At 46.5% G+C, this 72,089-nt stretch overlaps 3 protein-coding genes across 5 annotated transcripts in view; 1 reads left to right on the top strand and 2 right to left on the bottom strand.

The window, feature by feature from the left end:
- The window catches only part of TMEM198 (transmembrane protein 198), a 25,704-nt gene extending 23,613 nt beyond the window's left edge, over nucleotides 1-2,091 (bottom strand). The window contains exon 1 of one of the 3 annotated variants that reach the window (XM_075317125.1): nucleotides 1,745-2,091. The gene's annotated coding sequence lies outside the window, so the exon portion shown is untranslated. The other 2 variants (XM_075317127.1, XM_075317126.1) reach the window with 2 other exon arrangements.
- A 27,961-nt stretch (nucleotides 2,092-30,052) lies between these two features.
- Nucleotides 30,053-47,205, bottom strand: LOC142245824 (peroxisomal N(1)-acetyl-spermine/spermidine oxidase-like). Its single transcript, XM_075318797.1, has 4 exons — nucleotides 47,129-47,205; nucleotides 42,118-43,323; nucleotides 33,980-34,163; nucleotides 30,053-30,785 (listed from the first exon to the last, which is right to left on the bottom strand). The coding sequence occupies exons 2-4, from the start codon at nucleotides 43,296-43,298 to the stop codon at nucleotides 30,648-30,650; spliced, it is 1,503 nt and encodes a 500-aa protein (XP_075174912.1). The 5' UTR covers nucleotides 43,299-43,323; nucleotides 47,129-47,205; the 3' UTR covers nucleotides 30,053-30,647.
- Nucleotides 47,206-69,737: 22,532 nt separating this feature from the next.
- CHPF (chondroitin polymerizing factor) overlaps nucleotides 69,738-72,089 on the top strand; it is a 21,207-nt gene continuing 18,855 nt past the window's right edge. The window contains exon 1 of the mRNA XM_075317124.1: nucleotides 69,738-70,512. Within this exon, the coding sequence (XP_075173239.1) occupies nucleotides 70,229-70,512 (284 nt within the window). The 5' untranslated portion in view covers nucleotides 69,738-70,228. The remainder of the gene's footprint in view (nucleotides 70,513-72,089) is intronic.

Here is a 72,089-nt window from a genome sequence, read left to right as displayed (position 1 = left end):
GGATAGATAGATAGATGGATAGAGGGATAGATAGATAGATAGATAGATAGATAGATAAAGGGATAGATAGAGGGATAGATAGATAGATGGATAGAGGGATAGATGGATAGATAGATAGATAGATAGATAGATAGATAGATAGATAAAGGGATAGATAGATAGAGGGATAGATAGATAGATGGATAGAGGGATAGATGGATAGATAAATAAATGATAGATATTGAGATGATGCAGATAATAGATACATTGTATGACATATTGCAGACTCTTTATATTGTAAACAAACGTCTTGTGGAATCCTCACATTTTACAAACACAGCACAGTAAACAATCGGCCATTGCAAAATCATAATCTGAGCTCATCCCCTTCTGCCTGTGCTGTGAGTATACACCCCTGCTGTATCAGACACTGTAGATATATGCAACAATATGCACAGCTCTGTATCACACACACATATGATGTTACATGTATACAGCTCTATATCAAATGCTACATATATATATGATGCTACATGTATACAGCTCTATATCAGACACTACATATATATGATGCTACATGTATACAGCTCTATATCAGACACTACATATATATGATGCTACATGTATACAGCTCTATATCACTCACTACACACATTTGATGTTACGTGTATACAACTCTATATCAAATGCTACACATATATAGGATGCTACATGTATACAGCTCTATATTAGACACTACACATATGGTGTTACATGTATACATCTCTATATCAAACGCTATACACATATGATGTTACATGTATACAGCTCTGTATCAGACATTATACACATATCATGTACACAGCTCTGTATCACACACACACACACACACACACACACACACACGATGTTACATGTATACAGCTCTGTATCACACACACACACACACACACACACATATATGATGTTACATGTATACAGCTCTGTATCAGACATTATACATATATGATGTACACAGCTCTGTATCACACACACACACACACACACACACACACACACACACACACACACACACACACACACACACACACACACATATATGATGTTACATGTATACAGCTCTGTATCAGACATTATACATATAGGATGTACACAGCTCTGTATCACACACACACACACATATATGATGTTACATGTATACAGCTCTGTATCAGACATTATACATATATGATGTACACAGCTCTGTATCACACACACACACACACACACACACACACACACACACACACACACACACACATATATGATGTTACATGTATACAGCTCTATATCAGACACTACACATATATGATGTTACATGTATACAGCTCTGTATCAGACATTATACATATATGATGTACACAGCTCTGTATCACACACACATGACGTATCCAGCAGGTATATCCCCTCTCCTGACCCTGCTGCACCTGCTCCTCGGCATTGTCTCTGTCCTCCCTGTGGCTCGGTGTGGATACAGGGTGGCTGTGGCTGAGCCGCAGAGATGACAGAGGCCTCCTCTCTTCGCAGCCCTCACCCTCTGTGATCACCATTCCCAGGCATGGCATCAGCTTCTCTGCACCTCAGGGGGGTTTAACCTTTTGCCTCCCAGGCTCTGTCCCAGCTGGCACATCATGGTGTGGGCACTGCCAGGGGGTGGTTTGCAATGATTGGATTAGTGATAGCAGGGGGCAGGTGGGATAGTGGGGTGGGGTGAGTCACATCCGTGGGAGGCGTCCTGGAGACTCACCATGATGGCAGCTGTCACTGGTCCCTGCAGCAGTCTCTGGCGGTCTCTTCTCATCCTATTGATGTGATGCAGCCTGTGCTCTGCAGCCAGGAGGGGTCTCTGAGGAGGGGCTGCACTGTCAGTGGCTGTCACTGCTCTCCCTGCAGTCTCTGGCACATTGTCTGCTCCATGCCTGGCATCCCCTGGTCCTGGTGCGGATGAGGCTGTGCCCTCTCTCCTCCATCACTCTCTTCCTCTCTTTGTCCCCATCTCTATTCTCTCCTTCCTTCTCCATCTGCGGTTGGAGGGGCTTTGTGAATAGAGACCTCCCTCCTGCTCCCTCCCTTCCCCCTCCCTCCCTGTGTCTGCTGTCTCTGCCTCTCACACCTCCTGCCTTCCCTTTGCTCTGCTTTGGTCTCTTATCAAGTCTCTGCCCTCTCTTACCCCAGGTTATCCTGGCAGCTGATGCCCACTCTTACCCCTGGTTATCCTGGCACCTGATGCCCTCTCTTACCCCAGGTTATCCTGGCAGCTGATGCCCTCTCTTACCCCCGGTTATTCTGGCAGCCAATGCCCTCTCTTACCCCAGGTTATCCTGGCACCTGATGCCCTCTCTTACCCCCGGTTATCCTGGCACCTGATGCCCTCTCTTACCCCCGGTTATCCTAAAAGCTGATGCCCTCTCTTACCCCCAGTTATCCTGGCAGCTGATGCCCTCTCTTACCCCCAGTTATCCTGGCAGCCAATGCCCTCTCTTACCCCAGGTTATCCTGGCACCTGATGCCCTCTCTTACCCCCGGTTATCCTGGCAGCTGATGCCCTCTCTTACCCCAGGTTATCCTAAAAGCTGATGCCCTCTCTTACCCCCAGTTATCCTGGCAGCTGATGCCCTCTCTTACCCCCAGTTATCCTGGCAGCTGATGCCCTCTCTTACCTCTGGTTATCCTGGCACCTGATGCCCTCTCTTACCCCCGGTTATCCTGGCAGACGATGCCCTCTCTTACCCCAGGTTATCCTGGCAGCTGATGCCCTCTCTTACCCCAGGTTATCCTGGCAGACGATGCCCTCTCTTACCCCAGGTTATCCTGGCAGATGATGCCCTCTCTTACCCCAGGTTATCCTGGCAGCTGATGCCCTCTCTTACCCCAGGTTATCCTGGCAGCTGATGCCCTCTCTTACCCCAGGTTATCCTGGCAGCCAATGCCCTCTATTACCCCCAGTTATCCTGGCACCTGATGCCTTCTCTTACCCCCGGTTATCCTGGCACCTGATGCTTTCTCTTACCCCAGGTTATCCTGGCAGCTGATGCCCTCTCTTACCCCCGGTTATCCTAAAAGCTGATGCCCTCTCTTACCCCCAGTTATCCTGGCAGCTGATGCCCTCTCTTACCCCCAGTTATCCTGGCAGCTGATGCCCTCTCTTACCTCTGGTTATCCTGGCACCTGATGCCCTCTCTTACCCCCGGTTATCCTGGCAGACGATGCCCTCTCTTACCCCAGGTTATCCTGGCAGCTGATGCCCTCTCTTACCCCAGGTTATCCTGGCAGACGATGCCCTCTCTTACCCCAGGTTATCCTGGCAGACGATGCCCTCTCTTACCCCAGGTTATCCTGGCAGCTGATGCCCTCTCTTACCCCAGGTTATCCTGGCAGCTGATGCCCTCTCTTACCCCAGGTTATCCTGGCAGCTGATGCCCTCTCTTACCCCTGGTTATCCTGGCACCTGATGCCTTCTCTTACCCCAGGTTATCCTGGCAGCTGATGCCCTCTCTTACCCCCGGTTATCCTAAAAGCTGATGCCCTCTCTTACCAACAGTTATCCTGGCAGCTGATGCCCTCTCTTACCCCCGGTTATCCTGGCACCTGATGCCCTCTCTTACCCCCGTTTATCCTGGCAGCCGATGCCCTCTCTTACCCCCGGTTATCCTGGCAGCTGATGCCCTCTCTTACCCCCGGTTATCCTGGCACCTGATGCCCTCTCTTACCCCCGGTTATCCTGGCACCTGATGCCTTCTCTTACCCCAGGTTATCCTGGCAGCTGATGCCCTCTCTTACCCCCGGTTATCCTAAAAGCTGATGCCCTCTCTTACCCCCAGTTATCCTGGCAGCTGATGCCCTCTCTTACCCCCAGTTATCCTGGCAGCTGATGCCCTCTCTTACCTCTGGTTATCCTGGCACCTGATGCCCTCTCTTACCCCCGGTTATCCTGGCAGACGATGCCCTCTCTTACCCCAGGTTATCCTGGCAGCTGATGCCCTCTCTTACCCCAGGTTATCCTGGCAGACGATGCCCTCTCTTACCCCAGGTTATCCTGGCAGACGATGCCCTCTCTTACCCCAGGTTATCCTGGCAGCTGATGCCCTCTCTTACCCCAGGTTATCCTGGCAGCTGATGCCCTCTCTTACCCCAGGTTATCCTGGCAGCCGATGCCCTCTCTTACCCCCAGTTATCCTGGCACCTGATGCCTTCTCTTACCCCCGGTTATCCTGGCACCTGATGCTTTCTCTTACCCCAGGTTATCCTGGCAGCTGATGCCCTCTCTTACCCCCGGTTATCCTAAAAGCTGATGCCCTCTCTTACCCCCAGTTATCCTGGCAGCTGATGCCCTCTCTTACCCCCAGTTATCCTGGCAGCTGATGCCCTCTCTTACCTCTGGTTATCCTGGCACCTGAATGCCTCTCTTACCCCCGGTTATCCTGGCAGACGATGCCCTCTCTTACCCCAGGTTATCCTGGCAGCTGATGCCCTCTCTTACCCCAGGTTATCCTGGCAGACGATGCCCTCTCTTACCCCAGGTTATCCTGGCAGACGATGCCCTCTCTTACCCCAGGTTATCCTGGCAGCTGATGCCCTCTCTTACCCCAGGTTATCCTGGCAGCTGATGCCCTCTCTTACCCCAGGTTATCCTGGCAGCTGATGCCCTCTCTTACCCCTGGTTATCCTGGCACCTGATGCCTTCTCTTACCCCAGGTTATCCTGGCAGCTGATGCCCTCTCTTACCCCCGGTTATCCTAAAAGCTGATGCCCTCTCTTACCCCCAGTTATCCTGGCAGCTGATGCCCTCTCTTACCCCCAGTTATCCTGGCAGCTGATGCCCTCTCTTACCTCTGGTTATCCTGGCACCTGATGCCCTCTCTTACCCCCGGTTATCCTGGCAGACGATGCCCTCTCTTACCCCAGGTTATCCTGGCAGCTGATGCCCTCTCTTACCCCAGGTTATCCTGGCAGACGATGCCCTCTCTTACCCCAGGTTATCCTGGCAGACGATGCCCTCTCTTACCCCAGGTTATCCTGGCAGCTGATGCCCTCTCTTACCCCAGGTTATCCTGGCAGCTGATGCCCTCTCTTACCCCAGGTTATCCTGGCAGCCAATGCCCTCTCTTACCCCCAGTTATCCTGGCACCTGATGCCTTCTCTTACCCCCGGTTATCCTGGCACCTGATGCTTTCTCTTACCCCAGGTTATCCTGGCAGCTGATGCCCTCTCTTACCCCCGGTTATCCTAAAAGCTGATGCCCTCTCTTACCCCCAGTTATCCTGGCAGCTGATGCCCTCTCTTACCCCCAGTTATCCTGGCAGCTGATGCCCTCTCTTACCTCTGGTTATCCTGGCACCTGATGCCCTCTCTTACCCCCGGTTATCCTGGCAGACGATGCCCTCTCTTACCCCAGGTTATCCTGGCAGCTGATGCCCTCTCTTACCCCAGGTTATCCTGGCAGACTATGCCCTCTCTTACCCCAGGTTATCCTGGCAGACGATGCCCTCTCTTACCCCAGGTTATCCTGGCAGCTGATGCCCTCTCTTACCCCAGGTTATCCTGGCAGCTGATGCCCTCTCTTACCCCTGGTTATCCTGGCACCTGATGCCTTCTCTTACCCCAGGTTATCCTGGCAGCTGATGCCCTCTCTTACCCCCGGTTATCCTAAAAGCTGATGCCCTCTCTTACCAACAGTTATCCTGGCAGCTGATGCCCTCTCTTACCCCCGGTTATCCTGGCACCTGATGCCCTCTCTTACCCCCGTTTATCCTGGCAGCCGATGCCCTCTCTTACCCCCGGTTATCCTGGCAGCTGATGCCCTCTCTTACCCCCGGTTATCCTGGCAGCTGATGCCCTCTCTTACCCCCAGTTATCCTGGCAGCTGATGCCCTCTCTTACCCCAGGTTATCCTGGCAGCCAATGCCCTCTCTTACCCCAGGTTATCCTGGCAGCTGATGCCCTCTCTTACCCCCGGTTATTCTGGCAGCCAATGCCCTCTCTTACCCCAGGTTATCCTGGCAGCTGATGCCCTCTCTTACCCCCGGTTATCCTGGCAGACGATGCCCTCTCTTACCCCAGGTTATCCTGGCAGCTGATGCCCTCTCTTACCCCCAGTTATCCTGGCAGCTGATGCTCTCTCTTACCCCCGGTTATCCTGGCAGCTGATGCCCTCTCTTACCCCTGGTTATCCTGGCAGCTGATGCCCTCTCTTACCCCCAGTTATCCTGGCAACTGATGCCCTCTCTTACCCCCAGTTATCCTGGCAACTGATGCCCTCTCTTTCCCCAGGTTATCCTGGCAACTGATGCCCTCTCTTACCCCAGGTTATCCTGGCAGCTGATGCCCTCTCTTACCCCTGGTTATCCTGGCACCTGATGCCTTCTCTTACCCCACGTTATCCTGGCAGCTGATGCCCTCTCTTACCCCCGGTTATCCTGGCACCTGATGCCCTCTCTTACCCCCGGTTATCCTAAAAGCTGATGCCCTCTCTTACCCTCGGTTATCCTGGCACCTGATGCCCTCTCTTACCCCCGGTTATCCTGGCACCTGATGCCCTCTCTTACCCCCAGTTATCCTGGCAGCTGATGCCCTTTCTTACCCCCGGTTATCCTGGCAGCTGATGCCCTCTCTTACCCCCGGTTATCCTGGCACCTAATGCCTTCTCTTACGCCCGGTTATCCTGGCACCCGATGCCCTCTATTACCCCTGATTATCCTGGCACCTGATGCCCTCTGTAACCTGTAGGTATTCTAGCAGTTGATGTCCCTTTAATATCTGGATATCCTGGCAGCTGATGACCCCTAATAACTGTGGTTATCCTGACAGTTTCCCCCTAGAACCTCTAACTAGCTAAAGGGTTTCTTTTACTCCCGGTTATTTTAGTAGCTGATGCCCTCTCTGCCTCCTGGGTATTGTAGATAGCAAGATACTCAAGCTCCAGCCGACTCCTGGGCACAGCACCTGATGACCAACTCATTCTGCTTATCCCTGGGTATCTCAGCATATTATCCCTACTATCCTACTGTCCATCCATAACTTTTTTAACTGTTGGATAGTCCATGTAGATGACTGTTTATACTTTTCCCAACCCCATATAAACTAATGCCCAGTCTTACCAGTGTATCCCAGTTGGTGGCTTATGCCCAGTCTTATTTCTGTGAATTCTAGCAGCTCATGTCTTTTCGCCCCCTTTCAGCCATGCCTGCCTTCTTGGCATGGAGTACCCTAGCTAACAGCACATGCCCATTCTATTTCCTGGGTATCCTAGCTAATTAAAAGCTCACGCACCTTAGCACCCTGCCAGCGGTCTGTTTCAGCCCTATGGACCCTAGCTGACAGCTCATACCCTTAGGTACTGGCTGTCCATGCATTCCCTTACCAGTGGGGTAACTAGCAGCCATCTCTTATCCCTGGTACCCTAGCTGGCAGTCACTACCCTCTCTGTCCTCTCCCTCCACTCTCTAGCTCCCTCTCTCATGTGCCTTGCCCCTTTGTTTTGCAGTCTATCCTCTCCCTGTTCTCTCTTCTGCCCCTTTGTTTTGCAGGCTATCCTCAACCTACCCTCTCTAGCTGTTTCTGTCCTGTGTTTTGCCCCCTTTTTTTGCAGGCGGCTAGCCTCTCCCTGCCCTCTCTTCTGTGCTCTGCCCCCTTTGTTTTGCAGTCTATCCTCTCCCTGCCCTCTCTTCTGTGCTCGGCCACTTTGTTTTGCAGGCTATCCTCTCCCTGCCCTCTCTTCTGTGCTCTGCCCCTTTGTTTTGCAGTCTATCCTCTCCCTGCCCTCTCTTCTGTGCTCTGCCCCCTTTGTTTTGCAGTCTATCCTCTCCCTGCCCTCTCTTCTGTGCTCGGCCCCTTTGTTTTGCAGGCTATCCTCTCCCTGCCCTCTCTTCTGTGCTCTGCCCCTTTGTTTTGCAGTCTATCCTCTCCCTGCCCTCTCTTCTGTGCTCTGCCCCTTTGTTTTGCAGTCTATCCTCTCCCTGCCCTCTCTTCTGTGCTCGTCCCCTTTGTTTTGCAGTCTATCCTCTCTCTGCCCTCTCTTCTGTGCTCGGCCCCCTTTGTTTTGCAGTCTATCTTCTCCCTGCCCTCTCTTCTGTGCTCGTCCCCTTTGTTTTGCAGTCTATCCTCTCCCTGCCCTCTCTTCTGTGCTCTGCCCCCTTTGTTTTGCAGTCTATCTTCTCCCTGCCCTCTCTTCTGTGCTCGGCCCCTTTGTTTTGCAGTCTATCCTCTCCCTGTCCTCTCTTCTGTGCTCGGCCCCTTTGTTTTGCAGTCTATCCTCTCCCTGTCCTCTCTTCTGTGCTCGGCCCCTTTGTTTTGCAGTCTATCCTCTCCCTGCAGCCGCCTCCCCCCTCTCCTCTCCTGATGCTGCTGGACAGCTCCTAGACTAGAAGCAGCAGGCGGGAGAAACCAACCGCTGACAGATGGGGGGGGGCAGTCACTGGGAAGGAATCACTGGGGCTGTACCACTGCTGGGACTGTGGCTGCAGGGTGCGGGCTCTGTGCTGACACCTCCTGTGTAATGGGAGTAATGGAGAGGGGCAGCAGCTGCGGGGGCAGCAGCTGCGGGGGCAGCACTGGGACATCTTCATTTAGCCCCCACTTACATGCATCAGGCCAGGCTTATCGAACACACAGAATCCAGCTTTCCCAGCAATCACAGCCCACCCACCAGAGGGTATTTATAACACGGGCTGGGGGGGGGCGAGAGCTGGCTCCTAATTGGATAAATGCTTCTGTATAATTATCAGACCCACAGACAGACATTTACATTCTGACACTATTTTTATACCCGAATCATCCAAACTATTGCTCCGTCGCCGCTTATGTCCCACAGATGGTAACACTTGGGCCTATAGATACAGGTATATTCCATACATTATAGACTATGGCGGCTGGAAATAAAATCACAATTTTACCTGTTTTATTTTACACTATATTATATATTTATTCATTTATATAGCGCTATTAATTCCGCAGCGCTTTACATATATTGGCAACACTGTCCCCATTGGGGCTCACAATCTAAATGCCCTATCTGTATGTTTTTGGAGTGTGGGAGGAAACCGGAGAAAACCCGGAGGAAACCCACGCGAACACGGGGAGAACATACAAACTCCTTGCAGATGTTGTTTACACCAAATTTACCAGATGGGAGAACTGACAACCGCTAATAAAAAGTCCTGAATTGTCCAGATTGTGCGCAGAGGCGTCTGACTGTGGGATCGGCGGAGAAAGGGTGACTTAAAGGGAAAGTCCATTCTGAATAATTCTCGATAAGTTGTTTGCAGGGGTCTCACCTGCTCCTGCTCTAATAACATGGAGTACTGAGCACCAGAGCATGGTAGTGCCCGGTCATCACTAGATACCAGTACAGAGCACCCGAGCATGGTAGTGCCCGCTCATCACTAGTTACCAGTACTGAGCACCCGAGCATGGTAGTGTCCGCTCATCACTAGTTACCAGTACTGAGCACCTGAGCATGGTAGTGCCCGCTCATCACTAGTTACCAGTACTGAGCACCCGAGCATGGTAGTGTCCGCTCATCACTAGTTACCAGTACTGAGCACCCGAGCATGGTAGTGCCCGCTCATCACTAGATACGAGTACTGAGCACCCGAGCATGGTAGTGCCCGCTCATCACTAGTTACGAGTACTGAGCACCCGAGCATGGTAGTGCCCGCTCATTACTAGTTACCAGTACTGAGCACCTGAGCATGGTAGTGCCCATTCATCACTAGTTACCAGTACAGAGCATGGTAGTGCCCGCTCATCACTAGTTACCAATACTGAGTATCCGAGCATGGTAGTGCCCACTCATCACTAGTTACCAGTACTGAGCACCTGAGCATGGTAGTGCCCGCTCATTACTAGTTACGAGTACTGAGCACCCGTGCATGGTAGTGCCCGCTCATCACTAGTTGCGAGTACAGAGCACCCGAGCATGGTAGTGCTCGCTCATCACTAGTTACGAGTACAGAACACACGAGCATGGTAGTGCCCGCTTATCACTAGTTACCAGTACTGAGCACCCGTGCATGGTAGTGCCCGCTCATCACTAGTTACCAGTACGGAGTATCCGAGCATGGTAGTGCCCACTCATCACTAGTTACAAGTACTGAGCACCTGAGCATGGTAGTGCCCATTCATCACTAGTTCCCAGTACAGAGCATGGTAGTGCCCGCTCATCACTAGTTACGAATATCGAGCACCCAAGCATGGTAGTGCTCGCTCATTTATATTTATATAGTCAGTTTGGGCAAGATATTCCCTTTAAAGTGAAGCCACCCTATGACCAGCTGACCATTAAGGATATTGATAATGAACATCCAATAGATATGTGCAAAACAATGGGCACTCCCCTGGTCCAGGGTGCAACCACACCAGGACAGTGCAATCTTCTTCCTCTGGCACTGGAATGTCAGAATCTTGGCGCCTCTTGCAATTACTAGTTCTATGCAACATTGCAAAGTCATCTAGAGACTAGAGACCTCACACATCATCACACGTGTTATGCCATCGTGGGGGTCTAGAATTCACAACAGGTGCTCAGGACGCTGACATTTGAGGGCCAGGTGAAAAACTTTGCACTGGTCTGGTCCAGGGCTTAATGAGACAGACTAATAAAGGGTCTGCTAGGTGGGAGACCCCCCCCCCCCCCCCCTGTTTGATGTCCCTTTACACTAATAGGACATATGGAAAAGTGTTGTTTTCATCAGACAGCATTGTGATATGAAAAGGTCTGCACATTTCTTTTGCCATTCCTCACCAGTTTCCAGTAACTGGAAGAATCATTGTTTGTTTACATTCTAAGGACTAAACAAACACAAACCTAGAAACAAAAGTATCCAGTAACAAGACTGATACAATGTAGCAAATTCTAAGGAAAGGAGGTAGGAATATACTGATGTAATTAGCTCACAGAGGATTCTCAGAAATTGGATGTAATTGTAGCAAATCATTACTTTGAGAACTATTAGGTCTGGATCCAGTTGAATGAATTAGGTGGGCTGCATTGCTGGAGTAACTGAATCATCAACAATGATGACAATAAGGTTTATATATTCACAACGCCTCAAGTGAAAAATAAATAACTTTTAGGCCTAAAACACACGTCCGCAAAAAAAAGTACGTGTCTTCACGGTCCGTTTTTCGGGTCCGTGTTCCGTTTTTTAGGGGCGTTTCTCCGGTACGTATGGCATCCGTGTGATGGCGTATGCGAGCCGTGTGTGCGTGTGGAATGTCCGTATTGACATAAAATACGTACGTGTGCTGTCCGTTTATAAAGGCCCGTATTCTTACCCAATTAACGTTGTTAATCATTCATCATGAGATCCTGGTGTTGTTGTTTGCCATCAATTGACCTGATAGATTGGTAACAAGTGTTTCAGATTTTGTGATTAAAAACGGACACGTACGATACGTGCTGAACACGGACATACTCCGTGTGCGGTCCGTGCAGGCACGGATCCATAGACTAAAGCGGATCCGTGCATGCGTGCTGCCGGCCAAAAACGGGCATGTCGTCCGTGTAGAAAAGCGCACACACGTACTTACAACACGGACACACGTTCTGTGTGATTTTACGTGCGTGTGCCATCTACCATTGAATAACATGGGTCTCTGTGTCTCCGGTATGTGCAAATACGTACCGCACACGTACAAAAAAAACGGATGTGTGTTGCGGGTCTTAGGTTGCACAGTGTTTGGAGTGAATGATATGTATTCAACAGAACTGATACAATGTAGCAAAATATCAAGATCTGAAAGGTTTGTGCTGGGTATTTGTCCAGCTCAGAAAGGATGGTCTGGACTGCAAACAAATGTAACAAACTACAGCTCTAAGAAGTATTAGGTATGTCCTGGTCCTAATAATCCCATTCACTGACACAAAGTGTAGTAGAAAGTAACTTTCCAGGGACTATAAAACAAAATCTTGAAAAAAAGGGTTTGTATTTGGTTTCTCCAATAAAATCAATATCTTTTATTTCATCATCATAAAACGAATACCGGATTGACCCGAAAATCCCAACCATAGTCAGTCCATATAGTGATCCCCACCATGACTACTACTTCCTAAAAGGCTATGTGCGCACGTTGCGTCGCGGTAGTTGCAGTTCAAAAAGCATCCTCTGGCAGAAAGGACAATGCTTTTGGCTTTAAAAATGCATGTAAAACGCAAAGAAAGTAGCCTGTGCGCACCTTGCGGTTTTCATGAGATTTTAGTGCTTTTCCGGTGCTTTTAGAAACGCTGCAGTTTTGTATTAAATTGAATGGATGGGAAACGCAGCCAAAATGGCAAAAACAATTGATATATTGCTTCTTTAAACGCTGAGTTATTGCCCGAATGTATGCAAATTAAACGCAGCGTTTTGAACAGCAAAGTGCGCACAAGAAAGCTCAATGTCGCATAGACTTTGCTTGAAAAGCAGAACGCAAGCATTTTGGCATGAAAACGCTGCAGTTGAAAAAGAAGTGGAAAAGCAAAGTGCGCACATAACCAAATACCCCCCTCACCCTCGCCATGACAGTTTAGTGGGATGGGGGTGATTTTAGTGTGACCGTAGAACTTGTCCAGAGAGTATGACCATCCAGCGGCAGTGACATTACAGGATGATAGACTTAAAAACTTGCATTGATCACTTTACAAAGAGTCTATTATTCAAACCCATCAATGTAAACCCTGAGGATAATGGCTCCCTAATAACATGCAAATGAAGCCCCTCTCCCATCCCATCCCATTAGAAGAAAGGGGGGCTTCTAATCTTAGAGGGGGAATCAGGCAATCAGTAAATACACTGAAGTGTTTTATTTCCACCATTGGTCCATCAGATTTTGTACTGAACTCAAAAGGTTTTCCAGGGCATTGATACTGATGACGCCTCCAATGGAAGGATCATTGGAGCTTCAACACCCGGGACCTCCACTGATTGACGATTTGCAGCTTCCATGATGGAGGATGTCCAGCTCCATACACCGTATAGTGGCCAATCTCAGTACTGCAACACAGCTCCTATTAAACTGGATGGGATCTGAGCCGCAGTAACTGGAAGCAGCCACAACCCAATGTATGAAGTGGAGCTGTGTACATCCGACTGTCGCAGGAGCTGCATTTAGATGATTGTTGCGGCAGTCACCCAAAAAACACCTTAAAATCTAAAAGTCGCCATTGTAACTATGACCAGATAAGGTTAAGACAATAAAAAAAAAGACAGCTCCGCTCCACTGAAGGCCACTGCTCCTGCGGAGGTAGAATTTGGAAAGCACAGTCAGGTGATCACTGTTCTCAACTTGTCCCAGTGTAAAAAGAGAGATCCTGTCCCTTTAATTGTCTCCCAGTTTAGATGTTGGCACTGCCATGTTATTTCATTAGTGCTTCAGTAATCACCTTGGGGGCTCATTCACACGAAGGCGTCATCCTCACATATGGTCGACTACAGGCACCATCCCATAAATATAAAGCAGTGCAGCAAACAGAGGCGCCAGAACTCCAGATATTATTAGTGACATGTGGGGAGCTCAGCAGCAGGAGATCAATTCCCTACAGCGCCCCTGTAAAGTGCCAGAGAGGGGCAGTCATGGCACAGTACAGACATAGGGGGGCAGAGTCGGGTAAAGAGAGAGTGTGGAGGTGATACCTTTCTGCTGCTGTATATGAGTCCCGTTCACTTCCACGGGCCTTGCGCCCTGTACGGTCAGTAAGGAGGCAACCACCAGGTAAAACGTCCATAACTTTACTGAACAAAGGTTTTACAGTTGATTTCAATTTTCTTAGGGCAGAGACGTTGTCATCATCATCATCATCATCATCATCATCATCTACAGTCCTTCGTTTCTGTACCCGGCTTGGCTCTACAGTGGTGGTGGTGGCGGCCTCCATGGGGTGACTTATCCTCCTGTTTTTGACCCAATCCTTCAGCATGATGGCGGATCGTTCGGCTCGGCACACAAACGGATGGACTCCTCTGATGCCCTCCTGCTGCGACTGCGTTCCCCCAAATACTGACAGGTGCCGGCCTAAGCAAGGGGCGCCCACCTCCTGATCTTCTTGCTCACTGGTACTACACCTCACTGTAGGGGCACTCCCTTTTTCTGTGTATACGTCTCTCTTCTCACTTCTTCCATCTTGTCTCTGTCACCTCCACACTATCCTCTCCACTGCGCCTCGTCTTGACCCTGTAGGTCCTCTCTCTTGTCCTGTTCACTCGCTTTCCCTTTCAGCCTCTGCCCTGGAAAGCTCTGTCCTATATTGTAACGTCCTGGATGTGGATTCACTGGGCCGTGCACCGGACTCCCCCAGAGACGCAACCCGGAGCTAACCCCTATACAGGGACTGTCCGGTCATCCCGCCAGAGGGCCTTGATGCACGGTAGCCGGAACACTAGGGGTACGAGTCCTTCCAGGGAACTGCAGGTAATGTCTCTGAGTCCAAGGGCACCGTAGGCAGGACGGATGACTGGGACCGGGTTCAGGAGCCAGGTAGGAACAGCAGATGGGGTCCGGGTCCAGCGAGACGTGCAGGCTGATGTATTAGGTAGAGTTGGGGATTGGTGACGGGTGCAGGCTGATGGAAGATGGCGGGATCCTCAGCAGACGGTCACCGAGACACCTCCTGGAGAACCAATAATCAGGACCAGTGGACGGACTCTACGGACGAGACAGTGTTAAAAGGGAGACAAAGCACAAAGGGACCTGATCACCTAGCTATGGGAACAAGTTGAACAGGCACCGCCCACACAGAAGGGGAAGTATTATATACCCTGTACCTGTATCAGCCATATCCTGTTCCAGGGACGCTGGCCCTTTAATAGGAGGTGAGCGAGCGCGCGCCCTAATGCGCATGCGCAAGGCCCGAGTGCCGGAGGCCAGAGCAGGAAGCGGCGGGGAAGATGCAGAAGGTGCAGGGGAGCCTGGCAGAGGATCCGGAGACGCAGGAGGACGCTGAGACAGGCGAACGGACAGCACATGAGACGCACAGGAGGGGGAGTGAGAGGGACCAGCGCGGGCAGGAGAACCAGGGCCCGGAGCGGTGAGTGACACGCGACGACGGGACCCAGGGAGCAAGACAAATATGCTCTCCTGTCCTGGGGACTGTCCCTCCCCACTTAACCCCTGCTGCCCTGTCACTCCCTATCCATCCCTTCTCACTAAAGAACCTGGAAAACAGTGACACCCAGTGGCAGCCGGCCATATCACAGGAGAATACCATACATTAATACAATACAGTGACTAGAAACATATACATTGCAGTATCCCAAGTCACCACATCTGTCTGGGGGCGGTGGGGCACTGGACACCCTATGACACCCCCACAGGAGAAATGAAGCACTGCACAGTGAGAGAGTATTGATGGTTGACTGGGATCTGAACTGGGCAACCCCTTTGTAATTACCAGTACGGTGGTGATCGATACGTCCGCTGTCTCAGCTCCTGGACTCCCATACATAGGGTAATAATATGTGGCATATACATGGACTTTTTTTTTAACCTGTTGAAAATGCCACCAGTCTCCTAAATCTGACCTTTTTTTTTTTTTCTTTCTACAGATCTTTGTTCATGGAATATGGCCTTAATTATAGAAAGGAAAAATCCTAAACCCAAAAGGAGTCCAAAAAATATTAAATTAAAAATAAATTTATTACAAAATAATTAAAATCCAAGATGGTAACATTCAAAATAGAAAAGATACACGTAACCTTCAAAACTGGCTCCTTATTCCTTCTTCTTATACAAAAATTTAGTCTTTTTAGACCCTGAAAAACTAGGTCCTAAATTTAGTCTTGTTAGCCAATTGGGCGTGGTCCTTAGGAAGAAATATACAAGAAAGAGATGAGGACCACGCCCCTTTGGTAACAAGACTAGATTTATAGATAGGGGATCAGGAGAGCATATGGAGGAACAAAAGAAAAACAACAATGAAATTAGAACAGAGAAAATTGATATTCTTTTGGCAAGTGACAGATCCTATTTAAAGGGCCATACACAAGACAAATGTTATCTGAAATGTCAACTGTTTTTTTTTTCAAAATATATGTTTTTGTTCAAACTACATACAGATAGGGAATTTAGATTGTGAGCCCCAATGGGGACAGTGTTCCTGATGTATGTAAAGCGCTGCAGAATATGTTAGCACTATATAAAAATAAAGATTTTTTTTATTTTAAAACTACCAATAACCATCAACTTAAAAGGTTTGTACAGACGCCGCCTTCTTATAATTCACACCACTGGATTGTTCTCTCAAGGTCCAGGTTTTGTGCATGGCCCCTTTAAGGCTCCCTCCTTTTTGAGAAAAGATGAAATCCCGCAGGAGATATTAGGGAAGGCGGCTCAGACGTCCATTTCTTTCCTATCATAATGGACAATCCTGACACTTATGCTCGCGCTGTTTGCGAGTGCAGCCGCCTGTGAAAGATCCGCAAACTACGAAGAGTTCTGCTTCACCGATCCTCCGCTCTGCTACAAGATGGCAAACACTAAAAAATGAAAGTAACCCATTGATTTCCAAAGCCCACCCATCCGGATTATCAGACATGACAGTCAGAATGAAGTGTCTCATCCTCCATCTGATCAAAACCATTTATAAAGGTCATATAACATCTATAGGATGAGAGGGCGACTTATCCATACAATATAACCCTTTACGGACTGGCTGATTTTGGGCATATTTCTTGTTTTCATTGCTGTAGTCTGAAAACTATAGTGTTTTTTTCCACGTGGAAATGGTTATATTATTATACATAGAAGCAATATTATAGTAGTTATATTATTATACATAGAAGCAATATTATAGTAGTTATATTATTATACATAGAAGCAATATTATAGTAGTTATATTATTATACATAGAAGCAATATTATAGTAGTTATATTCTTGTATATAAGAGCAGTATTATAGTAGTTATATTCTTGTACATAGGAGCAATATTATAGTAGTTATATTCTTGTACATAGGGCGCAGTATTATAGTAGTTATATTCTTGTACATAGGGCGCAGTATTATAGTAGTTATATTCTTGTACATAGGGGCAGTATTATAGTAGTTATATTCTTGTACATAGGGGTAGTATTATAGTAGTTATATTCTTGTACATAGGAGCAGTATTATAGTAGTTATATTCTTGTACATAGGGCGCAGTATTATACTAGTTATATTCTTGTACATAGGAGCAGTAGTATAGCAGTTATATTCTTGTACATAGGGAGCAGTATTATAGTAGTTATATTCTTGTACATAGGGGCAGTATTATAGTAGTTATACTCTTGTACATAGGGGCAGTATTATAGCAGTTATATTCTTGTACATAGGGGCAGTATTATAGCAGTTATATTCTTGTACATAGGGGCAGTATTATAGTAGTTATACTCTTGTACATAGGGGGCAGTATTATAATAGTTATATTCTTGTACATAGGATGCAGTATTATAGTATTTATATTCTTGTACATAGGGCGCAGTATTATACTAGTTATATTCTTGTACATAGGGGCAGTATTATAGCAGTTATATTCTTGTACATAGGGGCAGTATTATAGCAGTTATATTCTTGTACATAGGGGCAGTATTATAGTAATTATATTCTTGTACATAGGAGCAGTATTATAGTAATTATATTCTTGTACATAGGATCAGTATTATAGTAATTATATTCTTGTACATAGGGGCAGGATTATAGTGGTTATATTCTTGTACATAGGGGCAGTATTATAGCAGGTTATATTCTTGTACATAGGGGCAGTATTATAGTAGTTATATTCTTGTGCATAGGAGCAGTATTATAGTAGTTATATTCTTGTACATAGGGAGCAGTATTATAGTAGTTATATTCTTGTATATAGGAGCAGCATTATAGTAGTTATATTCTTGTACATAGGAGCAGTATTATAGTAGTTATATTCTTGTACATAGGAGCAGTATTATAGTAGTTATTTTCTTGTACATAGGGGGCAGTATTATAGTAGTTATATTCTTGTACATAGGGGCAGTATTATAGTAGTTATATTCTTGTACATAGAGGGCAGTATTATAGTAGTTATTTTCTTGTACATAGGGGGCAGTATTATAGTAGTTATTTTCTTGTACATTGGGGGTAGTATTATAGTAGTTTATATTCTTGTACATAGGAGCAGTATTATATTCTTGTATATAGGGGCAGTATTATAGTAGTTATTTTCTTGTACATAGGGGCAGTATTATTTATAGTAGTTATCTTATTGTACATTGGGGGCAGTATTATAGTAGTTTTACTCTTGTACATAGGTGGAGTATTACTGTAGTTGCCATGAATAATGTTGTATCCCCCAAATTTGGTGAAGGAAAAGAGAATTATTTTTTTTTAATGTTAAATGGGGTCCATCTTATAATGCCAGTGTCCCTCTAACAAATCATATAGGGTATATGTCCCTCATAGCCCCCCATCCTAAAATTAGCCCCCCTTAATCTGGATATGGCCCCTTTATATTGAATATAGCCCCCCTTGTGATGGCACATGTTCCCCTGTGCTGCCCATGGCCCTATATAGATTGCACAAGTCCCCCCTGTGTTAGATATCGCCCCCATGGTGCTGCCCATGGCCCCTATAGATCACACAAGTCCCCCTGTGTTAGATATCGCCCCCATGGTGCTGCCCATGGCCCCTATAGATCGCACAAGTCCCCCTGTGGTTAGATATCACCCCCATTGTGCTGCCCATGCCCCTATAGATCGCACAAGTCCCCCTGTGTTAGATATCGCCCCCAGGCTGCTGCCCATAGTAAAATAAAACCCTCTTTCCTTACCTCCTCCAGCGCTGATCTCCCTCCTGTATCCCTCTGGGCTTCTCTTCCTCCACTCCCTGGTTCTTGGTGCCGGTCATGTGATCGGCACAGCAGACTGAGATCTCTGCGTGCCTGATCACAGTGGAAGCAGGGAGCCGGGAGAAACTCTGGAGGAGGTAATTAAAGCTTTTTTATTTTAGAATGAGTAGCAGCATGGGGGCCAAATCTAACACAGGGGGGGGCATGTGCCATCACAGGGGGGCGCAGGAACAAATAATATGCACCGCTCCCCCAGCCCGTCACTGCGGGTGGGATTTCAGCACCACCGGAGATGGACAGCGGTTGTGCATATTATATGAGCGGGAGCAGGAGATCAAAGGCTGCAGCCCGCAGCGTTCACCTGCCCCCAGAAGCGCCCCCACCTCCCCTGGACCCTGCAGTGTATATAATATATATATATATATATATATATATACACCCCCCCCCCGTATATTCGGCTTATAAGACGCACCCCCTACTTTCCCCCCAAAATTTGGGGGAACAAAAGTGCGTCTTATAAAGCGAAAAATACGGTTTTTGATTTAAAACAGGGAATTTTCAGATTTGTACCTGGTTTTAAAAGTAACAGTATTTGCCATATTCATAGTCAGTTCATTGTGAATATTTGCAGTTTTAAATTCAGCCTTATCGTTATGATTTACAATAATTATATGAATTATAATTGAAAACTCTATTAATCTCCTGAATAAGATCCCCTATATCCAATTATCACGTCATGAACTTCTTTCATTTTAAGCCATAAGAAGATTGATTGTTCAGCCTCGGCGCCAGCACAGAGCGATACAATGGTTTACAAGTATTGATTATAAATGATCATAAGTCAGCAGCTCTTAGATAAATGTTATATCTGATCACATAATACTGCCGCTCTCCGGATATATAGCTTCTACAATTCAAGTAACATATACTTACTGATATATTGTATTCTTCCTGCAAGTCTATAATTATGACCTAGAAAGAAATTCCAGTCAAAAATATATGCGGCTCAGATCCATATTCTCACTTAAAGGGAGCAATGTTATAGCAGTTATATTCTTGTACATAGGAGCAGTATTATAGTAGTTATATTCTTGTACATAGGGGGCAGTATTATAGTAGTTATATTCTTGTACATAGAGGGCAGTATTATAGTAGTTATATTCTTGTACATAGGGGGCAGTATTATAGTAGTTATATTCTTGTACATAGAGGGCAGTATTATAGTAGTTATATTCTTGTACATAGGGAGCAGTATTATAGTAGTTATATTCTTGTACATAGGGGGCAGTATTATAGTAGTTATATTCTTGTACATAGAGGGCAGTATTATAGTAGTTATATTCTTGTACATAGGGAGCAGTATCTATAGTAGTTATATTCTTGTACATAGGGGGCAGTATTATAGTAGTTATATTCTTGTACATAGGGGGCAGTATTATAGTAGTTATATCCTTGTATATAGGGGCAGCTATTAATAGTAGTTATATTCTTGTACATAGGGGGCAGTATTATAGTAGTTATATTCTTGTACATAGGGGGCAGTATTATAGTAGTTATATTCTTGTACATAGAGGGCAGTATTATAGTAGTTATATTCTTGTACATAGAGGGCAGTATTATAGTAGTTATATTCTTGTACATAGAGGGCAGTATTATAGTAGTTACTATTCGTTGTACATAGAGGGCAGTATTATAGTAGTTATATTCTTGTACATAGGGAGCAGTATTATAGTAGTTATATTCTTCTACATAGGGGGCAGTATTATAGTAGTTATATCCTTGTACATAGGAGCAGTATTATAGTAGTTATATTCTTGTACATAGGAGCAGTATATAGTAGTTATATTCTTGTACATAGAGGGCAGTATTATAGTAGTTATATTCTTGTACATAGGGGGCAGTATTATAGTAGTTATATTCTTGTAAATAGGGGGCAGTATTATAGTAGTTATATTCTTGTACATAGGGGGCAGTATTATAATAGTTATATTCTTGTACTTAGGGGCAGTATTATAGTAGTTATATTCTTGTACATAGGAGCAGTATTATAGTAGTTATATTCTTGTACAGAGGAGCAGTATTATAGTAGTTATATTCTTGTACATAGGGGGCAGTATTATAGTAGTTATATTCTTGTACATAGGAGCAGTATTATAGTAGTTATATTCTTGTACATAGGAGGCAGTATTATAATAGTTATATTCTTGTACATAGAGGGCAGTATTATAGTAGTTATATTCTTGTACATAGAGGGCAGTATTATAGTAGTTATATTCTTGTACATAGGGGGCAGTATTATAGTAGTTATATTCTTGTACATAGAGGGCAGTATTATAGTAGTTATATTCTTGTACATAGGGGGCAGTATTATAGTAGTTATATTCTTGTACATAGAGGGCAGTATTATAGTAGTTATATTCTTGTACATAGAGGGCAGTATTATAGTAGTTATATTCTTGTACATAGGGGGCAGTATTATAGTAGTTATATCTTGTATATAGGGGCAGTATTATAGTAGTTATATTCTTGTACATAGGGGGCAGTATTATAGTAGTTATATTCTTGTACATAGGGGGCAGTATTATAGTAGTTATATTCTTGTACATAGAGGGCAGTATTATAGTAGTTATATTCTTGTACATAGAGGGCAGTATTATAGTAGTTATATTCTTGTACATAGAGGGCAGTATTATAGTAGTTATATTCTTGTACATAGAGGGCAGTATTATAGTAGTTATATTCTTGTACATAGGGAGCAGTATTATAGTAGTTATATTCTTCTACATAGGGGGCAGTATTATAGTAGTTATATCCTTGTACATAGGAGCAGTATTATAGTAGTTATATTCTTGTACATAGGAGCAGTATTATAGTAGTTATATTCTTGTACATAGAGGGCAGTATTATAGTAGTTATATTCTTGTACATAGGGGGCAGTATTATAGTAGTTATATTCTTGTAAATAGGGGGCAGTATTATAGTAGTTATATTCTTGTACATAGGGGGCAGTATTATAGTAGTTATATTCTTGTACTTAGGGGCAGTATTATAGTAGTTATATTCTTGTACATAGGAGCAGTATTATAGTAGTTATATTCTTGTACAGAGGAGCAGTATTATAGTAGTTATATTCTTGTACATAGGGGCAGTATTATAGTAGTTATATTCTTGTACATAGGAGCAGTATTATAGTAGTTATATTCTTGTACATAGGAGGCAGTATTATAATAGTTATATTCTTGTACATAGAGGGGCAGTATTATAGTAGTTATATTCTTGTACATAGAGGGCAGTATTATAGTAGTTATATTCTTGTACATAGGGGGCAGTATTATAGTAGTTATATTCTTGTACATAGAGGGCAGTATTATAGTAGTTATATTCTTGTACATAGGGGGCAGTATTATAGTAGTTATATTCTTGTACATAGGAGGGCAGTATTATAGTAGTTATATTCTTGTACATAGGGGGCAGTATTATAGTAGTTATATTCTTGTACATAGAGGGCAGTATTATAGTAGTTATATTCTTGTACATAGGAGGGCAGTATTATAGTAGTTATATTCTTGTACATAGAGGGCAGTATTATAGTAGTTATATTCTTGTACATAGGGAGCAGTATTATAGTAGTTATATTCTTGTACATAGGGGGCAGTATTATAGTAGTTATATCCTTGTACATAGGAGCAGTATTATAGTAGTTATATTCTTGTACATAGAGGGCATACATAGAGGGCAGTATTATAGTAGTTATATTCTTGTACATAGGGGGCAGTATTATAGTAGTTATATTCTAGTAAATAGGGGGCAGTATTATAATAGTTATATTCTTGTTCTTAGGGGCAGTATTATAGTAGTTATATTCTTGTACATAGAGGGCAGTATTATAGTAGTTATATTCTTGTACATAGGAGCAATATTATAGTAGTTATATTATTGTACATAGGAGCAGTATTATAGTAGTTATATTCTTGTACATAGGAGCAGTATTATAGTAGTTATATTCTTGTACATAGGGGCAGTATTATAGTAGTTATATTCTTGTACATAGGAGTAGTATTATAGTAGTTATATTCTTGTACATAGGAGGCAGTATTATAATAGTTATATTCTTGTACATAGGAGCAGTATTATAGTAGTTATATTCTTGTTCTTAGGGGCAGTATTATAGTAGTTATATTCTTGTACATAGGAGCAATATTATAGTAGTTATATTATTGTAGATAGGAGCAGTATTCTAGTAGTTATATTCTTGTACATAGGAGCAGTATTATAGTAGTTATATTCTTGTACATAGGAGGCAGTATTATAGTAGTTATATTCTTGTAATAGGGGCAGTATTATAGTAGTTATATTCTTGTACATAGGAGGCAGTATTATAGTAGTTATATTCTTGTACATAGGGGCAGTATTATAGTAGTTATATTCTTGTACATAGGGGCAGTATTATAGTAGTTATATTCTTGTACATAGGAGTAGTATTATAGTAGTTTATATTCTTGTACATAGGAGGCAGTATTATAGTAGTTATATTCTTGTACATAGGAGGCAGTATTATAGTAGTTATATTCTTGTACATAGGGGCAGTATTATAGTAGTTATATTCTTGTACATAGGAAGCAGTATTATAGTAGTTATATTCTTGTACATAGGAGGCAGTATTATAGTAGTTATATTCTTGTACATAGGGGCAGTATTATAGTAGTTATATTCTTGTACATAGGGGCAGTATTATAGTAGTTATATTCTTGTACATAGGAGCAGTATTATAGTAGTTATATTCTTGTACATAGGAGGCAGTATTATAGTAGTTATATTCTTGTACATAGGGGCAGTATTATAGTAGTTATATTCTTGTACATAGGGGCAGTATTATAGTAGTTATATTCTTGTACATAGGAGTAGTATTATAGTAGTTATATTCTTGTACATAGAGGCAGTATTATAGTAGTTATATTCTTGTACATAGGAGGCAGTATTATAATCAGGGCCGTATTTACCATTAGGCACCCGTGGTCCGGTGCCTAGGGCGGCAGATTGTGAGGGGCGGCACCTTCTGGCAGCAAAAAAAAAAAAAAAAAAAAAAATTTTTTTTTTTTTTACATTTTTTTTTTTTGTGGCCGCCGAGCACAGGGAGCTGATTGACCCCGGAACTTGCCGGCGCCTGCACTTCCGGGGTCACAGGCGCGCGCCAATCAGCTCCTTCCTCTGTGCTGCGTCCACTGCTGTGTGACGTCACATGCAGAGCTCACAGCAGGACGCCGTGATGGAAGCCGGTGTCAGAAGAGGATACTCACGTGAGCCAGGAAGATGGCGGCGGGCACTGGAGCAGGTAAGTGGATTCATAAGGAGCGTGGGAGTGTCTCTAATGCAGACCAGAGATCTGCGCATGCGGGGGGGAGGCGGCAAAGGCAGATACTGGAGGGAGGCAGAGGCTGAGACTGGGGGGAGGCTGGAGGGAGGCAGAGGCTGAGACTGGGGGGAGGCTGGAGGAAGGCAGAGGCTGAGACTGGGGGGAGGCTGGAGGTAGGCAAGAGGCTGAGACTGGAGGGAGGCAGTGGCTGAGACTGGGGGGAGGCTGGAGGGAGGCAGAGGCTGAGACTGGAGAGAGGCAGAGGCTGAGACTGGGGGAGGCTGGAGGGAGGCAGAGGCTGAGACTGGAGGGAGGCAGAGGCTGAGACTGTGGGGAGGCTGGAGGGAGGCAGAGGCTGAGGACTGGGGGAGGCTGGAGGGAGGCAGAGGCAGAGACTGGGGGGGAGGCTGGAGGGAGGCAGAGGCAGAGACTGGGGGGGAGCTGGAGGGAGGCAGAGGCAGAGACTGGGGGGAGGCTGGAGGGAGGCAGAGGCTGAGACTGGGGGAGGCTGGAGAGAGGCAGAGGCTGAGACTGGGGGGAGGCTGGAGGGAGGCAGAGGCAGAGACTGGGGGGAGGCTGGAGGGAGGCAGAGGCTGAGACTGGGGGGAGGCTGGAGGGAGGCAGAGGGAGAGACTGTGGGGAGGCTGGAGGGAGGCAGAGGCAGAGACTGGGGGAGGCTGGAGGGAGGCAGAGGCAGAGACTGGGAAGAGGCTGGAGGGAGGCAGAGGCTGAGACTGGGGGGAGGCTGGAGGGAGGCAGAGGCTGGGGGGAGGCTGGAGGGAGGCAGAGGCAGAGACTGCAGGGAGGCAGAGGCTGAGACTGGAGGGAGGCAGAGGCTGAGACTGGGGGGAGGTTGGAGGGAGGCAGAGGCTGAGACTGGAGGGAGGCAGAGGCTGAGACTGTGGGGAGGCTGGAGGGAGGCAGAGGCAGAGACTGGGGGGAGGCTGGAGGGAGGCAGAGGCAGAGACTGGGGGAGGCTGGAGGGAGGCAGAGGCTGAGACTGGGGGGAGGTTGGAGGGAGGCAGAGGCTGAGACTGAGGAGGCAGAGGCTGAGACTGTGGGGAGGCTGGAGGGAGGCAGAGGCTGAGACTGGGGGGAGGCTGGAGGGAGGCAGAGGCAGAGACTGGGGGGAGGCTGGAGGGAGGCAGAGGCTGAGACTGGGGGGAGGCTGGAGAGAGGCAGAGGCTGAGACTGGGGGGAGGCTGGAGGGAGGCAGAGGCTGAGACTGGGGGGAGGCTGGAGGGAGGCAGAGGCAGAGACTGGGGGGAGGCTGGAGGGAGGCAGAGGCAGAGACTGGGGGGAGGCTGGAGGGAGGCAGAGGCAGAGACTGGGGGGAGGCTGGAGGGAGGCAGAGGCTGAGACTGGGGGGAGGCTGGAGGGAGGCAGAGACTGGGGGGAGGCTGGAGGGAGGCAGAGGCAGAGACTGGAGGGAGGCAGAGGCTGAGACTGGAGGGAGGCAGAGGCTGAGACTGGGGGGAGGCTGGAGGGAGGCAGAGGCTGAGACTGGAGAGAGCAGAGGCTGAGAGACTGGGGGGAGGTTGGAGGGAGGCAGAGGCTGAGACTGGAGGGAGGCAGAGGCTGAGACTGTGGGGAGGCTGGAGGGAGGCAGAGGCTGAGACTGGAGAGAGGCAGAGGCTGAGACTGGGGGAGGCTGGAGGGAGGCAGAGGCTGAGACTGGAGAGAGGCAGAGGCTGAGACTGGGGGGAGGTTGGAGGGAGGCAGAGGCTGAGACTGGAGGGAGGCAGAGGCTGAGACTGTGGGGAGGCTGGAGGGAGGCAGAGGCTGAAACTGGGGGAGGCTGGAGGGAGGCAGAGGCAGAGACTGGGGGGAGGCTGGAGGGAGGCAGAGGCAGAGACTGGGAAGAGGCTGGAGGGAGGCAGAGGCTGAGACTGGGGGAGGCTGGAGAGAGGCAGAGGCTGAGACTGGGAGGAGGCTGGAGGGAGGCAGAGGCAGAGACTGGGGGGAGGCTGGAGGGAGGCAGAGGCAGAGACTGGGGGGAGGCTGGAGGGAGGCAGAGGCAGAGACTGGGGGGAGGCTGGAGGGAGGCAGAGGCAGAGACTGGGGGGAGGCTGGAGGGAGGCAGAGGCTGAGACTGGGGGTGGAGGTTGGAGGGAGGCAGAGGCTGAGACTGGAGGGAGGCAGAGGCTGAGACTGTGGGGAGGCTGGAGGGAGGCAGAGGCTGAGACTGGGGAGGCTGGAGGGAGGCAGAGGCAGAGACTGGGGGGAGGCTGGAGGGAGGCAGAGGCAGAGACTGGGGGGAGGCTGGAGGGAGGCAGAGGCTGAGACTGGGGGGAGGCTGGAGAGAGGCAGAGGCTGAGACTGGGGGGAGGCTGGAGAGAGGCAGAGGCTGAGACTGGGGGGAGGCTGGAGGGAGGCAGAGGCAGAGACTGGGGGGAGGCTGGAGGGAGGCAGAGGCAGAGACTGGGAAGAGGCTGGAGGGAGGCAGAGGCTGAGACTGGGGGAGGCTGGAGAGAGGCAGAGGCTGAGACTGGGAGGAGGCTGGAGGGAGGCAGAGGCAGAGACTGGGGGGAGGCTGGAGGGAGGCAGAGGCAGAGACTGGGGGGAGGCTGGAGGGAGGCAGAGGCAGAGACTGGGGGGAGGCTGGAGGGAGGCAGAGGCAGAGACTGGGGGGAGGCTGGAGGGAGGCAGAGGCTGAGACTGGGGGGAGGTTGGAGGGAGGCAGAGGCTGAGACTGGAGGGAGGCAGAGGCTGAGACTGTGGGGAGGCTGGAGGGAGGCAGAGGCTGAGACTGGGGGAGGCTGGAGGGAGGCAGAGGCAGAGACTGGGGGGAGGCTGGAGGGAGGCAGAGGCAGAGACTGGGGGGAGGCTGGAGGGAGGCAGAGGCTGAGACTGGGGGGAGGCTGGAGAGAGGCAGAGGCTGAGACTGGGGGGAGGCTGGAGGGAGGCAGAGGCAGAGACTGGGGGGAGGCTGGAGGGAGGCAGAGGCAGAGACTGGGGGGGGAGGCTGGAGGGAGGCAGAGGCAGAGACTGGGGGGAGGCTGGAGGGAGGCAGAGTCAGAGACTGGGGGGAGGCTGGAGGGAGGCAGAGGCAGAGACTGGGGGAGGCTGGAGGGAGGCAGAGGCTGAGACTGGAGGGAGGCTGAGACTGGGGGGAGGCTGGAGGGAGGCTGAGGCTGAGACTGGAGGGAGGCTGAGGCTGAGACTGGGGGGAGGCTGGAGGGAGGCAGAGGCTGAGACTGGGGGGAGGCTGGAGGGAGGCAGAGGCAGAGACTGGGGGGAGGCTGGAGGGAGGCAGAGGCAGAGACTGGGGGGAGGCTGGAGGGAGGCTGAGGCTGAGACTGGAGGGAGGCTGAGGCTGAGACTTGAGGGAGGCAGAGGCTGAGACTGGAGGGAGGCTGAGACTGGGGGGAGGCTGGAGGGAGACTGAGGTTGAGACTGGGGGGAGGCTGGAGGGAGGCTGAGGCTGAGACTGGAGGGAGGCTGAGGCTGAGACTGGGGGGAGGCTGGAGGGAGGCAGAGACTGGTGGGAGGCTGGAGGGAGGCAGAGGCAGAGACTGGGGGGAGGCTGGAGGGAGGCTGAGGCTGAGACTGGAGGGAGGCTGAGGCTGAGACTTGAGGGAGGCTGAGGCTGAGACTGGAGGGAGGCTGGAGGGAGGCTGAGGCGGAGACTGGGGCAGGCTGAGGCTGGGGGGAGGCAAAGGCTGAGACTGGGGAAGAGAGGCTGATGCTGAGGGAAGATAGAGGCTGATGCTGGGGGAGAGAGGCTGATGCTGGGGGAGTGGGAGAGAGGGGCTAATGCTAGAGACAGAGGACAAGGGATGAGGGATAGTGCAATGACAAAATCGATTGGGTGGGGGGAGTGTAAGGACTCAGAATAAGAGGGGGCAGCATTGGGAGCTCATTGTGAAGAAGGGGCAGCATGTGTGGGATCAGTATGGAGTGGAGCAATGTAGGGGAGTCAATATCAAGAGTGGGGTAGTGTGTGTGTGGGGGGTCTCAGCATAAGCGTTAGTGTGGTGGTCTTAGCATGAGTGGGGCAACATGAAGGTCTCATTATGGAAAAGAGGAAGGCAGCATTAGGAGCTCATGGAGAGGGACAGCATGCATGGGACATTGTGAGAAGGGGGCAGCATGCATGGGACACTGAGGAGGGGGCAGCATGCATGAGACATTGTGAGGAGGGGGCAGCATGCATGGGACATTGTGAGGAGGGGGCAGCATGCATGGGACACTGAGGAGGGGGCAGCATGCATGGGACACTGAGGAGGGGGCAGCATGCATGAGACATTGTGAGGAGGGGGCAGCATGCATGGGACATTGTGAGGAGGGGGCAGCATGCATGGGACACTGAGGAGGGGGCAGCATGCATGAGACATTGTGAGGAGGGAGCAGCATGCATGGGACATTGTGAGGAAGGAGCAGCATGCATGGGACATTGTGAGGAGGGAGCATCAAGCATGAGACATTGTGCGGAGGGAGCAGCATGCATGGGACATTGTGAGGAGGGAGCAGCATGCATGGGACATTGTGAGGCGGGAGCAGCATACATGAGACATTGTGAGGAGGGGGCAGCATGCATGAGACATTGTGAGGAGGGAGCAGCATTCATGGGACATTGTGAGGAGGGAGCAGCATACATGAGACATTGTGAGGAGGGGGCAGCATGCATGAGACATTGTGAGGAGGGAGCAGCATGCATGGGACATTGTGAGGAGGGGCAGCATGCATGGGACATTGTGAGGAGGGAGCAGCATGCATGGGACATTGTGAAGAGGGGGCAGCATGCATGGGACATTGTGAGGAGAGAGCAGCATGCATGGGACATTGTGAGGAGGGGGCAGCATGCATGGGACATTGTGAGGAGGGGGCAGCATGCATGGGACATTGTGAGGAGGGGGCAGCATGCATGGGACATTGTGAGGAGGGGGCAGCATGCAAGGGACATTGTGAGGAGGGGGCAGCATGCAAGGGACATTGTGAGGAGGGAGCAGCATGCATGGGACATTGTGAGGAGGGGGCAGCATGCATGGGACATTGTGAGGAGGGGGCAGCATGCAAGGGACATTGTGAGGAGGGGGCAGCATTCATGGGACATTGTGAGGAGGGGGCAGCATGCATGGGACATTGTGAGGCGGGGGCAGCTTGCATGGGACATTGTGAGGAGGGAGCAGCATGCATGGGACATTGTGACGAGGGAGCAGCATGCATGGGACATTGTGAGGAGGGGGCAGCATGCATGGGACATTGTGAGGAGGGGGCAGCATGCATGGGACATTGTGAGGAGGGGGCAGCATGCATGGGACATTGTGAGGAGGGGGCAGCATGCATGGGACATTGTCCTCACATCATGCTGCTCCCTCCTCACAATGTACAGATCATATTTCATAATCGAGGAAGGTGTGGTGGATATACAGTAGTTTATAAGGGAGGGCAGTGTGGTGTTTATTAGGGGCAGTGTCACAGTCACAGTATATAAGTGGGGACGGTGTGGTGGGAATATTTTATACTCATGCTATGTTTTGATGTGCCTGTGGTGATTCCCATTGGGGGGGGGTTCGTTTCTTATTGATACTTTTTAAAGTGTGCTACAGAGTAGATCTGCCTTAAACAGATGTCGTGTGCGAAAACTCAGTTTTACGTTGTCACTAAGGGGCGCGACCACTTAAAGTGCCTAGGGCAGCACGAAGGCAAAATACAGCCCTGATTATAATAGTTATATTCTTGTACATAGGAGCAATATGACAGTTTTTATAATTTTGCACATCTAGTGTAGCATCAATATATGATGAAAAACACATTGCTTTCTCAATATTTTTGAAGGGGCTAACAGTTTCTGCAAAGTGGATTAATATTCTACAATGTTGGTTCTATAAACTTATTAGTTTAGTTTCCACCTATAAAAAAGTCCACAAACAATAATTTGTAAATTAATTTATAATATAAAATTAGAACACAAGTAAAAAGACATACAAGTTAACTATATTTTCAACATGACTTTAACTTTATTAAAATCTGATGAATTTAATATAATTTCAATAATAAAATAATAGATATTTATTCAATGCTTATCAGTGCAATGTTCAATAATAGATCAATAATCAATATTCTCATCATCTTTCTGCCCTCAGATTTTGGGAGTTTTGGAAAGTTAATCAGAATTCACATTTCCTGAGTATGACTATAAGTTACTTCCATAGGCACCAATGCTCCGCTCCTCCGGCTGCCACCAATGGCCAATACCAGTTTTTGTGCAATTCTGATCATTTTGCTTTCTCCCCATGGGGGCGCTCTTCACATGTATTTGCTATACTGCTCTTAATGACCTGGAAAAGGGTCACATATGAGGGGTACATGGCCCAAAATATAACTCCCAGCATATCCTAACAGTGGCAGAATTTGCAGTTTTGCATATCCAAGGATTCAAGAATTAAAAATTAGGCAGAAGTTAGAGTCTTCCGGATTAAACATGTCACTAAGAAAGTAACGGTGCCAGACAGTCGACCCACAGACACTCGACCCACAGACACACCGGAGCCACAACTGGCTGTGTTGTAAACATGATGGATGCATTAGAGGCGTGGGCTCACTTTGGACTCATACAGCTTTATGAGCCTTTCTGCCTCCCGTACTCCGCTCATATAGGCACCGTGTGTAGTCGTGTAAAAATTGGGGTGCGTAGCTTCTCCCGCAAAAAGAACCTGCAAAGGCTGCAATGAAGAAAAACACTCATCAATAGGAATTATAGTCATCAATATGATAAAATTATTGTACATACGAACAGTGATAGATGTATTCATATATATAGAAGCAGTATTATAGTAGTTATATTCTTGTACATAGGGGGCAGTATTATAGTAGTTATATTCTTGTACATAGGAGCAGTATTATAGTAGTTATATTCTTGTACATAGGGGGCAGTATTATAGTAGTTATATTCTTGTACATAGGGGGCAGTATTATAGTAGTTATATTCTTGTACATAGGGGCAGTATTATAGTAGTTATATTCCTGTACATAGGGAGCAGTATTATAGTAGTTATATTCTTGTATATAGGGGCAGTATTATAGTAGTTATATTCTTGTACATAGGTGCAGTATTATAGTACTTATATTCTTGTACATAGGGGCAGTATTATAGTAGTTATATTCTTATACATAGGAGCAGTATTATAGTAGTTATATTCCTGTACATAGGGAGCAGTATTATAGTAGTTATATTCTTGTATATAGGGGCAGTATTATAGTAGTTATATTCTTGTACATAGGGGCAGTATTATAGTAGTTATATTCTTGTACATAGGGGCAGTATTATAGTAGTTATATTCTTATACATAGGAGCAGTATTATAGTAGTTATATTCCTGTACATAGGGAGCAGTATTATAGTAGTTATATTCTTGTACATAGGGGCAGTATTATAGTAGTTATATTCTTGTACATAGGTGCAGTATTATAGTAGTTATATTCTTGTACATAGGGGCAGTATTATAGTAGTTATATTCTTATACATAGGAGCAGTATTATAGTAGTTATATTCCTGTACATAGGGAGCAGTATTATAGTAGTTATATTCTTGTATATAGGGGCAGTATTATAGTAGTTATATTCTTGTACATAGGAGCAGTATTATAGTAGTTATATTCCTGTACATAGGGGCAGTATTATAGTAGTTATATTCTTGTATATAGGGGCATTATTATAGTAGTTATATTCTTGTACATAGGAGCAGTATTATAGTAGTTATATTCTTGTACATAGGGGCAGTATTATAGTAGTTATATTCTTGTACATAGGGGCAGTATTATAGTAGTTATATTCTTATACATAGGAGCAGTATTATAGTAGTTATATTCCTGTACATAGGGAGCAGTATTATAGTAGTTATATTCTTGTACATAGGGGCAGTATTATAGTAGTTATATTCTTGTACATAGGTGCAGTATTATAGTAGTTATATTCTTGTACATAGGGGCAGTATTATAGTAGTTATATTCTTATACATAGGAGCAGTATTATAGTAGTTATATTCTTATACATAGGAGCAGTATTATAGTAGTTATATTCCTGTACATAGGGAGCAGTATTATAGTAGTTATATTCTTGTATATAGGGGCAGTATTATAGTAGTTATATTCTTGTACATAGGAGCAGTATTATAGTAGTTATATTCCTGTACATAGGGAGCAGTATTATAGTAGTTATATTCTTGTATATAGGGGCAGTATTATAGTAGTTATATTCTTGTACATAGGGGCAGTATTATAGTAGTTATATTCTTGTATATAGGGGCATTATTATAGTAGTTATATTCTTGTACATAGGAGCAGTATTATAGTAGTTATATTCTTGTATATAGGGGCAGTATTATAGTAGTTATATTCTTGTACATAGAGGGTAGTATTATAGTAGTTATATTCTTGTATATAGGGGGCAGTATTATAGTAGTTGTATTCTTGTATATAGGGCCAGCATTATAGTAGTTATATTCTTGTATATAGGGGCAGTATTATAGTAGTTATATTCTTGTACATAGAGGGTAGTATTATAGTAGTTGTATTCTTGTATATAGGGCCAGCATTATAGTAGTTATATTCTTGTATATAGGGGCAGTATTATAGTAGTTATATTCTTGTATATAGGGGGCAGTATTATAGTAGTTGTATTCTTGTATATAGGGGCAGTATTATAGTAGTTATATTCTTGTACATAGGGGCAGTATTATAGTAGTTATATTCTTGTACATAAGGGCAGTATTATAGTAGTTATATTCTTGTACATAGGGGGCAGTATTATAGTAGTTATATTCTTGTACATAGGGGCAGTATTATAGTAGTTATATTCTTGTACATAGGGGAAGTATTATAGGAGTTATATTCTTGTACATAGGGGGCAGTATTATAGTAGTTATATTCTTGTACATAGGGGCAGTATTATAGTAGTTATATTCTTGTACATAGGGGAAGTATTATAGGAGTTATATTCTTGTACATAAGGGCAGTATTATAGTAGTTATATTCTTGTACATAGGGGGCAGTATTATAGTAGTTATATTCTTGTACATAAGGGCAGTATTATAGTAGTTATATTCTTGTACATAGGGGGCAGTATTATAGTAGTTATATTCTTGTACATAGGGGAAGTATTATAGTAGTTATATTCTTGTACATAAGGGCAGTATTATAGTAGTTATATTCTTGTACATAGGGGGCAGTATTATAGTAGTTATATTCTTGTACATAGGGGCAGTATTATAGTAGTTATATTCTTGTACATAGGGGAAGTATTATAGGAGTTATATTCTTGTACATAGGGGGCAGTATTATAGTAGTTATATTCTTGTACATAGGGGCAGTATTATAGTAGTTATATTCTTGTACATAGGGGAAGTATTATAGTAGTTATATTCTTGTATATAGGGGCAGTATTATAGGAGTTATATTCTTGTACATAGAGGGCAGTATTATAGTAGTTATATTCTTGTACATAGGGGCAGTATTATAGTAGTTATATTCTTGTACATAGGGGCAGTATTATAGTAGTTATATTCTTGTACATAGGGGAAGTATTATAGTAGTTATATTCTTGTATATAGGGGCAGTATTATAGGAGTTATATTCTTGTACATAGAGGGCAGTATTATAGTAGTTATATTCTTGTATATAGGGGCAGTATTATAGTAGTTATATTCTTGTACATAGGGGCAGTATTATAGGAGTTATATTCTTGTACATAGAGGGCAGTATTATAGTAGTTATATTCTTGTACATAGGGGCAGTATTATAGTAGTTATATTCTTGTACATAGGGGCAGTATTATAGTAGTTATATTCTTGTAAATATGGGCAGTATTATAGTAGTACAGGTAGGTAGATGTAGTGTATAATCATTAATGCTCTTGCATACCAGTAGGGTCTTCTTATGATACGTGGATGGCAGTGGCTCTGCGAGGGTCGTCTGTTCCTTCACAGCATCCACCCCGATGGGCACATTAGTGTAAGACCCTCGTATATACGGATTGCTATGCCACGTGGAGCGCAGCACTCCTTGCAGTTCTGTCACTGGCCAGCCTGTAAATTTCTTCAATAGTCTGGAAAAAAAAATATATAAGAAATGATTTGCAAAAAACTCCAGAGAATGTTGAATACAATGTAAATTATATACGGCCGGGGCCTTAATGAATCAGCGAGTGCCAAGATGGAAACTCTGTGAATTGCTGAGTGGAGAGAGCGGCTAATTCAATGGAAGTGCGGCTATTAATATCCGATGGCAGAGATTCCCTCTCCCGGCGTTCCCCAGATAACGGCTGCAAACATTTATAATATCCGCTGCGAGGAAAGCGCTGGATACGCGATAAAACCTGCGGCGTCCCGCTAAGTGCCTAACAGACGGCAAGAAAAATCAGGCGAAGTGCCGGAATCAGGGGTCCGGGAAATGCGGAGCGCGTCTCGTGCCAGGGTCCAAAATTAGCTCTGAAAGCATGTGACCTCTTAAAGGGGCACGTCATATAACTGTTATCTTCAGTGGGATGATTGACAGATGTCAGGAGCTGGAAATATATATTGTGCATGAAGGGGGATATCCAGCCAGTGATTGGCTGCAGCCAGTGATTGGCTGCAGCCATCACATATCTGGATCTTTTTGTTTTGTTTTCTTTCTGCACAATATACAATGGAAATTCGACAAATGCAAATGAACCTGCGCATGACTCCGCTCCCGAGACTTTACAGATCTGGTTACTCAAACCAGCAGATTTCAATAGGAATTTGTAAATAAAGGAGTTTACACTGGAGGAGAGGAGACGTGTCAAAAAATTGCAATAAACTAAATGGACTCTGCGTAAATCAATAGTACCAGCAAATATAAGAAACTTTGTAACATATCTTATCCGAGAAATTTGCATCTTTCTCCACTTATGAGCCGCTTTTTAACCTTTCTCCTTCTGATCTTACCATTTACGCTGCTTTCACACTATGTTTTTTTAACATGCGTCCCGAAGGTTTTTTGCTGCAAAAGCGGATCCAGTACAAATGCGTTTTCATTTCAATGTGTTTGCAATGGACTCGTGTCAACATGAGTTCACATGCGTTTGCATGCAGTTTAGGCGGCTTTCACACTACGTCTTTTTAACATGCGTCCTGAACGTTTTTTTAACGCAAAAACGGATCCAGTGCAAATGCGTTTTCATTTCAATGCATTTGCAATGGACTCTCGTTAACATGCGTTCACCTGCGTTTGCGTGCGTTATAGTGAGGATCCAGCGACTTGCAGTTTTTTAACATCTTTCAAAAACGCTACTTGTAGCGTTTTTGAGCTGCGTCCAACTTCTGCAAATTACTGGATCCTGGCTATACTGCACGCAAACGCATGTGAACGCTGGCATGCTGATAGACAGGATCCTGTTTGGTGTACTGAGCATGCCCAGAAACCTCAGAGAGTGAGTTTGTTTATTTCTTTCTCTCTTTCTTTCTCTCTTTCTCGCTTTCTTTCTCTTTCTTCCTCTCTCTTTCTCTCTCTCCTCTCTCACACTCCTCTCTCTCTGTCTCTTTCTCTCTCTCTTTCTCTGTCTCTTTCTCTCTTTCTCTCTCTTTCTCGCTCTCTTTTTCTCTCTCTTTCTTTCTCTTTCTTCCTTTCTCTCTCTCTCTTTGTCTCTCTCTCTGTCTCTTTCCCTCTTTCTTTCTCTCTTTCTCTCTCACTCTCTCTCTCTGTTCCTCTCCCTTTCTTTTTCTCTTTCTTCCTCTCTCCTCTCTCTCTTCCTTTCTCTCTTTTCTTTCTCTCTCTCTTCCTCTCTCTTTCTTTCTCTTTCTTCCTCTCTCTTTCTCTCTCTCTTTGTCTCTTTCTCTCTCTCTCTCTCTTCCTCTCTCTCTTCCTTTCTCTCTTTTCTTTCTCTCTCTATTCCTTTCTCTCTTTTCTTTCTCTCTCTCTTCCTCTCTCTCTCTGTCTCTTTCTTTCTCTCTTTTTTTCTCTCTTTCTCTCTCACTCTCTCTCTCTCTTCCTCTCCCTTTCTTTTTCTCTTTCTTCCTCTCTCTCTCTTTCTCTTTGTTCCTCTCTCTCTTTCTCTCTCTCCTCTATCTCCTCTCTTTTTTGCCCCCAACTGCGTCTGAATTTCCAGCCTGTCACGTTCACTTCCCCTCACTCCCGATCACATGACTCCAATGCCCGCCCATAAACGTCAAGTGACAGGATCCTGTAAAATAACACATGCGTTTTTCTTTAGAAAAACAGGATCCGCTTTTGCAGCAAAAAAAAGTTCATAACGCATGTTAAAAAACATAGTCTGAAATACTGCTAAAATCCATCAAAAGAAGATGTTTGCCGGTTCAGCAGGGATGAGATTACTGCTGACTATTGAAGTTTATAAAGCTGGAAGGGGAGTAAAAAAGGAGTAGAGTGAGAAAGGCAGATAGAGGGGCTGCTGCTTTATAGTAAGTGTTTATCTCACCCCATTGCTGGAGTCACAGCTACAATGCTCAACATTGCTGCATAATGTCATCTATGCTGAGGTGAGGTCACTGAGTTCAATGAGGTTACTGAGGTCAGTTTACCTGCAGTCACAGCTGGGGTACCTCCAGCTATGACCACAGATAAACTGAGTGACGTCAGTGATCATCATTTTCTGCCTGAAACTCACAAAGTGCGGACATGTTCTGTGCCTGCGCGCTGTGACTTCACTATGAAGCAGAGTCGGGATCATTTTAGGACCTCGTGCAGATTACACCCGGGTGTTTTGGGGGTTAATAAAGGGGTGAATGGGTGGTGGTTTTTTTGTATGTTATTTCAAATAAATTATTTTTTCTGTGTTTGTATTTATTTCTTTTCCCTTACAGATTAAAAATGGGGGGATCTCATAGATGCCTCCCATTACTAACCTAAGACTTACTAGCAGCTCTGAGCTGTCATTAACCCCTTATTACCCTGATTGCCACGGCACCATGGCAATCGCGATAAAGAGATTAAAGTGCTGGGGTTGTTGCATCTAATGTATGCAATAATTCTGGGTGGCTGCAAGCTGCTATTTTAAGACTAAGGGGCCCAATAAGCATAGGCCTCCCCAGCCTGAGAATAGCAGCCCCCAGCTGTCAGCTTTATCATAGCTGGGTATCAAAACTGGAGGGGACTGGACACCATTTTTTTAATTAATTATTTAAATAATAGTTTAAAAAAAAAAAGCTGCATGTGGTCCTTCTGGTTTTGATACACAGCCAAGATAAGCTCACAGCTGGTGGCTGCAGCCTGTAGCCCTAGGCTTTATCTGTGCTGGGTATCATAATATGGGGGGCCCTACCTTAATTTTTTTATTTATTTATTTTTACACCACTAGACTAAGGGGTGCTTCACACACAGCGAGCTCGCTGCCGAGATCGCTGCTGAGTCACGCTTTTTGTGACGCAGCAGTGACCTCATTAGCGATCTCGCTGTGTGTGACACTGAGCAGCGATCTGGCCCCTGCTGCGAGATCGCTGCTCGTTACACACAGCCCTGGTTCGTTTTCTTCAAAGGCGCTCTCCCACTGTGACACACAGATCGCTGTGTGTGACAGCGAGAGAGCGACGAAATGAAGCGAGCAGGGAGCAGGAGCCGGCATCTGGCAGCTGCGGTAAGCTGTAACCAAGATAAACATCGGGTAACCAAGGTGGTTACCCGATATTTACCTTAGTTACCAGCCTCCGCAGCTCTCACGCTGCCTGTGCTGCCGGCTCCGGCTCTCTGCACATGTAGCTGCAGTACACATCGGGTTAATTAACCCGATGTGTACTGTAGCTAGGAGAGCAAGGAGCCAGCGCTAAGCTAAGCGGTGTGCGCTGGTAACTAATGTAAACATCGGGTAACCATACCCGATGTTTACCTTAGTTACCAGTGTCCGCAGCCTCCAGACGCCGGCTCCGTGCAAGCGCAGCGTCGCTTGCACGTCGCTGCTGGCTGGGGGCTGGTCAATGGTCGCTGGTGAGATCTGCCTGTTTGACAGCTCACCAGCGACCATGTAGCGATGCAGCAGCGATCCTGACTAGGTCAGATCGCTGGTCGGATCGCTGCTGCATCGCTAAAGTGTGAAGGTACCCTTACACAGACAGAATTTGTGATTCCAAGCAGTCAAACACGCTGTCACACAGGGTGGGGGCGCAGTCAAACTGCAACCAATCACAGACGCCGGGACTGCCGGTGGGTGGGGCAAGCAGTGAATATGCATGAGGGATAATGAGCGGCCACCTGAAATATTGGTTACAGGTGTGTGGAGACTGGTAAGTATAACACACCTGCTCTAATGTACCAAGTCCTTTCTACCATCATATTAAAGAACCGGATTCAGGTCCCCAAAAACCTATATGGGGATCGGTGTTCGGGCAGATATCCGGAATCAATTCCGGGTCTGAACTGGGATTTTCAAAAAATCCGGTTGGACCCTGCGATCCCGGATATCTGCGGATTTGCCCATCACGAGTCTTAAGACTTCACCCAGTGTGACAATTGTTAGATTTATATAGTTTTTAGACTTCTAAGTCTTATAGTCGAGTGAGGTTCCCACAAAAAAAAATATTCTCACCTGTCCTCCATTCCTGCGGTGTCCTCTTACCGGCTTCTTGCGGACAGCAGGCACATAGACCCCTCGGTGATCACAGCCAGTACACACTGCACGGGACAGCCGCTGCCATCATCATTTTACTACATTTGAATGCTTTGCGGCGGCAACATGCACCAGCCGTGATAATCTAGGGGTCTACGTGCCAGTGTTCTGCAAGAAGCAGGTAAGAGGACACCGCAGGAACAGAGGAAAGGTGAGAATAATTTTTTGTGTGTATGTGAACAACGGCATAATAGGGAACAAGAAGGGGACCGGAATGAGGACATTACTAAAGGATGGGCACATTACTATGGGGCACATTACTACAGGATGAGGCACAAGGATAAGGCACATACTACAGGGCATATGTATGGGCACATTACCACAGGAGACTATATGGCTACATTACTACAGTGCACATACAATATATGGGCACATTACTACAGGAGACACATAGCCCCAATACTACATGGGACAATATGGCCACATTACTACAGGAGACTATATGGCTACATTACCACAGGGAACAATATGGCCACCTTACTACAGGAGACCACATGGCCACATTACTACAGGGAACAAGGAAGGGCACATTACATATTTTTATTTTGGAAATTTTCCAGTAGCTGTTGTATTTCCCACCCTAGGCTTATACTCAGGTCAATACATTTTCCCAGTTTTTGTGATAAAATTAGGGGCCTCGGCTTATACTCGAGTATATACAGTATCTTCCAGTGTAAATGCAGCTTAAGAGTAAAAAAAAAGCCCCAGTGGCCAGTGTGAAAATTGCAAGATTACTAACTGTTTTTTCAGTTTGTGATATGAAAAATAAAATACAACATTGCCCAAAAAAAGGAACACAAAAAGCCGATTTAAACAATGTGGTTTTCTGTTGAAAAACTGTGATGACTATTTAGGGTATGTACAAGTTTGACCCATCTTGTAATGGGTCCAATACAGCTGAAAATAGACAATGGAGTAGCTTGGCAAACAGTTCTTCCCAAACCGTTTTGTGTATGCAGCTCCCATGCTGATCTATGTGTCTCCACAGTTAAAGACATTAAGGAAACCCCATGTTGTCTGATGCTACAGGCAAGGGAGGATTAAAGAGGTTGTCCACTACTTTTACACTCATGACCTATCCTTAGGCTAGGTCATCAATGTATGATCGGCCAAGGTCCGACACCCCGCACCCCCACCGATCAGCTGTCCTCGGTGCCGGTGGCGGCAGCAGGTGGTTGGAAATTCTCAGTTATGGAGCTGCCCCATCTTCTCATAGCGGCCGCGAATCTGTACTGCACATCTGACTCCTAATGAATAGGACGCGGATGTGCAGAATCGGCTGCAGCCGCTATCAGAAGACGGAGCGTCTGCTGACATAAGAGGAGAAAGGCAGCGGCACACAAATCTTCCCCCTTATTTACAGCGGTATAAATAACATAGCGCTATAGTCGCGGTGAGAAATTAATTTTACTGAGGGGCCTCCTAACTTGGGGAGGACGGAACAAAATCAATCCAGCTCAATATTATTATTATTAACATATTAATTACACAGGTCTGTGAAATTGAAAAGAAAGAGGTGACTTTATATACATTCAATTGCTGAACTCAATATTGAAAAAATCCATCACACACAGTTTTTCACAAACACTGAATCCATGGGAGTTTTCTTGCACCATACTTTGACCTCACAAAACCTCCTATATAAAGTATGAGCCCCCACATAGCCCCTATATAAATGAGCCCCATAAAGCCTCATATATACAGTATGAGCCCCCACATAGCCCCTATGTAAACGAGCCCCATAAAGCCTCATATATACAGTATGAGCCCCCACATAGCCCCTATATAAATGAGCCCCATAAAGCCTCATATATAAAGTATGAGCCCCCACATAGCCCCTATATAAATGAGCCCCATAAAGCCTCATATATACAGTATGAGACCCCACATAGCCCCTATGTAAACAAGCCCCCATAAAGCCTCATATATAAAAGTATGAGCCCCCACATAGCCCCTATATAACTGAGCCTCCTATATACAGTATGAGCCCCACATAACCCTTACATAAACGAGTCACATAAAGCCTCCTGTATACAATATGAGCCCCCACATAGCCCCTATATAAATGAGCCTCACATAGCCTCCTATAAACAATATGAGCCCCACATAGTCTCCTATATACAGTATGAGCCCCACATAGCCCCTAGATATAGCACGAGCCACCACACATCCTCCTACATACAGTATGAGCTCCCACATAGCCCCTATATATGAGCCCCCAGACCTAGTCTCTTATCTATAGCATGAGCCCCAACATAGCCTCCTATATACAGTGTGAGCCCCACTTAGCCTCCTATATACAGTGTGAACCTACACATAACCTCCTATATACCATATGAGCCCACACAAAGCCCCTATATACAGCATGAGCCCACATATAGCCCCTATATATAGCATGAGCCTCAACATAGCGTCCTATATACAGTGTCAGCCCACATATAGCCCTTATATACAGCATGAGACGCATATAGCCCCTATATACAGCATGAGCCCACATATAGCCTCCTATATACAGGAGGAGTCCCCACACATATATTATATATATATATATATATATATATATATATATATATATATATATATATATACACATATATATATATATATATTACATACACACACACACACACACACACACACATTCTCACCTCGCTTCAGTTCCCGCAGGGCTACACTTCTTGATGGCGGCGTACATGCTGGTGCCGGTTGATGACGGGAGCGCCCCTGGAGCTGCCCTGCTATCTGTATTGCCCGCAGCGTAGTTCCAGCCCTCTGCCAGGAGAGCTGCCCCAGGGGAACAGATATATGTTGCTTCACACAACATTATAGTGAGGGTAATATGGCCATGGGCCCCCAGAGCCACGTGCCACAGATTGCCCTCATTATAATCCGCCTACGGCTACATTCATTTATAAACACCTTACATCTGCCTATGTTTTTTACTGTCTGTAGGTTAGAAAAAGAAGAGAGAGTAACCCCTGACTGCAGGATCAGACTACACACACGATGTGTCTGTCGTCTGTAACCATGGAGACACCTCGGGCTGCATAGGAGCTGTATACACTAAGTGATAGGCGATTTTACATCAAAACTATTTTCACCACTGTTTCAGTTTCTATATAGATGCAATAAAGCAATTACAGAATGATTGCAAATGTATTCACACCCTTAAAGTTCCCCAGAGATTTTAGCTGATAAGTAGTATGAACATTCCCAAATGTGTATTTTGTTCTTTTTGAGCTGCTGGTAGCCCTTCATATGGGCCTGAGCGGAGAGCTGGTCAGTAGGGGAGCCTTCCAGTTGGGCATAATGAACCTGTCTATATATTATATGGACTATTATCTTTTCCCTACAGTGGAAGCTCTGACTTATTTTGCTATTCTTTTAGCCATAAATCTTATGTATAGATCTATTGTCTTACCGGACGCACACGTCCCCCACCTCGCTTTCAGGGAGGGTCTCCATATGCTCTGCGGCCAATCCAGTGATCCATCCACAGAGGGTGCTTCTATGCATTGGAACACAGTCAAAGCCCCCAATCTTCTTGAACCACTCTGAATGCCATGATTGTTGTTTGCACCCATCAGAATACCCCTTTGGGCTCTCCGGGCCTTCTTCCCATACCAGCTGTATCCCCGCACAGTCATCTGGCCAGAAGGGCTTTTTGAACTCCAAGAAGATCTTGGCCACTGTGCCAAATCCTAATCGCTGGATGGCCTCCATTTTTCCCTTTGGTAGCGGAGGGTCAAATAAAGTGGTAGCTCGTTCTTTCAAGCATCCAAGAGACACAGTGACAATTACATGATCTGTTGGAAACCGCTCACCATCTTCACAAACCACATTGACCACATGTTTTGATACCTTCGAAATGGATGATGATGATCCTTCCCATTGGATGCATTGAACTGGTTTTTGGCAACGAAGAGAATTTGACGGTAGCTGGTCCAATAGGCCGTCCAGAAGAGCCTGGTAGCCCTTACTGCCCAAGGAGTTGAAAAAGGGTCCATCAAGAGCGGTGTATAAGCCGAGCTGACTCAATGAGAACTCATACATGGAGTTACAAGCCTCGTCCACGCACTCCGCTCGTTTACACCACTCATAAACTCCTTCTAAACCCTTGCCCTTTGAAAGATTGGACAATGAAAATTCATGATCGAGATACTCCCCGACTGACCACGATTCACATTCTGCTTTATAGTCTTTCTGGTTGATCTGAGACATTAATCTACCAAAAAAGCAAGTTACCTCTTCCACTTGAGTCGGAGGCAGCAACTTTCCTTGTTCATTAAAGAAATAATCCTGGGGGGTTACAGATACTGGCTGGCAAGACACCATATTGAACCCATCCTCGGCTAGTAGTCCTCCCTCCTTGGCCATTTGGTAGAGTGGATTGTCCTTCTGGCCATGGATCCATGTGGCACCCAGCTCCAGTGCAGCAGTTCCGAAAGGTTTATGAGTCCATACTCTTCCCCCTGCCCGATCCAAGGCTTCCAGGATGACGATATTCTTCAATCCATGTTTCACCAAGGTGGTGGCAGCACCTAGTCCTGCAAAGCCGGCACCGATTATAACCACTCTCGGCTGGTGGTCGCTAGAGTCCATCGAGGTGTCAAAAGTTAAGGTGAACCTAAGGCAATAAAGTTTACAGTATGTTAATTACAAATTACTTAATTGTACTTAAGGATTCAATAGTTAGGAACCACCCAGGCTGGTCATACACTTAAGATAGGTGTCCTCCAGACCCATACCCCCAGATACTCCTCCTTTTCATATACATATGGTTTGAATGAGTATACATGTGTTCATAGCTGCCAGGAACCACTGGAAAAGTCCCTTTAGAACAAGAGGATTGGACACATTGAAATTAAGCAGCCCAATCCTTCCTTCCCTTCCTTAGCCATTTTCAGATAGTTAAAGTGGTTTTCCCATAAGCAACATACATGACCAATCAATAGTATAGGTAAAAATGTATTATTTGTGGGGTTTCCCACTGTAGATAATAGCAGTGGTCCCAAAATCCCAATGGATTGAGCATGTGCGACCACTACACCTGACAGGAGAATTTCTTATTTATCAATCAAGGAAGCTGAAAACATCTGCTCTCGTTGAAGATTTTATTATCATATATGATGAGACAACTCAAAAGCACCTTCCCGGATCAATAGGCACGAGTGTCTGACCTTTTAGGATTACACCTGTTTTTTTTTTTATAGTAATACTTTAAAGGTTCAGCTGCAAAAATCAAGTATCATCTTAACCTTTAAACATGACTCTTAATTTTCAGCCCACAAGATAAGGAACTTGTAACAATTATGTACTTTAGAAAGTACGTTGTTTGTCCTTGGATAAATCTTTCATCTCTTGCAATATTGTCCAAATAGGAGAATAGATAGACAAAGTCTGGGGGAATAGCTTAGGCTACTTTCACATTTTCGTCCTTTTCCCTCATTCACAATCCGTTGCTTTGAGAAAAAACGGAATCCTGCAAAATAATTTGCAGGATTCTGGTTTTTCCCCATAGACTTGTATTTACGACGGACTGCGACTGATGGCCTTGCATTGCATCCGTTGCGTGACGGATCAGTCGTGGAATGACTGACCGTCGGGCAGCAGCAACGCACAATGTAAGGCTAGGTTCACATTTCTGTTGTTTTGCATCAGTCACAAGCGTTGCTTGACGCTTGTGACTGATGTGTTGTACAACGGGTGACAAGAATTGAAATTCATTGTCATAAGAAAGCGGATTCCGTTGTAAAACGAGTGATCGTTCACAATAGCCGGCCACTGGCTTTTGAGAGCGATCAGCTGATCTCCCGGCCGCCGGCTTTTAAGAGCGATCAGCTGATCTCCCGGCCGCCGGCTTTTGAGAGCGATAAGCTGATTGCCTGGCAGCCGGCTTCTGTGAGCGATCAGCTGATCTCCTGGCCGCCGTCTTTTGAGAGCGACTGATCGCTCTCAAAAGCCGGCGGCCAGGAGATCAGCTGTTCGCTCACAGAAGGCGTCTGCCGGGCGATCAGCTGATCGTTCGACCGCCGAGAGAGAGCATGCACAGCAAAATGAAAAGGATTCCGCTGCTCAAAAAATGTTACAAGCTGCGTTCCTGCCGCCCGACGGTCAGTCGTTCCACGACTGATCAGTCGGGCAGCGAATGCATCGCAAGGGCATCAGTCACAATCCGCCGCCCATACAAGTCTATGGGAAACAATGGAATCCGCCAAACGGATTGCGTTGCTTATCAGAGCGGCGGATTGTGATTGATCATAAACAACGTAAATGTGAAGCTAGCCTAACGTTTTTCCGAGCGTCGAAACGACGCGCTGCGCAGGATTCCGTCGCAATCCGTGAAGAGGTATAATGGTTGTCTATGGTGCAGGATTCCGTTGTAATCCGTCGCGCGACAGAATCCTGTGCTGGATTCCGTCATTTTCTACTGTGCATGCCCAGTATTTACACAATCACATTGCAAAGCTCCAAAGCTGGTACGACGGATCTGGTTTTTTACAGGGATCCGTCGCATCAGTTGTACCACAATCTGCAACTGATCCGTCGCATCAGTCACAAAACGGATTGTGACTGATGGAAAAAAACTGATGTGTGAAAGTAGCCTTACTCCCCTCCTCTTCATATATCAGTAGATACAAAAATGATGAGTACAGAGAGTTAAAATTACTTATAATATTCAGCTATTATACGAGACTAAAATTCTGATAACACTACTTATAATGAATACAGACATAGGCTGCTTTCACACATCAGTTTTTTGGCATCAGGCACGATCCGGCGAAAAAACTAATGTGACAGATCCGGCAAAAAAACGGATTAGTTGCATCAGTTTTTTCCATCAGTTCCTTCAGTTTTTTGGCAGATCAGTGTTACTGAGCATGCTCAGTTCAAAAAAACGTATCCGGCGGCCGTATCCGTTTTTTTGCCACATTTCGCCGGATCTGGCGACCATAGGCTTCCATTATAAAACACGCTATACGGTGCCAGATCCAGCGCGATGTGGTTTTTCGCCGGAGACCAAAAACGTTCCCCTCAACGTTCTATCCGGCCGCCAGACAAGCAAATTTTGCCGGATTGTAAAACGCAGGGCCATCCGGCGCTAATAGAAGTCTATGGGTTGAACAATGGATCAACAACAACAGATGCCGGATCCATTTGTTCAGGTTTTTGCCAGATTGTGCCTGATGGAAAAAAACTGATGTGTGAAAGAAGCCATATGCAGGTTTCAAAGTCCTATGGTCGCACATGCTCATAACTACTTCTGCATGAAACTAGTGCTTCATTTGCACAGGTGCGTTTTGGACACAGTTTGTGAGATCAGAGTCTCAGGAGCCAGAAATCACCCGTTCATCTTCTAACTCGTTTGTGTGTTAAATGCATTTAAAAACAATAAAAAATTGGGGGGGGGGGGCGGCAAAGTTTATTCTTACATGCCACAATCTGTATTATAAATAAAAATAGAAATCCTGTAATTTTCACAATAGCCACTGGGGCTATTTTAAACTCTAAATTCCTTTTGCTTCTATAAACATCACATGTACATTGTTCGCAATAGTTAAAGCCTGGTCCTATTTTTTATTACTTTTACCAATTGCATACATATAATTTGGCATAGCTTGGGGTGAATGTGGTGCCCATTGCGGTTCCCCACATTTGGAAAAAAAAAAATCCATCTTGCACATAAAATAGTTATTGGATACCATGCACGTTCTATCCGAATTGATAAATTCTCAGACTACTACCCCTCTCAGATTTGGGATGCTTCTCCCTTGGATCATTGTCCATCTGTACTGCATATTCCCCATTGCGGTTCCCTACATTTGGAAAACAAAATCCATCTCGTACATAAAATAGCTTTGGGATACCAAGCACTATCTATCCGGATTGCTAAATTCAAAGACTACTGCCCCTCTCAGATTTGGAATGCTTCTCCCTCAGATTATTGTGCATCTGGACTGCAAATTCCACCAGTAAGGCTCTTATCATTCATTGACCTTTAACCAATGTACGTTAGTATATTATTATACTTTCACAACCGGTATATATTTACTGATACACACTTTGTCCATAGTCACAGCATTGTGCCGCCACTAACACAGGTTGTATGGTAGGGTTGCTATGTCTTGTGACAGTTCATTAGTAATGAATTACTGATTTTTATTGCTTTGATGTAGTTTGTGTAGGTGCACTACTCCGTTCATCCAGTGACAGTTATTGATTGTTGTCAGTTTATTGAGTTTGCAGATACACTCCCACCTCCTGCAGCTTTCTTTAAGTGTGCGACAATAGAATACTTTAAAAGCACTAATGCTACTTTTTATTGATTTTTACAATATAAGTTATTTACATTATATAGAAGTTTAAATAGTAAAATAATGCTCATAAATAGTTATTATTTAATTAACTTCTTAGCTTAGACTTCTACTCACCGAAAGTAAATCTGAGAGTCCCGAGATCCTCGACAAACACCCGCGATGACAGAATCTGAAGCGAGTCGAGGCTTGGAGGAGAATCATCCCATATGATCCAACCCACTGCTGATTCCCAACCAGTGAGGATCGTCGTATAGCCGGTGTAGGTTGTGCGCAGCTTTATCCGCAGATCCATGAACCTTTGCCCCGCTCAGTCCAACGAGGCCACGTTCAGTGAAGACTGAAAACATCGAGATCGTGTCCATATTCCTCCTGTTCTCATCCTGCAGAGTCATCCAGAGACCTTTGATCAACGGCATTAAAAAACAAAACTCACATTGTTGAATAAAAGGTGGAGTCCTCACTGCTAAATGTAGCAATTCCTGTAATAAAAATATATCAGGTAATTACTACTGAAACAATTTTGTACATTTTCACCGCATTCAACTTCAGATTCACGTTAATTAAAGGAGGCCAAACCTTAAAAAAAATCTGATTTGATTTTCACCAAGAAAAAGTATTTTGGTCCTTGTATTTCAAAGTGGATGTCCCTTTCGGAACCATTCTACATACAGTGTAAGATTCGAGTTCACTGACTGAATTGGAAGTGTACTGGTCTCTACTTATAGCCAGCATTAGGGGCAGGAATGACCGGAAACATCTGATAGGTTATGCCACAAATAGAGCAGGGGCACATATATAAAATCTGGTGAAGATGCTGTCCATTGTCTAATGTCACCATTCACAGCTGCAGCTCAGTCATTCTCTTCCTGGAGCCACAGCGCGTGGTCATGTTTTGCGTCCATGCGTTGTGACTTCAATATGTAGCAGAGCCAGAATCGTTGTGGTACCTCATGTGGATTACATTGGAACTGGGTGTTTGGGGTTAATAAATTGGAGAAAGAAGGTGGGTTTTTTGTGTGTTTTATTTCAAATAAAGGATTTTTTCAGTGTTTGTGTTTATTTCTTTTCACTTACTGTATTAGTAATGGGGGGGTCTCATAGACTCCTCACATTTATAATCTAGGGCTTAGTGGCAGCTGTGAGCGTCAGTAACCCCTTTATATTACACCGATTGGCACTGCAAAAGGACAATCAGGAAGAGCCAGGTAAAGTGCTGGGATTGTCGTGTCTAATGGATGCAACAATTCTGGGCACCTGCAGGCTGATATTTTTAGGATGGTGTGAGGGGCAATTGTCATGGTTCCACCTCCCCGTCCACATGGCTAGGGGGCGGAGCCTTCTCTAGGGCCTCACTTCCAGAGCTTGGATGCTTTAAATTCTGTCATCGCTGGTGAACCAGCGCCGGTTATAAGCTTAGCACTGCTTTGCCTGTGATTGCTGGTCCCCGTAAGTGTTTCCTGATCTGTCCTTCCCCTGTGCGCTTTCTGTGTTCAGTCCCACCTCCTTCCTTCCCACAATAGCCCGAATCGTCCACCTTCTCCTACCTCCCCACTCGGTTGCTTCCTCTGATACTGACCGTGGCCTGAACTCAACCCCACTTTTGCTCGTTCCTCCAGTCTTCTTTCTTACCGTACTGTGTATGACCTGGCCTGCCTGACCATCCCCTGCATGCCCCGTGGCCTCTGTATTCTGGCTAAGGCTACTTTCACACATCCGTTTTTTTTGCTCTGCGGCACAATACGGCGTTCTGCAGAAAAACCGCAACCGTTTTTTTTTACGCCGGTTGCGGTTTTTTTTGCATAGACTTACATTAGTGCCGTATTGTGCCGCAGGGGCTTGCGTTCGGTCCGGTTTTTGCCGCATGCGGCAGATTTAGCCGATGCCGCGGCCGGATCGAACGTTCCCTGCAACGTTTTTTGCTCCGGCAAAAAACACCGCATCGCGCCGCATCCGGCCGCTGCGGCGCATTTTTCAATGCATACCTATGGAGGCCGGATGCGGCGCGATGCGGAAAAAACCGCATCCGGTCGCCGCATGCGGTTTTTTCCACTGCGCATGCTCAGTAGCATGCCGCAACCGGAAAAAAAACGGACGGGCCGCATGTAAAAACTTATGCAAAGGATGCGATGTTTTCGCCGCATCCGTTGCATAGTTTTCACAGCCGGATTGAGCCGCAGTGCTCAAACCGGATGTGTGAAAGTAGCCTAACTCTTCAGGGCAGTGCTCCAGCACACACTGCGTGTCCACCTCCATGCTGATTCAGCTCTGTGTAGTGTCTTTTCCTGCAGGGCTCCAGCTCCCCCTGGTGGTAGCCTGACAGCAATAACCCCAATTGTGGTGGCAATCAGGGTAATAAGGGGTTACTGAAAGCTCACACCTGCCACTAAGCCCTAAATTAATAATGGGGAGGGTCTATGAGACCTCCCCCATTACCAATCTGTTAGTGAAAAAAATAAACACAAGCACCCGAAAAATCCTTTACTTGAAAAACAATACAAAAAAGCCACTCTCTTTCATCCCTTTATTAACTGCAAACACAACATAATCCAATGAGGACACAAAATGATTCCGGCTCTGCTACATACATACTGAGGGCACAGCACGTGGGCACAGAACATGCACAAATGCTGTGAGCTTCAGGCAGAGAATGGCAGATGCAGTGATGAGCGGTGATGTCACTCAGTTTATTTGCGAGCACAGGTGGTTTTCACAGTACCCCACCTGTGGCCACAGGTAACCTGCCCTCAAGTGACCTCATTAAACTCAGTGACCTCACCTCAGGTGAGGTCAATGAGTTCACAGACCTGCATCTCCTCGCAGAAAACCACATTTTTTTGTCAAAAGATGCAGATTTGGTACTGAAATGTATACACCATATTCCTATACCAAATCTGCATCTCCTGGAAAAAAATTGCATCATTATTGCATCAAAACCCCATTTTATTTTTTGCCAGAAGTTGCAGATTAGGTGCAGGAATAAGGTGAATAAATTTCAGCACGAAGTCTGCCTCTCTTGGCAAAAAAAAAATGCTCTTTCATCAATTTATTAATGCCAAACGCCCAGTTCCGACTTAAATAACATGAGGTCCCATGACTATTCCAGCTCTATTACATTACTGAAGGCCCAGTGTGCGGACATAGAACATGACCGCCCGCTGTGGGCTTCAGGCAGAGAAAGACTGAGCCACAGGACTAAGCGATGACGTCACTCAGTTTATTTGCGGTCACAGATGGGAGGTTCTCACGGTACCCCACCTGTGACCACAAGTAACCTGAACTCATTAAACTCAGGACCGCAATGCAGGCCTGTGTGGATGAGATATGTCATCCACATAAGGCTGAGAAGAAGGAGGACGGCGATCGCACAAGATGGAGGAGGCGCCGGACTGGACCGTCCCCTAGGTGAGTATTATAAAGCTGCTTTTGTTTACATTATACAGCATGGCCTGGTCTCTTATATACAGTATTCTATAATATTGTATATAGGGGCTCACTGGTGGTGGCTGCAGCTAATAGGAGCCAAATCTGATAACAGGTTCCCTATAAGTCAACTCGGAAAATTTAAGGGATTGTCTCGAGAGACATTTACAGCAGACCTATAAATAAATAGGTCTGATAGACAAGGGTCCCAGATGTGCGACCCCCATCTATCTCTAAAAAGGGGGGTCTCCTGATCCATCATCCCGGCGGCCTCCAGACACCAGTGAGAGGACAGGTGTTGGCGCATTCACTGGTTCTCTTTACTCATTACTCGGCTATAGTCAGAGCCCTTATGCCAATGAATGGACGGAGCAGGCGCATAACCAGTGGTCGGATACCAGCATGAGCGGGGGATCAGGGGCCTTCAGTCTGGAGATACGTGCAGGTCTCACGATGGGGCCATTATCAATCGGTCATATATATCCCATGACTTTCTCTTGAGAGAATCCCTTGAAGTCCCAATGTCCTAACAGGTCATGTTCAGAGGCCTCGTCCATCTCTTTAGGCAATGTGCTGATATCTTCTGTAGATGCGGAGTGCCTCCTTAAGTCATTATTGTACATTGATAACAGATTCGCAATCAGAGCACATTTTTTAATTGCTTCTTATTGCTGAAATATAACCCTGAATTTATTGCTCCAAGTTAATATTTCATACAAGGTCAATGTATCACCCGCCTGTATCTGTACTTGCCGCGTCAGCATGTTTTACCAGCACGAGATTAGATACAGGGCATCTAAGCATCACACGCAGCAGTAAGCTCAGAATTGTTTTTCCTTCAACCATTTAGCCAACTTTTTGAAAAATCATATAACTGACTTTCCCTATGGACTAAAGTCCTAAATGCCACCACTGCTCCATGCCCGGAGGACTAGGACCTTGGTGGCTCCCTGTTGATCCTGATCTTCCTGCCATTAGTGGTTGGCACACAGCATAGGTTACACAGTAGGCATTATACTCACATACAATGCTGGTATTAAATACTGAACACGTGCCAGAGGTGGTGTCCTGCATGGAAGCCAAGGACCAAAGTACAGAGGACATCAATGAGGCATCTTGTCCTTATCTCCTAATTCTGGTCATTGGTCTAATCTGTCTGAGTACAGTATGACTGAGGCTTTGATCACAGGAGGGGTCGTCATTCCCCCTCCAAGGATCAGACATCTTGGCATCAGGTCAATGTAAGGTGTCTACAGAGAGATAGACTGGCTACTGATGAAGGACAAGGGCTTACGATGGGGAGATAAAGGCTTCGGAGGGAACGAGCCAGACACACGACCACTGGAGGCATGTAGGTCTTCAAGAATGAAGCCATCAGGATGCAGAGCACAATGTTCACATCGAGGGGCGACTACGGAAATATTAGGACATTTGTAGGGTGTACCCCGGCCAGTCAAAGACAGAAGAGGCCCCTGTGCAAGAACATTATATGGGCTCTTTGCAGCCCAAAAGCTCCTCATAATGCACAATTCCATCAGTTTTGGAGCTGGATGTGGCCCCCTGACCTCCCGAGCCCCTATGTGACCGCACAGGTTGCAACATTGATATGTTCGGTGTATGTTTGGGTGTAATACCTACAATAATTTTATACTAATCCTCTCTTTTCAGCTCGCGGGCAGGATCCTCTCTCCTCCTCGCGGGCAGGATCCTCTCTCCTCCTCGCGGGCAGGATCCTCTCTCCTCCTCGCGGGCAGGATCCTCTCTCCTCCTCGCGGGCAGGATCCTCTCTCCTCCTCGCGGGCAGGATCCTCTCTCCTCCTCGCGGGCAGGGTCCTCTCTCCTCCTCGCGGGCAGGGTCCTCTCTCCTCCTCGCGGGCAGGGTCCTCTCTCCTCCTCGCGGGCAGGATCCTCTCTCCTCCTCGCGGGCAGGATCCTCTCTCCTCCTCGCGGGCAGGGTCCTCTCTCCTCCTCGCGGGCAGGGTCCTCTCTCCTCCTCGCGGGCAGGGTCCTCTCTCCTCCTCGCGGGCAGGGTCCTCTCTCCTGTACTGGTCTGTGCCTTGTATTGTTCATGATTATTGCACTTCTTTTTATTATGTATACCCGTTTTTGATGTAAAAGTGCTATGGAATAAATGGCGCTATAATAAGCTCACAATACTAATGCACTACAAGACCCAGCAGCCCCATGATGGAGACAGAGGCAGCACAGGCGCAATATAGCGCAATATAGCGATATACGACCCCTAACAGCGGCGAGTCCTGGAGAGGGAGGCTATCTAGTATTATAAATGCACATGGATAAGGCTTGTATAGGGCGCTGGTCACACAGGTACGTGTAGTGCACAGTGCTTGGCTTACACCCATAGCATTAGATGGGGCGGGCTGCCCAGCACAGGGACCGCATGTGCCCCGAGCTGGCACTGAAGGATTTGGCGCATTCTGACGGATTTCAGAGTCAAAGATACCTGGCCGAAATAAAACAGCCGGTGGCAGAATCATGGATCCCATCATCCCACGGTTTGGCCAGCATGTATCATCCGACAGGTTCACTTTAATCCTCTCTCTTCCCAAGATAAGCGGCCTCAGGTTTATTTGGCAGACGCTTATCTCCTTCCCTCCATAAAAATTGCATGAACCCCTGCCCTAAGTGCTGTTAATGAAGAATTTGGGCACCCGGTCCCCCACTTGCCCCAGCCATGCACGTACACTGTCAGCCATCGCTCCGCATACACAGGAATATTCGGCTGCTCCGCAGCTCTGCAGCCACTTATCACTTGTAGAACAAAATCGTTGGGATAAAAAAATGCAAGCGTCCGTCAGCTTTTATTTTACATGGCCCTGATGCAATATCCCCGGGACCGGCTGCCTTTAGTCTGAGCTGTAGTCGCTGTTTGCTAAAGGCGTTTTCTGGTTTTGTGAAAATAATTCCTCCCCTCAGTATAATGGAGCATTGTGAATCTCACTAATATACATGGTCTCATAATTTGCTGTCGGTGGATGGGATGGTTCTCCGCTTCCACAGGACAGAACCTCCCAATTATGGCCGATTTCAGCCGAGGGTTCAAGTTGTTTAATGTTCTTAAGGCTAATTTCACACATCAATTTTTTTCCATCAGGCACAATCCGAAAAAAAACGGGTAAAACGGATCCGGTGCCGGATCCGTTTTATCCCCATTGATTTGTATTAGCGCCGGATTGTGCCTGATGGCCTTGCATTGCATCCGGCTTTTGCCGGACCCGTCATAATTGCCTAAAGCGGCGGCCGGAGGGAACATATCTTGTAACATTTTTTTGTCCGGCAAAAAAAACGCATCGCTCCAGATCCGGCGCGATACGGCGTGTTTTACAATGGAGGCCTGTGGATGCCGGATCCAGCGTAGTGCGGTAAAAATGGGGCCGCCGGATCCGTTTTTGTAAACTGAGCATGCTCCAATGTATTGAAAAAAAACCAGATCCAGCAAAAAAAACGGTCGAAAAGGATGCAAAAGCGGATGCGCCGGATCCATTGTTTGACGGATCAGGTATATAGGAACCGTCAAAAAAAAGGATCAGGCACATCAGTTTTTGCATATTCTGCGCCGGATCCGTTGCATCAGGCACACGCCGGATTGTGCCTGATGCCAAAAACTGATGTGTGAAATTAGCCGTAGGTCAATGAGCGGCGATTGGTGCAGAATGATCACGAATATGATCGCCCTGTTCCTATACACTGTGCATTCTATCAGCAGTGGATCCTTTTTACACCGTGCAGTGTGCTGCAAATGGTGATTTTTATGTATTTTGCTCCCTCATCTGGTGATTGCTGGCTGGTTTCCATCTGCAGATAATTGGGATCCAGCATTCCTCCTAATGCACCTTCACCCTAATGTACACTCTTCTTAGTACACTTTCCTCCTAGTGCACCCTCCTCCCAGCGCACCCTCCTCCCAGCGCACCCTCCTCCCAGCGCACCCTCCTCCCAGTGGGAACCACCAGCTGTGGTTGTGGCTAACCTGAGTGATGTCACCGCTGATCAATACTCAGTCTCTCCCTGAAGTCCACAGCGGGCGGTCGTGTGCCATGATTGCACTCTGTGACTTTAGATATAGCAGAGCTGTAATAGCCATGGGACCTCTTGTGAATTATGTAGGGGTGTTTGGGGGGGTTAATAAAGTGTTGAAACAGAGTATTCCTCTTATATCAAATAAAGGATTTTTGTGGTGTTTGTGTGCATTTCTTTTCATGTACAGATTAGTAATGGGGGGGGGGTCTTATAGATGCCTCCCAATACTAATGTAGGGCTTCGTGGCAGCTGTGAGCTGCAATTGACCCCTTTTATTACCCCCAATGCCTCTGCACCAGGGAAATTGGGAAGAGCCCAGTAAAGTGCCAGGACTGTCACATCTAATGGATGCAGCAATCCTGGGCAGCTGCAGGCTGCATTTTTTTAGGCTGGGGGAGCCCAATGAGCATGGGTCTCCCCAGCCTGAGAATACCAGCCACCAGCTGTTGGACTTTATCTTGGAAGGTATCAAAATTGGGGGGACCACACACCGTTTATTTTTAATTTTTTAAATAATTGAAGAAAAAAAAAAAAAAAGAAAAAAAACGCATGTGGTTCCTCTTACTTTGATACATAGCCAAGGTAAGCGCACGGCTGGGGGCAGCAGCCTGTAGCCGTATGCTTTATCTGTGCTGGGTATCATAATATGGGGGGCCCTACATAAATTCTTTTTCTAATTTATTTTTACTGTACACGATACACCCGCAGACAGGGTCTGTGATTTGAAGCATCAAACACCTTGTCACTCAGCGTGGGGGCGCGTCTGACTGCAACCAATCACAGACGCCAGTGGGCGAGGGAAGCAGTGCATATGCAATGAAGGTAATGAGGCCCCCGGATAGTGAATGAGCGGCCAGGAAGCAGTAACAGCTGGTGACTCGGTAAGTATAGCGCTCGCTTTATTTTTTATTTTTTTACTTTATTTTTTATAATTTCCCAAGTGCCGGATCCCGATTCCCTGAGAATTCCGGACTGGGTCCGGCACTTGGGTGCCTTTGAACCCACGGGGGTCGGATTTTACAGTCCGGTCCACCCATCAACATTTTTCACTAATTAGATAAAAAAATGCATTGTCAAAAACGCATGGAAAACGGATGGTAACCGCATCTGTTTTTTGGATACGTTTTTGTGCCCACAGGATGCATTTTTTCTGACCACAGGGTGCACACAAAACTGCAGCGTGTGGACACAAAACTGCAGCGTGTGGACACAGCCTAAAAGTCTTTTGGAAAACTGTGAACTTTTTAATCAAATAACTTTTCCTAGATTAACAAATTAGAATGATGGATAACTTTTCCTAGATTAACAAATTAGAATGATGGAAAGTCTCTGATATAAACGTATTTTTTTTTAGTTTTACAATAGACCCATTATATGTGTATAGTTTAAGCAGTAATGAACCATCAGACGTAGGTAGGATCAGTCGTCACATTTTGCCTGCAGCCAATTGTACAGCCACCCACACTTCCCCATCTTAGGGAATTTTGGGGTCCCGCACATTAGATCCCACCGGTGTATCATGTATGACCCATTTTAATAATGATAGGGATTTGATTCACAATAGTTGTAAGTAAAGGGATTGTCCTAAATTAGAAAATCATAGCTACTTTCTGGCAGAAACAGCCCCACCTCTGTCTACAGGTTGTACCATTCACTTTAAAGGAGCTACTGCAGTACCAGACTCCAACTGAAGAAAAGGATGGCGCTGTTAGAATCAACGGAATGAAGAGGCCACGAGTCTGACTCAATACAGCGGTGCCACGTCTTGCTGCTGATCCGTATGGGTCGCAGGGGTGAAGCCCCAACCAATCACACATTGGATAGGCCACTGATGAATATTCCTAATAAATACCTTTGAATTATAGGTTTTATCATTGTATCTAAGCAAAGTATCTGAGCTACAAGTTACCTGTAGATGCCAGGTCTAAGGTCTCCAGCCAGCAGACAATATGTCCATTGTCTCCAGCTGAAGCCCCCACCTTCTGGGAGACCCTAAATGTCCTATCTGCAGTAACAAAAGCCCCATAAAACTGGGTTATTCTAATTAAAATACAATAATCCCGATGCAAATGGCATTAATCCCTGGAGAGAGACATGATCAAGTTTATACAGTTTAGGGGTACTTCTCACATAGCGAGATCGCTGCTGAGTCACGGTTTTTGTGACGCACCAGTGACCTCATCAGCGATCTCGCTGTGTGTGACACTGAGCAGCGATCTGGCCCCTGCTGTGAGATCGCTGCTCGTTACACACACTGCTGGTTCATTTTTTTGACGTTGCTCTCCCGCTGTGAAGCACACATCGCTGTGTTTGAAGCAACGATCTGAATGTGCAGGGAGCAGGGAGCCGGCTTCTGGCAGCCTGCGGTAAGCTGTAACCAAGGTAAATATCGGGTAACCAAGCGAAGCCCTTTGCTTGGTTACCCGATATTTACCTTGGTTACTAGCGTCCGCCGCTCTCAGGATGTCAGTGCCGGCTCCCTGCTCCCTGCACAAGTAGCCGGAGTACACATCGGGTAAATAAGCAAAGCGCTTGGTTACCCGATATTTACCTTACTTACCAAGCGCAGCATCACTTCCACGCGTCGCTGCTGGGTGGGGGCTGGTCACTGGTCGCTGGTGAGATCTGCCTGATTGACAGCTCACCAGCGACCATGTAGCGACGCACCAGCGATCCTGACAAGGTCAGATCGCTGGTGGGATCGCTGGAGCGTCGCTAAAGTGTGACGGTACCTTTAGGTCCAGAAATATTCGGACACTGACACAAGTTTTAACATTTTAGCTTTTTTCCAACACATATTCAAGATCCAGTTATATAATCAATCTGGGCTTAAAGGGCCAACTCTCCGCTTTAGAAGGCCATGTTCATATGTTCAGTATTTTACATCAGTATTTGTAGCCAAAAGCAGGATTGGGTGAAAAATACAGAAGTGGTGCTCGTGTTTCTATTATACTTTTCCTCGGATTCCTCCTGGTTTTGGCTACAAGTACTGATGTCAAATACTGAAGGTGTGAATACGGCCTTAATTTGAGGCTAGTCACATCCTAATTGGAGGAAGGGTTTAGGAATTACAGCTCTTTAATATGTCGCTGCCTCTTTTCCAAGAGGCAAAAAGTAATTGACAATTATCTCTAAAGATCTTTAGTGGCGATTCCCTGATTAATCCATTATTAATTAAGCAGATAAAAGGTCTGGAGCTGATTCCAGGTGCGGCATTTGCATTTGGAAGCTGTAGCTGTGAAGCCACCACATGCGGTCACAGGAGCTCTCAATGGAAAAGAAACAGAACATCATTAGGCTGAAAAAAAATAGCAGAAAAATCCTTCAGAGAGATAACAGAAATGTTAGGAGAGGCCAAATCAATAGTTTGGTAAATAATGTAAAAAAAAAAAAAGACCAATTTTGAGTTAGGAACTCAAGAATGCCTGAACGTCCCCTGAAGACAACAGTGGTGGATGATCGTAGAATGCTTTCCAGGGTGATGAAAAACCTTCACAACATCCCCCCGAAGTGAAGACCACTCTCCGGGAAGTCAATGTCTCAGGATGTTAGTCCATCAGAAAGAGAAGACTTCATGAGAGGAAATACAGAGGAGTCACCACAAGGGGCAAATACAGAGGAGTCACCACAAGGAGCAAATACAGAGGGGTCACCACAAGAAGCAAATACAGAGGAGTCACTACAAGTAGCAAATACAGAGGAGTCACCACAAGGAGGAAATACAGAGGAGTCACCACAAGGGGCAAATACAGAGGAGTCACCACAAGTAGCAAATACAGAGGAGTCACCACAAGGAGCAAATACAGAGGGGTCACCACAAGGTGCAAATACAGAGGAGTCACCACAAGGAGCAAATACAGAGGAGTCACCACAAGGTGCAAATACAGAGGAGTCACCACAAGTAGCAAATACAGAGGAGTCACCACAAGTAGCAAATACAGAGGGGTCACCACAAGGAGCAAATACAGAGGAGTCACCACAAGGAGCAAATACAGAGGGGTCACCACAAGGTGCAAATACAGAGGAGTCACCACAAGTAGCAAATACAGAGGAGTCACCACAAGTAGCAAATACAGAGGGGTCACCACAAGGTGCAAATACAGAGGAGTCACCACAAGAAGCAAATACAGAGGAGTCACCACAAGTTGCAAATACAGAGGAGTCACCACAAGGGGCAAATACAGAGGAGTCACCACAAGGAGCAAATACAGAGGAGTCACCACAAGGTGCAAATACAGAGGAGTCACCACAAGGAGCAAATACAGAGGAGTCACCACAAGTAGCAAATACAGAGGGGTCACCACAAGGAGCAAATACAGAGGGGTCACCACAAGGGGCAAATACAGAGGAGCCACCACAAGGAGCAAATACAGAGGAGACACCACAAGGTGCAAATACAGAGGAGTCACCACAAGGAGCAAATACAGAGGAGTCACCACAAGTAGCAAATACAGAGGAGTCACCACAAGGAGCAAATACAGAGGAGTCACCACAAGGAGCAAATACAGAGGAGTCACCACAAGGAGCAAATACAGAGGAGTCACCACAAGGAGCAAATACAGAGGGGTCACCACAAGGAGCAAATACAGAGGAGTCACCACAAGGGGCAAATACAGAGGAGTCACCACAAGGAGCAAATACAGAGGAGTCACCACAAGGGGCAAATACAGAGGAGTCACCACAAGGAGCAAATACAGAGGAGACACCACAAGGTGCAAATACAGAGGAGTCACCACAAGGAGCAAATACAGAGGAGTCACCACAAGTAGCAAATACAGAGGAGTCACCACAAGGAGCAAATACAGAGGAGTCACCACAAGGAGCAAATACAGAGGAGTCACCACAAGTAGCAAATACAGAGGAGTCACCACAAGGAGCAAATACAGAGGAGTCACCACAAGGAGCAAATACAGAGGAGACACCACAAGGTGCAAATACAGAGGAGTCACCACAAGAAGCAAATACAGAGGAGACACCACAAGAAGCAAATACAGAGGAGTCACTACAAGTAGCAAATACAGAGGGGTCACCACAAGGAGCAAATACAGAGGGGTCACCACAAGGAGCAAATACAGAGGGGTCACCACAAGGAGCAAATACAGAGGAGTCACCACAAGAAGCAAATACAGAGGAGACACCACAAGAAGCAAATACAGAGGAGTCACCACAAGTAGCAAATACAGAGGAGTCACCACAAGAAGCAAATACAGAGGAGACACCACAAGAAGCAAATACAGAGGAGTCACTACAAGTAGCAAATACAGAGGAGTCACCACAAGGTGCAAATACAGAGGAGTCACCACAAGAAGCAAATACAGAGGAGTCACTACAAGTAGCAAATACAGAGGGGTCACCACAAGGTGCAAATACAGAGGAGTCACCACAAGAAGCAAATACAGAGGAGTCACTACAAGTAGCAAATACAGAGGAGTCACCACAAGGTGCAAATACAGAGGAGTCACTACAAGTAGCAAATACAGAGGAGTCACCACAAGTAGAAAATACAGAGGGGTCACCACAAGGTGCAAATACAGAGGGGTCACCAAAAGGTGCAAATACAGAGGGGTCACCACAAGGAGCAAATACAGAGGGGTCACCACAAGGTGCAAATACAGAGGAGTCACTACAAGTAGCAAATACAGAGGAGTCACCACAAGGTGCAAATACAGAGGAGTCACCACAAGGAGCAAATACAGAGGAGTCACCACAAGGAGCAAATACAGAGGAGTCACCACAAGGAGCAAATACAGAGGAGTCACCACAAGGAGCAAATACAGAGGAGTCACCACAAGGAGCAAATACAGAGGAGTCACCACAAGGTGCAAATACAGAGGGGTCACCACAAGGTGGAAATACAGAGGGGTCACCACAAGGAGCAAATACAGAGGAGTCACCACAAGGAGCAAATACAGAGGAGTCACCACAAGGAGCAAATACAGAGGAGTCACCACAAGGAGCAAATACAGAGGGGTCACCACAAGGTGCAAATACAGAGGAGTCACTACAAGGAGCAAATACAGAGGAGCCACCACAAGGAGCAAATACAGAGGAGTCACCACAAGGAGCAAATACAGAGGGGTCACCACAAGGAGCAAATACAGAGGAGTCACCACAAGGATCAAATACAGAGGGGTCACCACAAGGAGCAAATACAGAGGGGTCACCACAAGGAGCAAATACAGAGGAGTCACCACAAGGAGCAAATACAGAGGAGTCACCACAAGGGGCAAATACAGAGGGGTCACCACAAGGAGCAAATACAGAGGAGTCACCACAAGGAGCAAATACAGAGGAGTCACGATAAGATGCAAATACAGAGGGGTCACCACAAGGAGCAAATACAGAGGAGTCACCACAAGGGGAAAATACAGAGGAGTCACCACAAGGAGCACATACAGAGGAGGTCACCACAAGGTGCAAATACAGAGGAGTCACCACAAGGAGCAAATACAGAGGAGTCACCACAAGGAGCAAATACAGAGGAGTCACCACAAGGAGCAAATACAGAGGGGTCACCACAAGGTGCAAATACAGAGGAGTCACCACAAGGAGCAAATACAGAGGGGTCACCACAAGGAGCAAATACAGAGGAGTCACCACAAGGAGCAAATACAGAGGAGGCACCACAAGGGGCAAATACAGAGGAGTCACCACAAGGAGCAAATACAGAGGAGTCACCACAAGGAGCAAATACAGAGGAGTCACCACAAGGAGCAAATACAGAGGAGTCACCACAAGGAGCAAATACAGAGGAGTCACCACAAGGAGCAAATACAGAGGAGTCACCACAAGGTGCAAATACAGAGGGGTCACCACAAGGAGCAAATACAGAGGAGTCACCACAAGGTGCAAATACAGAAGGGTCATCACAAGGAGCAAATACAGAGGAGTCACCACAAGGAGCAAATACAGAGGAGTCACCACAAGGGGCAAATAAAGAGGGGTCACCACAAGGAGCAAATACAGAGGAGTCACCACAAGGAGCAAATACAGAGTGGTCACCACAAGGAGCAAATACAGAGGAGTCACCACAAGGAGCAAACCAGCAATCAGCCTATAAAATAGAAAACCCTGATTAGAATTTGCCCAAAAAAACCTTAAGAAGCCACCAAGTTCTGGAAAAGCAGCAGAGGATGGATGAGACCAAGATCAACCTGCACCAGAATGATGGCAGAAGAAAGTCTGGAGAAGGCTTGGAGCAGCTCCTCATCATCCCAAGCACAGCACGTCATCTGTAACACATGGCAGAGGTGGTGTGATGGCAGGGCTAACAATGGCCCTGGGGCACTAGTGTTTATTGATGATGTGACTGAAGACAGAAGCAGCCGGATGAATCCTGCAGTGTTCAGGGCGAGACTTTGTGCTGAGATTCAACCACATGCAGCAATGGTTGGATGACGCTTCACAGACAGATGGACAATGACCCAAAACATCCTGCGAAAGCAAAGAAGAGAAATATTCTGCAATGACTGATTCCTCACCAGATCTCAGCCCCATCGAGCTGCATTTTAAGAGAAAGAGCCACAAGCAAGAAACTACTGTAGTCACCGCAGTAAAGGCGGCAAGTCCTCACACCGGAGGAGACTAGCGATGGAGACGTCCATGGTTGAAAGACGTCAAGGTCATTGCTGCAAAGGATTCTCTACAAAGGGTTAAACATGGACATTTTATTTATGTGAAAATTACTTTGTCCAATTACTTTTGATCCCTTGAAATGAGGCGGCTTTGTAGAACAATGGCTGCAATTCCTGAATGTTTCACAGGATATTTTTGTTCAACCCCTTTAATTAAACCTGAAACTCTCCACTACAATTGTATTTCAGTTATTTCATTTCAATAACAAATAGTGGCTGCAGAGCTGAAATCACAAAGATTCGGTCACTGTGCAAAACTTTCTGGACCTAATTGTAGATCATGGCAGACAGAGGCCGCACATCTTACTCAGCTGATAGTTTTGCTTCCAAGCGGCATTTGCAAGATGGTCTTAACATGTAAAAGCGGCCATTAGAATAAGATTATACATACCACTAGTTCAGATACATAGCACTAGGTCATAATCCAGCAGCGCTGACAAAAACACTTTTGTCCTGTAGGATTGGAATTTCCCTTGCGTTTCTACACCTGGAAACACAGATGGGAAAACCAGGAGAATGCAAAGAGGGACAATAACTCACATTAATGAGCAGATACCCCTAAATGATATAGATCATCATAGCCCCCATCCCCAGTAAAATTCCCATGTCTTACTTATATCAGTGCCTCGGAAAGATGGATGACAATCTGCGTGTGCACCATGATTGGCATACCTGTCTGTGTTATGTCCAAACTACGGAACTAGGTATTTTCACTGAGCAGCAATCTTTGCGTTTCAATTCCTTGCCATTTTCTAGATCTCTGTTTGCTACATGTACATAGGAACATTATTTGTCTTGAGTTAGAAAACTATCCCAAACCCAATACTTCTCAAAACTTAGAGTTTGTAAATAAAATAGCCTGAGAATGTGGACTGATACATTGTAGAAAAAGTATGGAAAAAGCTTAGTCTTGTAAACTAGGATCATATATACAATGGTAACTTCTGATATGGAACATAAATGGGGCAAGGTTAAGGATATAATACCAGAATCCTGCAGAAAGCTTATACTCTTTGTTAATAAAATGTCCAGGAATAGATAGAAACCGTTATGGATAAATAAGACAGGAGAAAGTATAATAAGACAAAAACAAAGGGCACTCAAAACATTGAAGGCTGAGAAATCCGACATGGCATTTTAGGAGTATAAAGATCTCAATTGGAAATGGGAAAAAGAAGAAATCAAGCTAGCAAAATTATCTACTAAAAACGACATTAACATAATTCCCCGAAACTTTTATAAATATATTAATTCCAAAAAATAAAAAAAAATAAAAGACTGAGATATTAAACAGGCACTTTTTATCTGTATTCAACAATGAAAAGACTGTTCCAGGAATCTTTCAGTAAGACAAAAATCAAAGTTCACCACCAGATATAACTGAATTAACACAAGAAGAAATGTGCATGCATCATTAAATATTGATAATTCCACCAAGCTAGATGTCATTCATCCACGGATATTGAGGGAAGTCAGCTCAGTAATTGACAGACCGCTGTATCTCATCTTCTTAGACTCACATGTAGCAGGGATGGTGCTTCAGGATTGGAGGAGGCTTGAAAACATTTACCCCTGAGGTATATACATCTATTTATTTGAAAGAGAATTGTAGAAGCAGGGCTCATACACAATCTGACAAAATTGTGAAGGTGGGTATCATACACAGACTGGAAAAATTAAGAGCGAGGGCGGCCTGTTGAGCATCTAAAAATTAAGAGTGAGGGCACCTTGATGACCCTCTAAACATTTGGAGTGAGGTCCACTTATGAGCCTCTAAAAATTTGGAACAAAGGTGGCTTGATGACCCTGTGGCCTTATGATGACCCAGTTGATATTGTACTGCTGAAGTTCCTGCACTGTTCCATGTCTATTTCCTGGCAGAAACACCGACATACTCACCGCCGCTGCCGCCCATATATTCCTCCGGCTCCAGTTCCCACTTTGGCTCTCAGGGCCTGCGCACGTTGCACAGGCCTCCGGTCCATGCCCTTAGGGCGCACACCTACTCTAATACCCACCACCCTCAAACAGGGAGAGGGCTGGGACTGAAGTGGCAAATCCCACACAGAAAGACAGACTGGGAGAAACCCAAACTCAAACTCACAGACGTATAGACAAAACGTGCTCAAGAGGAAATAAGGACATACAAATAGGGAATTTAGATTGTGAGCCCCAATGGGGACAGTGTTGGTGATGCATATAAAGAGCTGCAGAATATGTTGGCGCTATATAAAAATAAATGTTATTATTATAAATAAAAGTAAGGATGTAATCAATTGACAAGAGTTTTTCCCCAACACACCAGAATAGCATAGAGCAGGTCACCAGAAGCTGGATAACCATGCACATGGACCAGAATCGCAGAAGCTATTATCAGCATGGAGGCGAAGATTCCACCATCTTTTAGAGGGCGGAGGCGGCCATGATAATTCTCCAGAAACCCCTGACCCTAGCAGCAATTCACAGGCCAGCAGATATTAACTCCTGCTAGACCGATCATTAATAAGCACACAACAGGTCGATGCCTGGCTCTAAGTGAGCAACTCAAAAGCACCAGGTGGTGTCAGACTCTGCAGTGTGAACAGGGTCAGAAGGCGCCATGACACCTGGCGAGTTTAGAGCTGAACACCGTGTGACAATATACTGTGCACAGGGGCCTTTTCTGTCTGTGTCTGCCACTGGTCAACTTGGAAAAAAATTGCAGCAGTTACATGTAATGCAATCAATACTTATGGTTTGTACCAACAGAAGAGCAGTCAGGAAAGTCAGGATCTGGTAACAGGAGGACACGTATGGATTCAGGGAGTACTGTTGTGAATGTTAGTTATGTCTTGGCTGCTGGGAGGCTCCCTCTGGTGGCCAGGAATGGTTTGGACTTGGACCAGGTGTGTTGTGCAGTGGGTGTTTCCTTTGCTAACTCTCTGCTTATTTAAGTCCTGCTCTGATTGCAGGCTGTTGCTGGATGTCAGTTTTTATTTGTATCTCCAGCCTGCTTAATCCTGCTCTACACCACATCTTCCCCAGATAAGTGCTTGCTCTTTATTTATTGTTGGTTCTTTTGCTTATCTGGGTTTGTCATTTGTTGTGGTTGGTTTCAGTTTATTTCCTTCCAGGGATTTTCCCCCTCAGTGGATTGTTGAGGAACTCCCTGCAGTTCTGTGTGGAGTATAGCTCCTTTGGGTCCATGTGTTTATGGCTTGTTGAATTTGTTATAATTCTTGTTTTCTGTTCATTGGTATGACAAGGGCACCTGGTATAGGACGGCGTTCAGATCGAGCGATCTGAGGGCCTTTTTGTACTATCAGGAATTTGGATTTTTGCAGGGTTTTTCTCTGGCCACCATCAGTCCCTTTCCTGTCCTTTCCTATTTTAGTCAGCAAGGGCCTCACCTTTTGCTAATCCTATCATCTATCTGTGTATTGTGTTTTCCTATATCACCGCAGTCTTTGAATGTGGGGGGCTAGCTATTCTTGTCTATTTTCTGAGGCAGATAGTTATTCATCTTTCCTACCTTTAGGATAGTTAGTTCTCCGGCTGGGTTCGCGGTGCACAGGATGTTAGTTCACCCCTCGGCTACTTCTAGTTGTGATGGTTAGTAAGGGGATGGCGGCCAGATTAGTTGCCAATGCTCTTGTCACCTTTTGCCAATGATTTGTGGTGGTCTTCCATGGTTCCGGATCATAACAGAGTACACAAAGGAGAAGTCAGGTCACAATCCAATGGTGAGAATTCCAGGAAGGCACATGATATATTCAGGGAGTAAACTGAGACGTGGTCAGGTAATGGTCCGAGATCTAAAGCCAGCAGGTCACAACAAGAACAGGGAGCGAGCACAGAGGAGTCAAACAATGGTCCAGGGTCAAGAAACAAAGATCAAAGCACTATCAGGACCCTAGACCAACAGCACAATAACTGAACCAGAATGTACAACTGGCAAGGCTCTGGGAGAGCATGCTCAGTAAAGAAGCAGAGCAATTACCAGGAAGGTGGAACACCTGAATAATCAGCACCTCTCAGAACCAGCATGGAATCCTGTGCTGTCAATCAACCTGCCAGCTCAGGAAAACACAGCAGAGCATCTCCTAATGTACAAGATTCTCTGCACAGGGAAATCGTGACATTAATATCTTGGTTCTATTTACAGACAAGACCAGATACGTGCATGTAAATAGCGGGCAGCTCCTGCAGTTGTGACGCCCCTTGGACTATCAGGTCGTCACAGGGTATTGCACAACCTGCCCTCCCGTGCAGTATCCACCTCCTTCTTGGTTTAGGGTCCCTAACTACATGGTGTTGCCTACATCAGTTAATCAAATCCTAGATAACCCCTGCACCACACCCACCAGACACACCAGTGGACGGCTTGAGTGGAATAGAGTCGTCCACCTGGGGGGGTTAGGAGAGGGAGGTCAGGAGTGTCAAAAGGAGGGAGTTGGGTCTCAGAAATAAGAGGAGGTCAGGAGCAGGGCTCCTGGGAAGCAATGTAGGTAGCAGACGGTGGTCTGGGCCTAGAGGAGCTAGACCCCTGGTCGCAGGGGATCATGACAAGGGGCATGGATCTGTCGAGGAGGACAGCCGGTGGCCTTGCACCATCACCGGGCTGGGACCAAAGCACGACGGGGTATGTGGACCATAGGTTGGGGAGTAGCTTCAGGCAACCCGATAATTTACATGTGCACACACAGAATGTGGTGAGCCTTCCTCATAAAGATGGCTGCAGCCAAGGTGCAAGATGCTGATGTCACAGCCACTCAACCTCCACACTAGAGGGGAGGGGCGGCTGCTTAGCATAAGACATGCACACTAATAAGGCTTGCACTGGGAGCCCATCATATAATGAGTAAAATGCACAGTGTCTGAACTGTAACCTATAAATGAAGCCAGAAACCCAGGTCAGGCGGGCTAAACAGCACTATATAGGTGCATCTCGCACAGATACACGAGACGCACAGTGTCTGAATAATGGCCTATAAATGAGGGTCAGTTAGCACTATGAGTACATAACACATGACAGGCTCACCATTTAACCACCTGAATTCAAAAGGTCCACACACATCCTGCAAAAATGGATAAAATGTGCCATACCTCAAATAGTGAGATATTAGTTTATATTTTGGCCCAAAATATGTAAGCTCGCAATCCGTTCGTCAAGGATTCTCACACTTGCGAGTCCCTACACTGAATTAGTTAGAAAAAAACACAAAGAACTATATCAAAAAAACACCAAAAAGGAGCCAAGACAGGGTGTTTTTTTGATATAGTTCTTTGTGGTTTTTCTAACCCGATAATTTACCCAAGGAGAACAGAGTCTTCAAGATTCAAGAAAATCCCAAGCGTGAGACCTGAGAGCAAGCTCCCATACTTAGCCATACTGGGGAGCGGGACCCGGCAAGTTCCATACTACCGGGACCAACAGAGAAGTAAACTTAGTGCCAGGAGGCAGGTCATGGATCACCAGGCAGCAACATTGGGGACGGGACCCGAACTAAGCTCCCCTGAGCGGCATCCAGAGACTTGTTTGACCAGTTGTCGGTGTCAGCCTAATGGACTGAGTGAGTACAACAGTGACCCCCTTGCATCCAACAGCACTCCCCTTCAATCACCGAGCCCTGGGGTATCCCCCCTACCTGTGGAGGGTTCTAACACCTGGCTGCCCCATTCCATCACCCTGGGTACTCCCAACTGCAGCGGTGGAACTCCTAATTACCACACACCACGGGTGGCGTCACAAACTCTATAATTCCCCTTGTATATACTCCCCCTTTATTTGAGTGGCCGCACGACCCCCGGGTCCGGAGACCCTCGAGCCACTGCGAATCCGGATCCGAGCAGCCTGGCTGCTGGAACGGGGGCGGCACACAGTCACCTGTCATGCAAACAAGCACACGAAGAACGAGTCATGTCTGCAATTTATGGACGGGATTGGCCCATATTTTAGTATCGCCATTCGCAACTGGCCTAATGATGGCAAAGACATAAATGCTGAAAATCCCCCAGAAGAAATTGTGGAACGCCACACAATCCTTTACTGTTCTGTAAAGGATTGTTCTATACAGTGCCGATACACTTCTATGGATGGTGGAGGTCTCATTACAACTTTGAAGCGTGGACGAAGCCAGACCACCGTACGGAGCCGCCACCTGACCACCGTGCGGAGCCGCCGCCCGACCACCAAGCGGAGCCGCCCCCCGACCACCAAGCGGAGCCGCCGCCTGACCACCGTGCGGAGCCGCCGCCCGACCACCGTGCGGAGCCGACACCCGACCACCGTGCGGAGCCACACCTGACCACCGTGTGGAGCCGCCGCCTGACCACCGTGCGGAGCCGCCGCCCGACCACCGTGCGGAGCCGACACCCGACCACCGTGCGGAGCCACACCTGACCACCGTGTGGAGCCGCCGCCTGACCACCGTGCGGAGCCGCCGCCCGACCACCGTGCGGAGCCGACACCTGACCACCGTGCGGAGCCACACCTGACCACCGTGTGGAGCCGCCGCCTGACCACCGTGCGGAGCCGCCGCCCGACCACCGTGCGGAGCCGACACCCGACCACCGTGCGGAGCCACACCTGACCACCGTGTGGAGCCGCCGTCCGACCACCTAGCGGAGCCTCCGTCCGACCACCAAGCGGATCCGCCGCCCAACCTACACCCCACCTACTGTCTCCTCCCCAAAATCCCATAGAATGTAAGCCCGCAAGGGTAAGGCCCTCTTCCCTCTGTACCAGTCTGTCTATTGTTACTTATATATGTATTTTGTATGTAACCCCCTTCTCATGTACAGCACCAGGGAATCAATGGTGCTCTATAAATAAATAATAATAATAAGTCCACTGGAAATTCTGCAATCATTATAAGGTCACTTAGGGAGGGCGAAGATGGAGGTCACACGACCAAATACAACCGTGCTTCTTTTAGTTTTGCCAAACTGCAGGCAAGTCGCACATGACCTGTGTCGGGGTCTTTCATGTACAGTGGGACCTATGGGATTTTATATTGGACTGTCTAAACTCCTGGGTCAGGGCCGCCACTAGGGGGGGACAAACAGGACTCTAGTCCGGGGCCCCTTCACGCTTCATTTATTGGTTTAAAAAAAGGGTTGGAGGCGGAGCTGGGGTGAAGTCTCAAGGGGCCCCCAAAATGATGCCAGTCAGGGGCCCTGAAATTCCTAGTGGCAGCCCTGCCTGGATCAATATCCCACCTGCAGAATATACATCACTGTATCTATTTCTCTCAGGAAGCTGCGCATGCCCGCTCCTGAGCTCCTCTCCCGCTGAAACCCGGAGATAGAACGTTCCAAACTCTGATACAATGTATCCAAAAGTATCAATATCAACATGTGTCTGCGCCGGCCAGCCTACCTTGCTGCTGCTCACCACGCCCACTGTGGGGATCACACGAGCAATCATAGACCTGTTCTACTTCTCGCCACGCCCACTCTGGGGATTCACATAAGCCAATCATAGACCTGTTCTACCTCTCGCCACGCCCACCTGGCTGCCACCCAATCGCATCGCAGCGTTACCCTCTCCGCGCTTCCTGCTTTTGCGTTCCACGCCTCTTAGTGGATCAGGTATTAGGCGGGGAAAGGCGATGACGTAGCGAGGGCTGAGTGACGGCGGCGGGAAGGGGCGGCGCGGAGAAGGTGACACGTAAGGGGGCTGCTGGGAGCTGTTATTAGAGGAGGAGGAAGAGGAGTGAATGAGGTGCGGGCTGCGGAGGGGGAGACATTATCTGGAGGAAGGAGCCTTTCTGGGGGCAGCCCGCGCCGTGACGAGACCTCCCTTGAAAGTGACTGAACCCCGCGGCCATAGCGCCCCCCTCCCCATTACCTCCCTCTGCTTCCTGTCTCCCCTCTGTCTGGGGTCTCCTCACTCCTCTACACCCTGTATATCCTCTGTATTCTGCTGCTATATCCTATACCTACTCCTCTGAGCAGCTTGCCCTCTAAATCACCCCCATTTTATCCCCCCCCCCCCATCTTCTTCCCCCTCCCCCCTTCTCCTTCCATTCTGAGGACCATCTTGGAGCTGGAGTGGTGCTGGACCCCCTCAGCCCGTTCCCATAGTCCAGCTCTGCCCCGCCGGTGCCGGTTCACATTTCGGGGCACCTAGGTGGCAATGAGACTATCCATGGTCCTGTCACTGCTTCGGCCGGTTGGCCCTGTGGTCATTGGCATCTCTCTGGGCTTCACGCTCAGTTTGCTTAGTGTCACTTGGGTGGAAGAACCTTGTGGAAGTGGCCCGAGGCTGCCCGGAGGACTTACAGATTCGGTGCATGATGTGAGCGTCGTAAGGAAACCCAACTCCTTCCCAGCGGGTCTGGAGAATAATGAGAACTTCGAACCCAAAATCATCCCCTACACTCCGCCTGATCCGCAAAAAGTGCAGAAGAAACCCGTCCGGTGAGTAGAGCTCCCCGTGCCTCCACCTCTGTGCCCCGCAGGCTTGTGTAATGGCTACAATTACTCCAGGACATTCTTCAGTGTCTTGGAGTCTTTGTAACTTTCTACAGAAGGAAAGTCAAATTGTCTGTAATAACCTTGTGAGTGATGGGCGATGACTCAATCCGTGCCATGTTATTAGGCTCCGGGAACTGCCTGGCCATGTGCGGGGGCAGATGCCAGACCCATTATCTTATTAGGATGCTCGCGAAGTCGAAAGACCTTTCTTGGCTTCTGGGATTCTACACGTGTTTCGCTATTTCCACCTTGGATCAGCTTTTAGGACGCGACGTTATCTCTTTGCTTCATGTTAGACATTAATTTTTATATATATAGATAATCTCCTTTATTAGTCTTGTTACCAGTAGACGACCAGTCGCTTTTATCAAGGGAGTAGTTTGCTGCATAATCTGAGATGTTGGGACTTGTAGGGTGAATTTTTGGGTTTGCGAACTGCATCTTTCCCACCTAAGAGAAGCCGCGAAGACAAAGCTTCTATCAGACTTTAGTTTTTGTTACATTTTATTTTCCATTGTTTCTGGGATTCTGTATTCTAGACCAATTCTTTGTTCACTGGTGACCTACGGAAAGATTTTCAGGATAGGTCTTCAGTGAGGGTCAGACACCCGGCCACCCCCAAAGATCAACCGAAAATTTCATTGTCCGGGGCGTACAGGGTAAAACACAGCAAGGCTATACAATACTTAATAGCTGCTGCCCAGTGCTGTGCTTTATCTCCCTTTTCAAAAAGGGGAGGTGTAAGAGAGCTGTGGAAAGAGCGCAATAGGGTCTTACTCCATTGTGGAAAGGGTAAAATCAAACTCTCCTATAGCGGTTGTGCCAGTCACAACCCCTTTAAACGCGTATAAAATCCAGGTCAAAGGCAGCAGTCCCAGGTTTGGCTGATAACAGGGAGTAGTAGAAGGGTTTAACACCGCGCCAATGACCCAAACGGATTCAGAAGGAGATTAATGCTGCTTTATTTTCATGCACTGGTCAAAGCGTTTTAGGAGTCTCAGCTCCCTTCATCAGGACAACAGGCAAAAAACGAGATTTGATGGGGTTTTTTGTCTTTTGCCCTGATGAAGGGAGCTGAGACTCCTGAAACGCGTTGACCAGTGCATGAAAATAAAAAAGCATTAATCTCCTTCTGAATCCGTTTGGGTCATTGGCGCAGTGTTAAACCCTTCTACTACTCCCTGTTATCACAAAGGGGAGGTGGGGAGATTAGGTGATCACCTCTCCCCCACTGATTGCCTATTGATGATTAATGCCATGAAAATGTCATCAATAGACCTAGAAGTCCCAATTCTACCCCTAAGGAGCCCCATAGATTGGATACAATTGTTATTTAAGGATCCTACCCCTCGGATTCAGAAGTCTAGTACAGACTATTATATAATTTATTTATTTTTTGCCTCAAATTCAACAGCCCTGATGAGGTTGTTGGTTTGGGTAATTCCTGGCCAGAGCCAGACCCCGCTTCATAGTCTGTACTCGGACCGTGATACGTAGATGTCTGAATTGGGCATTATTAA

The sequence above is a fragment of the Anomaloglossus baeobatrachus genome, chromosome 7 (genome assembly GCF_048569485.1).
Source record: "Anomaloglossus baeobatrachus isolate aAnoBae1 chromosome 7, aAnoBae1.hap1, whole genome shotgun sequence".
Classification (NCBI taxonomy): domain Eukaryota; kingdom Metazoa; phylum Chordata; class Amphibia; order Anura; family Aromobatidae; genus Anomaloglossus; species Anomaloglossus baeobatrachus.
This window is presented reverse-complemented; position numbering and strand designations above follow the sequence as displayed.

Excerpts from the sequence above, each read along its gene's own strand:
- LOC142245824 (XM_075318797.1), bottom strand. The coding sequence starts at position 43,298 with ATGGACTCTAGCGACCACCAGCCGAGAGTGGTTATAATCGGTGCCGGC. Across the intron at positions 34,164-42,117 it reads GTGGGGGACGTGTGCGTCCG|ACTATTGAAGAAATTTACAG; the intron begins GTAAGACAATAG and ends TTTTTTTTCCAG. Across the intron at positions 30,786-33,979 it reads ATCATAAGAAGACCCTACTG|CCTTTGCAGGTTCTTTTTGC; the intron begins GTATGCAAGAGC and ends TCTTCATTGCAG.